The sequence below is a fragment of the Zingiber officinale genome, chromosome 10A (assembly GCF_018446385.1).
Source record: "Zingiber officinale cultivar Zhangliang chromosome 10A, Zo_v1.1, whole genome shotgun sequence".
In the NCBI taxonomy this organism is placed as follows: domain Eukaryota; kingdom Viridiplantae; phylum Streptophyta; class Magnoliopsida; order Zingiberales; family Zingiberaceae; genus Zingiber; species Zingiber officinale.
The window spans coordinates 94,750,429-94,821,713 of record NC_056004.1 but is presented as its reverse complement, the minus strand read 5'-3'; the positions used below and the strand labels follow the sequence as shown (position 1 = coordinate 94,821,713).

Below are 71,285 nucleotides of genomic sequence, written 5' to 3'. Positions count from 1 at the left end.
TTCAAAAGGATGAATAATCCCAAGTGATTTTAGATAAGGAACTGCATAAAACTTCTGAGCTCCAAGCTGAGTATAATACCCTGGGCGATTTTTAAATAAAGATTTCCATATGAATGGGCTTCCAGAATAACATGTCACATGCATAGAATCCCCCTTGAATTCTGGCTTATGATCCAGTGTAGAATGTCAACCGATTTGTGAATAAATTCATATAACTTTGTATTTGCCATGCCAATGTAATTCCGATTGATTAAGCTTTGAAGTTTCTGGTTTCTCCCATGAAGTATCTGAATTACTTCATGAGATTTCCTGATCAACTATACTCTGTGATGCTTTAAAGTCTCTGGTTCCTCCCATGAAGACCCGTCCGAGTTACTTCATGAGATTTCCCAATCTACTATGTTCTGTGATGGTTTAAAGTCTCCGGTTCCTCCCATGAAGACCCGTCCGAGTTACTTCATGAGATTTCCCGATAGACTGTGTTCTGTGATGGTTTAAAGTCTCCAGTTCCTCCCATGAAGACCCGTTCGAGTTACTTCATGAGATTTCTCGATCGACTATGTTCTGTGATGGTTTAAAGTCTCCGGTTCCTCCCATGAAGACCCGTCCGAGTTACTTCATGAGATTTCCCGATCGATTGTGTTCTGTGATGGTTTAATGTCTCTGGTTCCTCCCATGAAGACCCGTCCGAGTTACTTCATGAGATTTCCTGATCGACTGTGTTCTGTGATGATTTAAAGTCTTCGGTTCCTCCCATGAAGACCCGTCCGAGTTACTTCATGAGATTTCTCGATCGACTGTGTTCTGTGATGGTTTAAAGTCTCCGGTTCCTCTCATGAAAGCCCGTCCGAGTTACTTCATGAGATTTCCCGATCGACTATGTTCTGTGATGGTTTAAAGTCTCCGGTTCCTCCCATGAAGACCCGTCCGAGTTACTCCATGAGATTTTCCGATCGACTATGTTCTGTTGTAAAAGTATGATTGCACTAACCTTATAATGATTAAAATTTCTGGATTTCTCAGGGGGGGCCAAATAGGTCTTTAAGATTCCCCACTGTTGAGTGCTCGAACATAGATTATAAAAGTTCTGCCAATAGTTGTCAATCTGTATGAGCCACGTTTATTTTCATGGCGGTATTCACCTTGCATTGCATTTATTGAAAGAAATGGAGTACATAAACTGTAAAAATATTTGTCTTCTTTTCATTGGAAACTCACTTCAGATACTTATGGTTTGTTCCTTCTGACATATTCTTAAGTAGCATGATCTTTGTTAAATCTGATAAGGTTGTAAATGATTTGCACTCCAGGGACGTTCCAGAATTTTTCCCTCAGTATCTTGGAGATAATATGAGCCTGACGCGAGCTTTTCCACCACTTTGTAGGGTCTACCCCATTGTGGTGCCAACTTACTAACATCCCCAACATGTTTAATACGTTTCCATACTAAATCTCCTACTTGGAAAAATCTGGGAATGACCCTTTTGTTGTAATTTTGTCTCATTCTTTGTCGGTATGATACGAGACGAGTAGCAGCTTTATCTCTAATTTCCTCTATCAAGTCCAGCTCCATGAGTCGTCGGCCCTCGTTGTCTGCATCATATAATTACCTTCTATTAGATTCTATTCCTACTTCAATGGGAACTATTGCTTCTCCCCCATAGACTAATTGAAAGGGTGTAATTCCTGTAGCTTCTCGAGGTGTAGTACGATATGCCCAAAGAACGCTGGGTAATTCATCTACCCAGCTACCTCCAACATGATCCACTTTGGTTTTTAAACCTCTTATAATTTCTCTATTGATTACTTCCGCTTGACCATTACTTTGCGGATAAGCCACAGAGGTAAAGGCTTGAGTAATATCATAACTTTTGCACCAAGCTAGAATTCTATCCCCTTGAAATTATCTTCCATTATCAGAGACTAATTTATGAGGAATGCCAAATCTACATATGATATTTTTCCATAGAAATTTAATAACTGCATCCTCAGTAATCCGGGCAAGTGGTTCTGCTTCTACCCATTTGGAAAAATAATCTACTGCCACCAATAAAAACCTTCTTTGTGCAGTTGCCATAGGAAATGGACCCACTATGTCCATGCCCCATTGATCAAAGGGGCATGAGACTATAGAGGTTTTCAACAACTGTGTAGGATGATGTGAAATATTTTGATGTTTCTGGCAAGACATACAAGTTCTTACCAACTTGTTGGCATCCTCGTGTAGAGTAGGCCAAAAATATCCTACTAATAGGATTTTACGGGCCAAAGATCTCCCTCCTATATGACTACCACATGAACCTTGATGAACTTCCTATAAGATAAATTGTATATCTTCTGTACCAATACACTTGAGCAAATGTCTAGAAAAAGCTCTTTTATATAACTACTCTCCTACCATAGTGTACTGAGCAGCTCTTTTCTTAAATACCCTTGCCTATTCTGTATTACTGGGAAGAATACCTTGCTGTAAATACAATATGATTTGAGCCCTCCAGTCATCTTGAATTTCTGCTTCGGCCTGTCTTTCGATACAGGATATTAATAGCGTTTGTTCTACGGGTCGATCTAGGATCCATGGTACTATAGCAGAGGCCAGCTTAGCCAGTTCATCTGCTACCTGATTCTCAGATCGAGGAATATTTTGTATATTTACTTCTTGAAACTGAGATTTCAACTTATCAAACGCCTCAGCATATAACCGGAGTATGTCATTATTAATTTCAAAGTTACCTGATAGTTATTGGGTTGCCAATTGAGAATCAGAATAGATGAGGACTCGAGCTGCCCCAATATGCCGAGCGGCCTGTAATCCTGCTATCAAGGCTTTATATTCTGCTTCATTGTTAGTAGCTCTATAATTCAATCTGATAGAGAGTTGAAGTCTGTCTTCTCTTGGAGATATAAGAAGAACACCAATTCCGCTACCTTGTCTAGTTGAGGAGCCATCTACATAAACTTTCCAAATGCTTTCTTCCTCAAGGCCTTGAACTTCTATAATGAAGTCTGCTAGAGCTTGTGCTTTGATGACCGAGCGAGGTTGATATTGAATGTCATATTCTACAAGTTCAGTTGTCCATTTGATCAGCCGACCTGATGCCTCTAGGTTGAGTAACACCCGTTCAAGAGTATTGTTGGTTAATACAATAATTTCATGTGCTAAGAAATATGGGCGCAACCTCCGAGCGGTCAAGACTAGTGCATAAGCCAATTTTTCTAGTGTAGTATATCTACACTCGGCTCCTTTTAATAGATGGCTAGAAAAATATACAGGTTGTTGTTCCTTTCCTTCTTGTCTGACTAATACAGAGCCTACAGCGTTTTCATCAGCCGACAAATATACCCAAAGAGTTTCTCCTACTATAGGCTTAGCTAATATAGGGAGAGTAGACAAATAATCTTTTAATTCTTGGAAAGCCTTATCACATTCCTTATTCCATTGAAATTTATTGGCCTTTCTGAGTATTTTAAAGAAATGGAAGCTACGATCGGCCGACCTAGAGATGAACCTAGACAAGGCTGTAATCCGGCCTGTCAGTCTTTGAGCTTCTCTCACGTTACGCGGCGGTTCCATGTTCTGAAGTGCCTTGACTTTGCTCGGATTGGCTTCTATTCCCCGTTAGGACACCATATATCCTAGGAATTCCCCCCCTTTCACCCCGAATAAACATTTGCTCAGATTTAACTTGAGCACATATTGTCTCAATGTCTTGCAGGTCTCCTCTACGTCCCTTTTCTTGATCTTCTTTAGCTAAGGGAACCTGATGATAGCCTTGATAAGCGTCTAGCATAGAGATATACTCGCATCCAGCAGTGGAGTCTACCAATTGATCGATCCTGGGTAATGGATAATAGTCTTTTGGGCAAGTCTTGTTGAGATCCCGGAAATCAATGCACACTCACCATTTGTTTCCCGGCTTAGAGACTAACACCACATTAGCTAACCAGCTAGGGAATTGTACCTCCCTGATATATCCAGCCTCCATAAGCTTAGTTATTTCTTCTTTGATGATTTGATTCTGTTCCGCACTAAAATTCCTCTTTCTTTGTATGACCGGGCGGGCATCTGGGAAGACATGTAAGGCGTGCTCCATAACTGTAGGAGAAACGCCCGAGACTTCTTTGGGTATCTAGGCAAACACATCATTATTCTTCTTCAGGCACTGTACCAGTTCGGCTTTCAGAGTGGGATCAAGATCAGCCGCAATATATGTAGTAGCCTCAGGTCGACCGACCTGGATCTGAACTTATTCCTTTTCTTCATAAACCAAAACAGGCTGCTTCTCGTGAATGACATTAACTTCCATTCTTTGAATCTTTCGGCCAGTGTTAGCTTCAGCCCGAATTATTTCTACATAACATTTTCAGGCTGTCTTCTGATCACCTCGCACCTCCCCAACTTGGTCATCCACAGGAAATTTAATTTTCTGACAAAAAGTAAAAACGACCGCCCTCAACTCGTTTAAGGTAGGTCGACCCAGTATCACATTATAAGAGGATGGAGCGTCTACTACCATGAAATAAGATCTCCTTGTTCTCATCAGAGGCTCCTCTCCCAGAGATATGGTCAACTTTATTTGACCTAGCGGTTGTACTTCATTGCCTGTGAACCCATATAGAGGAGTGACTATTTGCTGAAGTTCACTCGGGTCAATTTGTAGTTGATCGAAAGCCTTTTTGAATATAATATTGACAGAACTACCCGTGTCTATGAAGGTACGAGAAATGATGTAGTTGGCTATCATGACTTTAATAATTAGGGCATCGTCATGGGGTATTTCTACCCCTTCGAGATCCTTAGGCCCAAAACTTATCTCGGGACCAGCCGCTCGCTCCAGGCTGTACACCTTACGACATGAATTTCCAGTCTTCGAGCATGCGCTTTTCTGGCCCTATTAGAATCCCCATCAGTGGGTCCGCCTGCAATCATGTTGATATTGCCCCAAGCGGCATTACTCCTGTTTTCTTCCTGCCGAGTTGTCATAGTTTCAGAAGGTGCTTTTTCTGACACTTGGCTTGTACCGGCCGGGACTGGCAATGCATCTTGCCGAGGCTCAACCGGGCGATATTCTAATTTGAATGGGCTCTGCTGCCTGGGGTACTGCTGCCGGTAATAGTTTTGCCTCTGATATCGTTCCCGATTAGCTCGTTTATTTCTTAAAACAAAACAGTCTTCAGTATGATGACTGCTAGTTTTATGATAAGTGCACCATCTCCTTGGCGCCTCTGGCTGTATCTCCACGTGTTGTACGGCTTGTGGACGATATTCTGATTGTCGGTGAGGTGGATGAGTCGCTCTAGGCCCCCTTGGTGGAGGAACACGGGCCGGAGCTTTCTCCTTAATCTGAATGGGAGAGGAGGTAACACCCTCCTTCCTACGAGCGGCTTGAGCTTCTTCCACATTAATGAATTCAGTAGCACGCTCAATCAAGGAATCAAAATTGACAGGAGAATTTCTCACTAAATCTTTAAAGAAATCGTTATCATTTAAACTCTGAGAGAAAGCGCTTACTAATATTTCAGTGGTAGCATTAGGTACATCAATAGCTACCTGATTGAACCTTTTGATGTATGCTCGGATGGACTCTTTGGATGCTTGCTTAATTGAAAATAGACTCCAAGGAGTCTTATGATACCTCTTGTTGCTAGAAAAATGATGCAAGAAAACTTTCTTGAAGTCTTTGAATTTTCGAATAGACTTCTCTGGCAGTCTCTTAAACCAGTGCTGCGCAGCTCCCCCAAGAGTAGTAAGAAACATCCGACACTTCACCCCATCAGAGAATTATTGTAATAATGCTACGTTCTCAAATTTCAGCAAATGATCTTCTGGATCTGTTGTTCCAGTGTACTCACCGATTTGAAGGTTTTGATACCGCTTAGGAAGCGGATCATCCAGTACACTCTGAGAGAATGGAGAGATGACTTTCTCTGGTGAGCTATCGCTAGTTATCATCTTGATCTTACGTTTTTCTCTATCTGGTGCTTCGCCAGAGGATTCTTGGAACACGGGCCTCCTACCCCCTTGCTCCATGGGAGTACGAAGGAAAGCTCATGGACGCCTTGTCGGAGAAACAGCAGCTGGAGGAAAATACGCATGTTCCTCCTCTTCCAGCTCCTTTCCTTTTCGATGCTCAGTAGTTGAAATTGCTGGATTATGACCTGTTGGTAGAGTAGCTCCAGTGTGGGCTTGAATTTGTTGTTGTTGTTTTTGTTGTTGTTGTTGTAAGGCTTTTTGTACGTGAGAATTAATAAGGAAATCCAGATCCTCTTGACTAATCGTGAGTAGGTTTGATTTTCCGGCTTCTTCCATCTTGTAGTCTCAGATTCAGATGAAGTTCCCACAGACGGCGCCAAATTTGATCCTGTCTTTGAAGCTGGACAAGACGAAGATCCGGAAGAAGAAACCCACTATTGATGGAGAAGAATGCCTAGAGAACGTCGATCCGAGAAACCCAAAGCGGATCGGGAAGAATAGGATCACCCAATGCCCTCCCGGAACGAAGACCTGATGACGAGAAAGAAACCCAATCGAAGAGACACCCGAATTCGAAGCTCTCAAGACCTCCTGCACATAAGAGACCAGCCAACACTATTGTCAGTGACCTAAGACCGGGGTGGGAATCCCTAGCTAGGCCCTCCGACGCTCAAGTTAGTGATCTCTCTTGGTGTGAAAGAAGAAGATGAACAGTAGTTCAAAATTAGGGTTACGAATGTGCGTGATGATGTGAACTTACCTGGCCAACGGAGAGGATTCCCCCTTTTATACCACTTCATATAACCTCCGTAGCCATGAAGTGGACCCCGGTTTGTTAGAGTTTGTTATGAGATGACATAAGCTGCGTACTTGTGGTGAATGACTTTAAAGGAATCTTTCTTGTACCCCAGATGTACCTCCTTTGTCGTTTAACACCTGTAAAATAATCTAAAAACACATTTCTCGCCAAGATATATAATACCTGTCATATAGTCACATATTACAAATATCTTCATTAATTATCTTATTTGAAATATTTACCTCTATCCTACTTCATGAGTCCTTTTAAAGTGTTTCTATCGTTTTGCCCCTCCTGCTTCTATTATATCATGGATAGCTCAATGTACCAATATTTCTTATATCGGTCGAGGTTAATTACAACTAGATTTAGTTACTGATTATTATTCCTCATGAGGTTTCTATCGGCGCTCTTCTATGTTATTTATCCTAACTAGCACTAGGCTATATTTTATCAAGTATCTTTCCAAGATATTGGTCAATTGACCGGTCTTGGCTTTCCTTCTTAAAGCATATTTCGGTCGATGCAAACCTACCTCCTTTTGAGGTATATCCCGGCCGATATTAGCCTACTTCCTTTGAGGTATATGTCAATTAATACGGGTCTTCCTTCTTGGAGACATATTTCAGTCAATACCAACCTACCTCCTTTGGAGGTATATCCCGACCGATATTAGCCTACTTCCTTTGAGGTATATGTTAATTAATATGGGTATTCCTCCTTGGAGACATATTTCGGTCGATACTAACCTACCTCCTTTGGAGGTATGTTCCGGCCGATATTAGCCTACTTCCTTTGAGGTAAATGTCAATTAATACGGGTCTTCCTTCTTGGAGACATATTTCAGTTGATACCAACCTACCTCCTTTGGAGGTATATCCCGGCCGATATTAGCCTACCTCCTTTGAGGTATATGTTAATTAATATGGGTATTCCTTCTTGGAGACATATTTCGGTCGATACTAACCTACCTTCTTTGGAGGTATATCCCGGCCGATATTAACCTACCTCCTTTGAGGTATATGTTAATTAATGTGGGTCTTCCTCCTTGGAGGCATATTTCGGTCGATACCAACCTACCTCCTTTGGAGGTATATCCCGGCCGATATTAGCCTACCTCCTTTGAGGTATATGTTAATTAATATGGGTCTTCCTCCTTGGAGGCATATTTCGGTCGATACTAACCTACCTCCTTTGGAGGTATATTCCGGCCGATATTAGCCTACCTCCTTTGAGGTATATGTTAATTAATGTGGGTATTCCTCCTTGGAAGCATATTTCGGTCGATACTAACCTATCTCCTTTAGAGGTATTGTTGGTTGCTACTCGGAAAACCTAAAGGTTCCACTGTACAAAAATTTTGTACAAAGGTCTGAACCTTTTCCTAGCTACCATGTGTTCTTTTAAATTAAATTTTGGATCGCCTGCGGAACTTAACACGTTTGATCCAAAACTTAATCTATTTGTTCTTTTAGGTTTTGACTTGGATCTCCTGCGGAACTTAACACGTTTGATCCAAATCACCTAAGTTATTAATTCCATTAAATATTAATTTCCAAAATTGGTTCCCAGTACTGACGTGGCGAGGCACATGGCCTTCTTGGATATGAGAGCAACCACTACCGACTAGACAAAACCTTTTAAGGAAAGCTAATATTTAATTTCCTAAAATAACTTTAGGTCAACCGAAAAGAACAATCAAATCACAAGGAAAAGAAAAACAAAAGAACACTATATCGAAAACAAATTCGAAACACTAGAATCGTATGCCTCTTGTATTTAGTATTATTTCCAAAAATAACTAGTATGATGCGGAAAGAAAAATTACTAGTTATACCTTTTAGAAAGACCTCTTGATCTTCTACTGTATTTCTCTTCTAACCTCGAACGTTGTGTGGGCAACGATCTTCCAAGATGAGAACCACCTAGGCACCTTCTTCCTTCTTCCTTCAAGTTTCGGCCAAGCACAAGAACTTCCAAAGGATGAAGAATTTTCCACCAACCAAGCTCCAAGGGATGCATGCTTTCTCTCCTTCTTCTCCTTCCTTGATCCGGCCACATCCTCCAAGCTCCAAGAGATGATAGATTTCGGCCACAACAAGAGGAGAGAAGAGAAAGGAAAGGGCCGGCCACCACACCAAGGAAAAAAGGGAGAAAAATAGAATAGAGTCCTTAGCCTTGAAGCCTCCTCTACCCCCTCTTTTATAATCCTTGGTCTTGGCAAATAAGGAAAATTTAATAAAAACTTCCTTAATTCTTTTGCCATTGAAAAGGAAAATTTATTTAATTAAAACAATTTTCTCTTTTCAAATTACAATGGTCGGCCATAACAAATAAAATCTCCAAGCAAATAAAATTTTAAACACCAATTAAAACTTCCTTATTTGCTTCCGGAAATTTATAAAAATTTCTCCAATAATTTTTAGCCCTTCATGATTGGTTTATAAAAAGGAAATTTAATAAATTAAAATCTTTCTTTTAAACATGTGGATAAAAAGAAAGTTATCTCTATAAATTAAAATCTCTTTTAATCTACAAATAAGGAAAGATATCAAATCTTTTCTTAATCTTTTGTAGAAACTTATAAAAGAGAATATTTAATTTTAAACTCTCTTTTAAATCATGAACATGATTAAAAAGGAAAGTTTTCTTAAAATTTAAAATCCTCCTTTAATCAACAAATAAGGAAAGATTTCAAATTTTAAACTCTCTTTTAAACATGTAGATGATTTACAAATAAGGAAAGTTTTTACCAAAAAAATTAAAACCATCCTTTTAAACTACAAATAAGGAAAGAGATTAATCTCTTCTCTTAATCTTTTGTAGAAAGCTATAAAAGGAAATTTTAATTTTTAAACTCTCTTTTAAAATCATGATATTCACATAAGAAATAATTTTAATAAAAATCCTTTTTAATATTCTAGTGGTCGGCCACCTAAGCTTGGGACCCAAGCTTTGGCCGGCCACCTACATGGCTCATCCACTTGGTCTTGGCCGGCCCTAGCTTAGGTTCCAAGCTAGCTTGACCGGCCCCATTGGATGGGTAAGAAGGTGGGTATGCGGTGGGTATAAATCTCTATATACTAGAGGCTACGATAGGGACCGAGAGGAGGAATTAGTTTTGGTCTCCCGATAAAATTAAGCATCCCGTGCTCGCCCCGAACACACAACTTAATTTTATCAATAATAATTCATTCCACTAGAGAACTATTATTGAACTACCGCACCAATCCCAAATTATATTTTGGGCTCCTTCTTATCATGAGTGTGTTAGTCTCCCTGTGTTTAAGATAACAAATGTCCACTAATTAAGTAAGTTACTGACAACTCACTTAATTAATATCTAGCTCCAAGAGTAGTACCACTCAACTTCATCGTCATGTCAGACTAAGTCCACCTGCAGGGTTTAACATGACAATCCTTATGAGCTCCTCTTGGGGACATTCTCAACCTAGATTACTAGGACACAGTTTCCTTCTATAATCAACAACACACACTATAAGTGATATCATTTCTCAACTTATCGGGCTTATTGATTTATCGAACTAAATCTCACCCATTGATAAATTAAAGAAATAAATATCAAATATATGTGCTTGTTATTATATTAGGATTAAGAGTACACACTTTCATAATAACTAAGGTCTTTGTTCCTTTATAAAGTCAGTATAAAAGAAATGACCTCAAATGGTCCTACTCAATACACTCTAAGTGTACTAGTGTAATTATATAGTTAAGATAAACTAATACCTAATTACACTACGACCTTCCAATGGTTTGTTCCTTTCCATCTTGGTCGTGAGCTACTGTTTATAATTTATAAGGTACTGATAACAAGATCTTCTGTGTGTGACACCACACACCATGTTATCTACAATATAAATTAATTGAACAACTACATTTATCATAAATGTAGACATTTGACCAATGTGATTCTTATTTCTAAATAAATGTTTATACCAAAAGCTAGGCTTTTAGTATACATCCTAACAAGTATATCCTGGCCGATATTAGCTTACCTTCTTCGTTTGGTTATCTCCTTTCCCCCTCTTATCAGGGACCCATGAAACCTAACCCATATCAGTATCATGAGATAATTTTGATGTGATCAATCAAGTCAGGTTAGGTCTTGTTAATTTTTAACCCCTGTGTCTAAGTGTGTAGGAACTTAGGAGGATAGGAAGTCGAGCAAAAGATGCAGCTAGCGAGAAGGACGGCATGGGAGAGAGCCGACGGGTTCGGTGCGTCTGAGGGACGAGGTGCTGTGGAAGAGTACGCAGGTGGATGAGAAGGAGGCGCGCGACGTTTCCGAAGCCGAAGTGGAAGCTTGCTCGAGAAGGTCGAAAGTTGGGTTCGAGTGAACCTTATTCCGGATGACTGAAATCACCCAAGAGAGCGGAGCTGGAGTGGAAGAACTAGAGCGGAAGAACTGGAGTGGAAGGCTCGGATCGAAAAGTCAACTGGCGAGTTGACTTGGTCCAGGTGCCTGGTCTGAGTCCAGGCGCCCAGGCGGTCCGAGGCCCGGAACAGAAGTTTTAGCCTTTTGCAACGTGGCGAGTCTCGCTGTGTCAGGGATAAACTTTTATCTTATTCCAAGCACCTGGAACCCTTCCAAGCGCCTCAAGAAGGGCTATAAAAGCAGTCCTATTCCCAGAAGCTAACAACAATAAGAAAAAGAGATAAACAATACCTGTAATTAATTCAGTTCAGCTTTCTAGTTGTGAGATTTAACTGCTGTAAGAAGCTTCTCTGCCCAGAGGATAATTTTAGTGAGCTTTACACTTCCTTGGATTAACAATCTCTCCGATTGTAACCAAGTAATTTCTTTGTGCCTCGTCTTTTTTAGTCTTTTAATTATTTTATGCAAGTATTGATAATTATTAAACTATAAAGTTCGAGGAAGGTTGTTTTTCTTTGCAGGGCTATTCACCCCCTCTAGCCGGCCGCCAAGGGTCCTACAAGTAGTATCAGAGCCAGGACACCTCAAAAGGACTAACCGCCAACTGAAGCACCGAGACGATGGCCGGACCGAGCATCTGCCCGTCGAAGTTCGAGGGAGAATTTGCATTATGGAAAAAACACATGGAGGTATTTTTTTTAAAATTGATTTTGAAATACTTTTGATAAATAAATATGGTTTTGTAGCTCCCAAAGACCAACAAGGAAATGAAAAGGAATAATACCAATGGGGCAAGCAGACTTTATAGCAAATGGACGAGCCGAATTCCACTTACTCAGCGTACTTTCACCCCAGGAAGTAAATCGGATAAAAAATTATGAATCAACAAAGGAACTTTGGGAGAAGTTTCTAGAACTACACAAAGGAACTTCTGAAGCAAAGCTCGCGAGACGGGATCTACTCTAGAACCAACTAACGAACATCTGGAAGGAAGAAAGTGAAGCAGTCGCACATCTGCACTCGAGGATCAAGGAACTCATCACCGAACTCACGAATCTCGAAGAAAAGGTAATGAACTGAGATTCATTAAGGTACGCTTTAAATGCATTCTCTAGGACACCTGAGTAGACCTCTATAGTCGACTCATTTTATATATCTAAAGACCTAGAGGTTAGTTCATTAGAAATTTTTTTTCCACTTTTGAACTTCACGAATCTAGATGTGTAGAGATGAAAAGGGAGCCTAGTCAAAACATTGTCCTGAAGGCAAGAATGGACAATCCAGACTCAGAAGCGTCAATCGACGAAGATGAAGCGACGCTATTAGAAAGAAAATTTAATAAATTTATTAAATCTAATAAATTTAAATCGCAAATGAGAAAGCATTATCGGAACAAAAGGAAGGTCTGATGTTACAACCGCAATGAAGAAGGGCACATAAAGGATGACTGCCCAAAATTGAAAAACAAGGACAAGGAGAAGAATAAGAGGTCAGCTCGACCCAAGCATAATCTAAAGGTGGCGTGGGATAACACATCATCTGAATCCGAAATTGAAGTCTACGACGGACTAGCCCTAATGGCAGAGGAAAGCTACGATGAAGGCAGCTCAGAAAATGAGCATCGATGAAGGGGGAGGATTATCAGAGGAAAACTACGATGAAGGGGGAGCATCAGAATATGAGGTAAGTCAGGTACGTGTCTTATCTCCTAAAAAGTCATTTCAATTTATTAAGATTCTTTCTAAGGATTTAGTAAAATTAGAAAAAGAAAATATAGACTTAAAAATACAATTAGCCAATGCATGCCCCTTAGATTTGTTTGATAATTTAAAAATAGAAAATGATAAATTGAAAATAGAAATAGAATATTTAAAAAATCATGCATGCTAAAATAATCAAAATATTAGAAGATATAATAATTTAAACTGGTATTTTAAATACCATAAGGGTCAAATTAGGAAAATATCACAAAAATACATTCATAAGAAATTTCTGATTAATCTTATTCCAAAATCATATTTAGATTAATTACTTTCTTAGGGCTTTCAGAAAAAAAGTTGAATGTTTAAATTCTTTAAGAGGCATTATCTAGAAGTGGTTGATACTCTAATAACCAAGAAGGCCTCGTGCCTCACCATAGCTTGAAAGTCAATTACTGAATTGAATGTTTAATTGACTTACTGTGAAGCATTCAACTAATGCTTTATATTTTTGCTAGAAAAATTTATTTAAAAATGTCTAATCATTAAAATTTGTTTAAGTTGATCTAAAAAATCTTTTAATTTTTTTTTCGTCAGAAATTTTTATGAACCAGTGATCAAAATGTATTTTTTTAAATTTTGCCAAAAATTTTAACTTTCCGTGAAATTTTTTCTGTTCAACCCTTGCTAAAGTTTTTATTATTAAAGGAGATTTTTTTGTCAAAGTTTTTGAAACTTAATTTTTCATATTTTTTTCCCTTAGACTTCTTAGACCTTCCAAGTAATATATTTAAATGTACCTCACTTTTAATGTGATAAAAAAGGGGAGCAGTAAAGATCTAGGAGGAGGTAGTAAAATTTTAATATTTTTTTTTATCTTTGTACTTATAACTATTTGTTTATAGTTTACCCTAACTTAATTTGGGTTTAATCATATCAAAAAGGGAGAAATTGTTAGTATCCCAAGGTAGTTTTTATGTGATCAACCAAATCATGTTAGGTCCTGTTAGTTTTTAACCCCTGTGTCTAAGTGTACATGAACTTAGAAGCACAGGAAGTCGAGCAAAAGACACAACTAGCCAGAAGGACGGTATGAGAGAGAGCTTAAATACCGAGCAAATTTGGTAAGAGGTCTTCTCCATGGTATATGAAGCTTCTCCGTGGAGTAAGAGGTCTTCTTCTAGTCAACCACCAATCCACCATGCCCAACGTGTCATCTCTACAGTTTTCATACAGGATCAAATTTGGCGTCGTTTGTGGAAACATCGCCTGATCTAGAACGAGAAGATAGATAATGCCGGAAAACCCTCTCTCGTCACCTTATCACAAGACGACTTAGATCTTTTAGTAGCAGCTAAGGTACAAGAGATGATGCATAACCCGTAAGGGGTGAAACCTTCTCCTTCAAAAGTACCTGCAACAAAACCCATGAGATTCGAGCAATCTCAGAGGTCCTCCACTAGAGACATACCATGAGATCCTCTACGAGGCAAAGCTCATGTGGTTAGCAGTCCACCACATCCACAGGATACTCCTTTCTCTCAAGAGATTCTTAAGGATAAGCTACCTCACCATCTGCGACCACTTCAGATCGAAAAATATGAGGATCTGACTGACCCCGAAGATCACTTGAGCAAGTTTAAGAATGCAATGTTCCTGCATCAATATTTTGATGGTGTCAAGTATCGAGTGTTTCTAAGTTGCTTGGGATGTTCCCTCAGCAACTTCAGAAATACTGGTGAGTAATTTCTTGCCAGGCTTATCTGACGAAGACTTTTTCGGTTCTTTGGTGAGGAAGTCCCCAATAGATTTTGATAATCTGTTGAGTCGATCGATCCAGTATGTTCATATGGAGGAAGCCCAATTCTTCAAGAAAGAAAATAATACATCAACTCCTTCCATCACAGAGTGCAAGGCTCTTCGTCCACCCTCGCAAGATGCAGGTCACCATTTGGGTCGCCCACTTGAGCAAATGAGTGAATGTCATTAATATGCTAAATGCTCCATCAAATGGCAAAGTCAGAAGCAAATAAAAGATGATCTTCACTCCTCTTTTGAGGATCTCCTTTGTGAACATAGTAAAGAGCCTATAGGATTGGAAAGATGCTAGAAGGGGTGAATAGCATTCGTTGAAAAACTCGATTTGAAACTAAGTTACGTAGCAGAAAATGGAAGCAAAAAGACAATGCTAACACAAGTTAGTTTTACTTGGTTTAGAACCTTCGATGACTCCTACTCCAAGGTCCACACTTGTCAAGTGCTTTCGCTGGGTAATTCACTAATAGTTTGAATGGTTACAAATTGAATACAAGAACTATATATGAAAATTACCGACAATAAAGAAAGTAAGAGAATCTTGGTCGCCGGTTGTCGGAGGAGCTTCACAAAATCGCAAGAGCTTTTTCAGAGCACTGAGCAAGAGTGAAAGTCATAGCAATTGTTGTTTTTAAGCTTCTGGTCGAAAGCCTTTAAATAGGTCCATTTCGGGCGCCTGGACCACATGGCTCGGCCAATCGACATGCTCCACATCATCTTGTGGATGGATTTTTGGGTCCGGGTGCCTGGACCGAGTCCGAGCGCCCGAACCACCCGGGTGCTCGCGGCACCCGCTGGGTGCGCCTGCTCCGGGTGCTTGGAACCTTCTTCTTTAGCAATCTCTTTCCTGCAAGAAAAGTTTAGTCCAGACAATAGAAAAAGCATTTACCCTGCAAAACAGAGTTAGCACAACATAATCAAATGTGAGTATTAATTAGATCCTGTCTCCATGAGACCAGGACCTGATCAAAGTCTCAGCTTAGGTTTTCCAAATGGACCTAAGCTAGACCGATGCCTATAGTTCCCTCAACGAGAACATATCCTCACTGGATTTCTCCTCCAATTGCTTACATTCACTTACCACTTGCAATCACTTGATTTACCTTTGACCCACCAGATCTTCCTGCTAGTTGTTAGGTCCACAAACCCAACTGGACTTCAGCCGATTGTCAGGTCCCGCAAACCCAACTGGACTTCTTGCCAGATATCAGGCCCCGTAAATCTATCTGGACTTCCCACCAGCTATTGGGTCCAGTAGACCTAGCTGGTGGAAAGCTTAGATAACAAAACACTCTAACTTTAGACTTTGTCATTCATCGAAACATGAGTTAGATCATTAGTGCAAATTACACCAACAATCTCCTCCTTTTTGATACAATGACAACCCGAGTTAAAGTTAGAAAATATTGAACACAATATGTTAAATACAAACAACTGATGAGCTTTTTTACTTTTCAAGTTTGTTTGCTTCTTTTTCTATATTAATCCTTATCCTCCCTCTTTGGTATTCATAAAAAAAAAAATACTAAGGTAGAAGATGACATAATAGTGGAAAAGCACTGACAAAACTCACAATAATTATATATCCCAGAAATATAAAAGATAGATATAAATGCAAAAAATATAACTGAAAACACATATATTGTATATCTGAGTCTTTAGGGAGAGGATTACAAACATTTCAAAAACTACATTTTCTATGTTTTTTTTTAAAAAAAAAAGAAATTTGAGTAAAGTATTCAAAGATTTCAAAGTAAGTTTGTCAAGAATTTTTAAATAAATACTTTAAAAAATTTCTAAGTAAACTACAACAATACCAAGTAGCCTTTTTCTTAGAAACTTTTTTTTTTAAAAAAAAAACTTGTACAGAAAAGTTTCAAAAAAAAATTAAGGAAAAGTTCTCTAAGTAAAATTTTCAAAAGGAATTTTAAAGAGAAATTTCTAGGTAATATTTTCAAAGGATTTTTTTTTAATCTTTTAAGGAGCATTTTTGAAGTAAAGCTTTTGCAAAAACTATTTTCTAAGTAAGACTTTAAAAGAAATATTTCCTTGAAACCATTTAGACCTTAGAAAAAGATTTCAAAAAAAATTTGTACATGATTTCAAAAAGGTCTATTTTTTCAAAAATTTTAAGTAAATTTGTCAAAAAATTTAAAATAAGTTTGAAGAACATTTTTCTAAAAAAATTTATCAAAAGTAGTTTTAAAGAAAATTAAGAAATATTTTCAAAATAATTTCCAAAGTAACAATTTCAAAGTGATTTCAAAAAATACTTTTCCAAGGGAGATTATAAAAGTAATTTCCAATGCTTTAATTATTTGCTAAGAAATTGGAAAGAAAAATTTTCTAAGAAAAATTCAAAGTACTTTTAAAGAAATAACTTTTTAAGACTAATTTTTAAAATACTTTCTAATAAAATAAGGAAAATTTTCAAAGTAAGAAAGATGTTTAAAGTAAAAAAAATGAAATCATTTTTAAATTGTCTAAATAAATCCTCCCCCTTAATTTGATAACATAGTAAGATCAAGCATTATGTAATATGCAACAACAAGCTAAATAACTAAAATAAAAGTAGCTAAAGGGAAACTGAATACTAAGTAAGCAACAACAAGTCACATCAAGTCAATATGAAACAACAATCAAGCAAAAAGGCAACATAATAGCAGTCAACAACTATAATACTGTGAAGACGAGGAAGATGGGTCGAAACCCCAGGAGCGTAATGAATCAATCAACTCAGTATGATGAGTCTGACTCTCCCGTCGAAAATTGGAGACCTCCTAGCGAAGACTCATCATGGATCCCTCAAGTCTAGTAACTCGGTCGTCTAACGTACGAGGGATTGGAGGTGTGGTACCCCAAAGAGATCAGTGATGTACGCATCTAGCTCTGCCTCCTCTCCTGGAGTTGAAGCAGGCTGATCTTGGGCTGCAAGATCAAGCTGGGGCTAGGCTACCGGATCAGGTGGAGGCTGAGCGGCTAGATCGAGCTAGTGCTGGGCCTCTCTCCTCTAGCACAGGACCCATCAACATCTATATATACACCTCCTAAGGAGAAGTTCCTAACACCTACCATATCAAACTCATTTAGGGCTCTGACATTACCTCTGGTGACATCAATGTCCAATGAGGCTATGTAGGCGGTCAAAATGTGACAATAGGGCATGTGAATCCGCCGGCTAGTGGTAATACCAACTGAATAGAGGATGGTATGAAATATGTGTAAACTAATGTCTATATCTAACCTATGACATAATGCATAAAGAAGAAATGAATGAAAATGATGCATCATCGCTACATCATGAGTGGTCAGGGACAAAATGCATGTGACTAGGACCTTATAAAGAGCATAGTCCTGGACTCTAAGGGTGACTGATCTAAATAGGGTCACAGTCGGTACACGCTGACTCTAAAAAAAATACGAATAGATCATATCGAGAGTTATATGCGAGTAGAGATCACCAAATGCTGGATCCCGAGGAGGGTAGCAATGGAAGGGACATGCGATGGATGCAATCCCAAAAAGTCCTAAATAATAGTGGGAGATAGCGTAATATCTGTACTAGCAATCCTAGTGGTGTATGTAAGATTATCGACTCTAACTAGGTTATTGTACAATTCAACACATACACTTATGTTTACTAAACTAGAACAATAAACTAAACGCTGTAAACTATAATAGTCAATGACCTCTACAACGAGAATGCATGATCACATGAAAAAGTGTCTATCTAGATACCTAGAAAGTAGCGGAACATAGATAGTAGAAGAAAACGTAATCCTAAGTTCATCAGCGGAAAACTTAGGGTATGTACTAGCGATCGAGGGGTCATCACCAGGATGTGATTGTTTTCTAGTTAATAAAAACATCCTAATAATAAAATGATAAAATAAATAAAACAAGAAAAATAAAGTTTAGAAGAAAAGAAATTACTGAGGCATCGTTAATAGTTATAATAGGACTGACGACCTCGGATGATCCGCAACGATGACGTAAGAACCGGGAAAAAAAATTTCTTTTTCCCTTTTCTTTGCTTTTGTGATAAAGCCCGGTGAGGAGCTTTTGCAAGAGAGAAAAGGGGAAGGTGCAGGAGGAGGGGGCACCCCTACTGCCCTTTTATAGGGCATTCCGGGCGCTTGAAGGGGGCCAGCAGAGCGGGGCACCTGAACCCCCATCCGGGCGCCTGGATCTTGATATCAGGGGCGCCCGCCCTTGGTTTTGGGCTCCTGCATATTTTTTTTAATTATTATTATTATTAGGGATTGAGTTAAGTTTAAAGATTTATTTAAGCCCTCAAGGTGTTGCAAAGACGATGGGTGCATGACATCTCTGGCGTAATGGCTAGAGGTAGATTCTCAGAAACTGACGACCTGGTGTTTACCCCACCATGCATTTGACGCATGCGTACTTGCATGTACCTCCCTCCATATCCATGGGTCCGACACTAGGGGGTTGTTAATTAGCAGATCTACATTTAAAGATTTATTTAAGTTAAAAATTAATAACAAAATTAATTAAGTTAAAGATTAATTAGTTAGAAAATTGAGCAAATTAAGAAGTTAAATTTGACTAAGTTAATAAATTGATTTAAGTGATAAATTGATTAATTTAGGAATTTATTAAGTTTAGAGGTTAATTTAAGAATTAATTAAAGATTAATTAAGTTAAAAATAATTTTAGTCAAGAATTAAAAATTAATTGAAATTAAGAATTAATTAATTTGAGTATTGAGAAATTATTCAAGTTTGAGAGTTATTTTGAGTTAAGTTTTAAATTGAGGATTAATTGAGAAATTAATTTGAGTTGCAAATTAGTTAAATTAAGTTGCTACAGAAATTAAGTAAGTTAAAAAAATGAAGTTGTTTAAAATTAATTAAGAAAAATTAAGTTAAGTTAAGGTTAAGTTAAAAATTAAAAATTTAATTAAGAAAAAATAATGGAGTTATTTAACAAACTATTTAAAATTAAGTTAAGAATTAATTGAGTTTAAAAAGTTAAGCTAAGTTAAAGGTTAATTAATTTGAAAGTTGATAACTTAAGAAGTTAATTAAAGTTTAAGAAAGACATAAATTAATTAATGGTTAACTAAATTAATTTAAATTGAGGATTAATAAACTAATTTAAATTTAAAAGTTATTTTAAGTTAATTTCTATAATTAAACTAATTGAAAAATAATTTGAGCCAGTAATTGATTAAGTCAAAGATTAGGGTTAAAAATAATAGTAATAAAAGCTTAGTTAAACATACTCATCTACTATTTTAATTGCCTAACCTTTAGTTACTGACTAACTATCAGAAGATAGCAATGTTTACTTAGTTAGTTGAGTCAAGTATTTATGTCCAGGTAGATATTTTCTAAAAAATGACTACTTAATTTGATCAATATACTGTTGTATTTTTCGCCCAGACTTATGTTGATGCACTAATATAAGCATATGAATCTAGGCAAAATGTCTATGCATCTCACATCATTCTATGTTTATAAATACACAATCAAGGTAAACCTAGTGTGTTTGTGAGATGCTCAATTCCTAGATCTATAGGATGATACTTTCTATGGGTTTAATCTAGGCTAAGGCTAAAATAAATTTTGGAACACTAAAGAAATAGGAAATTTTAAAAAAACATAAGTAAATAATTTTCCTAGAATTTAAAAATTATCCAAATAAATATCCTCCACCATAATCTAAGATTTTTCAAGCACAAGTAATATCTTTATGATTATTTGTAAATTTTTAAGGAATTAATTTCAGATTGATTATTTAGATTTAATTTAGTTTATCCTTATTCATCTCACCAATCTAACTTTTCAGACAATGGGATCCTATGATTTCGTGAGATGAGTTTAAGTTGAATTTCAGAGTTTGGTTTAAACTTGTGTTAGATTTAAATTTAGTTTTGGGTTCAACAAACATGTATTTTTTGGATAAACTTCTAAGCTATGATGAGTCACCTGGATACCATTAGAATAACTACGCCTTCGAAAATTTTCAAATAGTCCTATCCACTGAATTTAATAACAAAACTCTGGTCTAACCAACTCGGATTGGTAAGGGGTAGGTTCAGTTAGTTTTACTAAGCCAAATGCACTAGATCAAAGTCATATCTTCCTAGACATACATAAACATAGTTTCCCTAACTTACTATCATCCAAAACTTCTCCAGTATTGTTTGTTAAGTTAAACTTTTGTCCCTTTTTAATATAATTCTAATTATCCTGCCGACTATCCTATTATTTTGGAGGTGCCAACTAATTTGGAATCTCCCCTTGAATTATTAAACTTTTCAATTTAGGTTTTAGATTTATGTTTGATCCTGCCTCGAAGTTGAGAAGATGGCAGTCGGGAAGTAACGCTGAGGTGGCTCTTCGTCTTCGCGAATGATCTTGTGCTCCTGCAACCACAAGTCATTAGTGCCAAGCCGGGAGGGGGTTCCCGGCGATGACCCTCCAACGCTCAAGTCACACACCGGCAAGCAAAAATAGGAGCAAAAAGGAAGTGATGAATAGTGGCTTCAAGAGACGTATTCTGCGTACCTCCGCGGAGGGCGATCTCCCTTCTTATATAGAGCTTCGCTGAGTAGACTACACGCTTCCCAAGTGGACATGCTTTCCCAAGCTTTCCCCTAAAAGCTAGCATCGAGAAGGTGTCCCTGTCATCTTACCATAACGGGGTGGGCATATCTCTGCAGAGGCGGCGGAAGCTTCTCCCGTACGATTCTCTATCTTTGCCGTCCGATATTCTGTCCATCTGCGCCGCTCGTCGATGGCACTAACTCCCAAAAGGATGTAGACACATGCCCCCTCCTATCTTATTTGTCGGCTACTATCCTGACTGGGCTCCCCTCGATTGGGTTGGTCGGCCGTTTCTTCAATCTTATATACTTGTGCCTAGGCCGACCGGCTAGGGTATCATCTACCTTTGTGCACTGCAAGCAAGCTCAGCCATCTCTTGCCGAGCTCCTCCAGCCAACCGGGGATGGACAGTTTTCCGATCGGTCCGTCCAATCGGTGAGGGAGAGCTGTCCGATCGGCTGATCACTTAGTTGACCCCCTGCCCTTGACCTCTACCGAAGCCCTAATCCTCTGAGGTGGGCCCTTCTGAGTCATCCCTGAGTCATCCCGGATAACATGCCTCCCCTTTAAGTCTAGTCGAAGGAGGCTGTAAGTCTGACTGACTGGATAAAATGGTGCGAAAATATTATTCTCTAATCGGTGTTTCGGTCGGCTATGCCTCTTCGTTAGAGCTCTGTTGATTGGCATCGATTTTCTTCTCGAGGCGATGCCTCTGGCGGGCCGATCGGCTAGCATGAAGGAACGTCTGACCACGAGCCTTCTATTCTCGTTCGGTCGGCCCGTAGAGCCGTTGCCTCGGCACTTTCCCCTTCCTGTCAGCAAAATCTCTTGGAACCCATGCCCATCCGAGGCGTTAATGCGGAGCATGCTTCCTAATTAATTATTCTAACAACCGTCTTATCAGTGCACGCCACGCGTCACCACTTGTCGACGCACGCTTGAGGTGACAAGCTGGGATGTGACCCTGGGTGATTTGAATTCTAACGGCCAAATCCACCTCTAGGTATTCGTGCCATCGATCGGACGGCTGAGCCTGGTCTCTTGATGTTTATAAGCTTGCGGCGGCTGCCTTCCTCTCACCTTTACTCATTGTTATTGCTTCCGACAGCTTTCTCAGCATTCCTCGATGAATCCTTTTGCTTCTCTCACGGTTCACACCTCCGGTGAGTTCATTACTTCCTTCCGCAACCCCTTTCTATTATGCCATCTCCGACACCCCTCCAGCGAGCTCTTCTTCCTACCCTTTGCACTTTTTCCTTCACTTCTCCCCGACTCTTCTCGGTTATTTCTTCGACTATGGGGTAGTACATCGCAACCCTCGTCCATTGCCTCGGGTCCTTGGTACGACATCATGGAGTCTAGGTTCGACGAGGATGATGCTCAGACTCTCGCGAATACCTTTAAACTTCCTCCCGGCTACGAGAACCACGTCCCGCTGGCCATCGATCGACCTTCCGCACCGCCAAGCAGCTGTGTCTGCTTCTTCCGGGACCAATTTGCTACCGGCCTGCGGCTTCCTCTCCATCCTTTTATCGTAGATGTTTGTAAATGCTTTGGTTTATCCCTTTCCCAGTTAGTCCCAAATTCCTTTCGTCTTTTGTGCGGGGTAATTATCTTGTTCCGCTTGCATCACATCCCTCTGACCCCTCAATTTTCCACTACTTTTATTACCCAAAGCTTTCCGATCAGCCAGGCACCTTCCTCTTGCAGGCCCACCCGAGCCTGGTCTTTTTTGACAGGATGCCTTCTTCTAATAAGCATTGGAGAGAGTATTTCTTTTTTGTTCACTTTCCCTATCGGTCATCCTTCCAAACCACTTGACAACTTTCGTTGGGGCCCCAACCTTCACTGCCCCGCTATAAGAGCACTCCGGCCTACTTACATGCTGCCTCCATGCTGGCCGGTCAGAAGTTCAACATTCACAAGTTGCTGGAGGAAGGAGTCCTGGCACTCTTTGGCCTTAGCCCGATCAACCCAGACGAGCCGATCAACTTAGGTACACAGTTCACTAGCTTCTTTTCTCTTTGTATAATTGATTTCTTTCTTTATTTTACAGCCGACATCATGATGAGGGTGTTAGAGTGTATACTAAAAGCCTAGCTTTTGTAAACATTTATTTTTGAAATAAAAGAATCACATTGGTCAAATGTCTATATTTATTTGTTGAATATAGTTGTTCAATTAATTTATAAAGTAGATAACATGGTGTGTGGTGTCACACACAGAAGATCATGTTATCGGTTCTTTATAAATTATAAACAGTTGCTCACGACTAAGATGAAAAGGAACAAACCATCGGAATAGTTGTAGTATAATTAAGTATTAGTTTATCTTGATTAATAAATTACACTGGTACACTCTGAGTGTATCGAGTAGGACCATTTTAGGTAAATTCTTTTTGTACTGACTTTATAAAAGAACTAGACCTTAGTTATTATGGAAGTGTGTGCTCTTAATCCTAATATAATAACAAGCACATATATTTAATATTTATTTCTTTGACTTATCAAAAGGTGAGGTTTAGCTTGATAAATCAATATACCCGATAAGTTGGAAAATGATATTACTTATAATGTGTGTTGTTGATTATAGAAGGAATATGTGTCCTAGTTATCTAGGTTGAGAATGTCCCCAAGAGGAGCTCATAAAGATTGTCATGTTAAACCCTGCAGGTGGACTTAGTCCGACATGATAATGAGGTTGAGTGGTACTACTCTTGGAGCTAGATATTAATTAAGTGAGTTGTCAGTAACTTACTTAATTAGTGGGCATTCGTTATCTTAAACACAGGGAGACTAACACACTCATGATAAGAAGGAGCCCATAATGTAATTTGGGATTGGTGTGGTAGTGCGATAATAACTCTTTAGTGGAATGAGTTATTATCGATGAACTTGAGTTGTGTGTTCGGGGCGAACACGGGATACTCAAGCTCATCGGAAGGCCAAAACCAATTTCTCCTCTAGGTCCCTGTCGTAGCCTCATTATAGCCTCAAGTCCATCCAAATATAAGCCCATCTTGGTGTCCAAGAAGGGAGTCGGTCCAATGCTTGGTGACCAAGCAAGGGCCGGCCACATCCTCTTCTATAGGGGTCGACCCTATTGCTTGGTGACCAAGCTAGTAGGGGTCGGCCACAATAATTCAAACAAGGAGGGTTGTTTTGAATTTTTAAAATCTTCTCTTTGTAGAAAACTATAAGTTTTAAAAGAGAGATTTTAATTTTTAAAACTTTCCTTATTTGAATTAGGCCACATGTTTTAATAGAGAGTTTTAAAAAGTTTTAACACTTTCCTTTTTTAACCATCCTCATGGTTTAAGAAAAAAAAGAAAGATAAGTTTTAAAATTTAAATTTTTTATCATCATGTTAAAAAAGGGAATTTTATAAGAGAAATTTTAAATTTTAAAACATTATTTTAATTTTTAGAACTTTCCTTTTTTTAACCCCTACTTTAGGAAAGAGGGCTTGTAAAATTTTATAAGAGTTTTTTCTCTTATAAAATTTTATTAAAAATAATATTCCTTTCCTCTTATGGGGGTCGGCCACCCTTGCTTGGTGCCCAAGCAAGGTGGCCGGCTATATTATAAAAAAATAAAATCATCAAATTAATTTTTGGTGATTGATTCAATCAAGAGGAAAGAAAAGGAAAATAAAAAGGGAAAAAGAAAAACTAGAGGAAGATTTTAATTTTTGTAAAAATTCTTCCCTTATTTGCCTTGGACAAGTATTATAAAAGAAGGGTGAGGAGGCTTCATGAGACACAACTCTTATTCTCTTGCTTGGAGGATCTACTTGGTGGCCGACCCTCTCCCTTCTCTTTTCCCTTTGCTCTCTTCTCCTTGGTGGTGGTGGTGGCCGGATTTTAGAGGAAGAGGAAGAAAGCTTTTGGGTGGTGTTCATCTTGGAGGATCGTCACCTACACGACGTCCAAGGAGAGGCGAGGAATACGGCAGAAGATCTCGAGGTCATTAGCATACAAAGAGAATGTATAATTAGCAATTATTTTCCGCATCATGCTAGTTATTTTTTCTTTGTATGAATTCCAAACACAAGAGGCATTAGATCTAGTTTTTCGAATTAGTTTTCGAGTTTGTATTTTCTTCTTTTTCGAATTTGTGATTCGATTGTTCTTTTTGGTTAACCTAGAGTTATTTAAGGAAATTAAATATTAGCTTTCCTTAAAAGGCTTTGTCTAGGCGGTGGTGGTTGCTCCCATATCCAAGAAGGTCATGTGTCTCGCCATGCAGTCCTGGAAGCTAATTTTGGAAATTAATATTTAATGGAATTAATAACATAGGTGGATTTGAATCAATAGTGTTAAGTTCCGCTTGCGATTCGAATCTAAACCATTAAGAATAGATAAGTTAAATTTGGAATCAATGATATTAAGTTCCATCTGTGATTCCTAATTTAACTTTTAAAGAACACAATAGGTTATTTAAGGAAAGGTTCGACACTTGTACAAAAAATTTTGTACAGTGGAACCGGTACGTTTTCCTAGGACTAACTAACAGAGGGCATGCTTGGTCGGGCAATCGAAGCTTACCAACGTCGGAAGATCTTCCAGAGCCGATACACTCTGAGCACGGGCTTATTCAAGAGGTCGGTGGGGAGTCGGGCCATGTGCCGATCGAAGGAGCGGCGATTGGTGCGCCGATCGCAAAGCTTCCGGCCGCTCAGTTAACTCCAGAAGAGGGCTCGCTATCGGAGACGTCGCTCGAGAATACGCGCAAGAGGTGCCGAGTGGAGAAAGCTGCTCTCTCAGTGTCTTATGCGGTGAGGATCGCCGATCGGACTGGTGCTTCCAGACTGACATTGTCGGAGGCCGCCAATGTCTCCTCCGACCGGACACCCTCCGTCCCTCTTGTCGCCCCTCCAATCACCAGTTTGCCACCACTATCGGGTCAGGGTCATATTTTAAGGTCCAGCATCAACCCTGCGCCCTCTTCTTCCCATACTGCCCGGTCTGCTTCCTCTCATTCAGCCCCGGTCAGCCGGAGACGCGTCACTACAACCCTCCATCTTCCTACCGAAGAGCTTTCGGCATCGGGGGGCTTGGCAGGTCAGACTGAACATCGGATCATCATTCGAGGCCACTTGGCCGAGGTGTGGGAGGATGCACGTGCCCGAGCGGCGGCCGCGCCCCCGGGTGTGCTAGCGGATATCCTCACTAGGCAACTTACCGGCGGGAGTTTTTCTTTCAGCTCTTGCACCAACTAGTCTAGCCTTGTCTCTGATCTACTCCGGGTTTTGATTTTTACAGTTTTGGGTGGACGGCCTGGCGATGTGCTATAGGCTCGCTTTTGTGGAGGATGAGCTGAGACGGCTGAAAGAAGCTCCCGACCAGTCGGGTACCACTCATGGTTTGAACGACACTCAGGTGGCTCAATTGTAGGCCGACTTGGCCAAGAGTGAAGAGCTGCTAACTGTCGAGCGGGGTAAGAGTACTGAGCAGGCTGGGTACATCGACCGACTCAAAAAGGAAATCACTACCTTCGAGAGCAAAATCACGCTCGCCACTTCCCGCAAGCAAAGGGTCGTTGATGATCTAGAAAAGAAGAATGTGGAGGCCCGGGCTCTTGAGCAAAAGCTGAAACAGACATAGGACGAGCTGAAGAAGAAAAAGAACCTCCTGGCGTCCGAACGGCAAACCCGCGAGTCTGAAGAAGCCTCTTTAAGGAGCCAGCTGTCTGACAAGGATGTCAATCTTGCAGTGGTGAAGGCGGACCTGGAGAACACCCGATCGGCCTTGGAGGCACATAAAGAAAGCGAGCCCAGCCGCTTCAAGGAAATGAAGGTGGCCTACATCCGGTCTGACACCTTCGTTGACAAGTTCGTTGCCCGGGTCCTTAGACTCTTCAGCTGCGCCGTGGACAACATCTTTGATCAACTCAAGAAAAAGGGGCACCTGCTTGCCAATCTACCCGACACTACAATTGACCGCGATCAGCTCAACGACTCTATTCCTTACGATGCTCTGGCTTACTTGGAGTGAAACCTTAAAAACGTTTTCTTTTTGCTCGGTTTGCTAAGTAATTTTGAACTGTACTTTTGTCTACCCGAGTGAGTACCTGGCCGGCATAAACTTTAAGGCATAACTCAGTCTTGCTTTATATTCGATGATTTTCTCTATTTTTCGGTGGCTTTCAAATATGAAAAGGCGATTGTCTTGACCCCTACTTATCGACCGACGATCTGGGTGCAATTTTTATGATAAGAGGTTTTAAGGTCGCCAATCAACCACTGATGATGCGAGGATTTAAGGTCGCCACTCGACCGCCGATGACGCGAGTGTTTAAGGTCGCCGCTCGACCGCCGATGACGCGAGGGTTTAAGGTCGCCGCTCGACCGCCGATGACGCAAGTGTTTAAGGTCGTCGCTCGACCGCCGATAATGCAGACGGCGCCAATTTGATCCTGCCCCGAAGTTGAGGAGATGGTAGCCGGGAAGTAACGCTGAGGTGGCGCTTCGTCTTCGCGAATGATCCTGTGCTCCTGCAACCACAAGTCATTAGCGCCAAGCCGGGAGGGGGTTCCCGACGACGACCCTCCGATGCTCAAGTCACACACTGGCAAGCAAAGATATGAGCAAAAAGGAAGTGATAAATAGTGGCTTCAAGAGACGTATTCTGCGTACTTTCGCTGAGGGCGATCTCCCTTCTTATATAGAGCTTTGCTGAGTAGACTGCACGCTTCCCGAGTGGGCACGCTTTCCCAAGCTTTCCCCTAAAAGCTAGAATCGAGAAGGTGTCCCTGTCATCTTAACATAACGGGGTGGACATATCTCTGCAGAGGTGGTGGAAGCTTCTCCTGTACGATTCTCTGTCTTTGCCGTCCGATTTTCGGTCCATCTGCGCCGCTCGTCGGCGGCACTAACTTCCAAAAGGATGTAGGCACATGTCCCCTCCTATCTTGTTTGTCGGCTACTATCCTGACTGGGCTCCCCTCGATTGGGTTGGTCGACCGTTTCTTCAATCTTATATACTTGTGCCTAGGCCGACCGGCTAGGGTATCCTCTACCTTTGTGCACTGCAAGCAAGCTCGACCATCTCTTGCTGAGCTCCTCTAGCCGACCGGGGATGGAGAGTTTTCCGATCGGTCCGGCCGATCGGTGGGGGAGAGTTGTCCGATCGGCTGATCACTTAGTTGCCCCCCTGCCCTTGACCTCTACCGAAGCCCTGATCCTCGGAGGTGGGCCCTTCTGAGTCATCCCTGAGTCATCCCGGATCAATGTTAATTATTTGTGTAGTTAAAATAGACTTAATGGCAATTTAAATTAGCTTTGAAGTTTTTTTATTTGAATTTATTTTCTCTATTTGAGTTTAAATTATTTGATTTGATTTTATTCTTAAGTTTAAAATTTAACTTCGAAGGTTTATTTTGGTTTATTTTTGAGTTAATAGGTTTAGTTGGATTTGGTTTTAGATAATGATTTTTAGTTTTAGGTACATAGAATTGATTGAGTCCTACTTGTGTGATTAGATATGTTTTCGGAACTCAAGCTTTAGTTAGGTTTTTGTTTTAACTTATCGGTGATATAAAAGTTTTGTTTGTTGAGCTGGACTTGTATTCGAGCCCAGATTTATTGTATACAGCCTTTTGAGTTTTAAGAATTAAATCTAATTTTTTTGATCTAGTGGTGAAAGTTTCTGATAATCCTTTAAGTTTATTAATTTCACTTTTTAGATTTGTGTTTTCCTCCTCTAAGTGTTACATCTTGATTTGGATTTCTATTTTCAATTTGTTCCTTGAGACGTTGATTTTTCTCAAGAAGAAATTCAGTTTGTTTTTCATGTTTAATTATTTTTTTTATTTAAACATGCAATTATTCTAAAAAAATTTAGAGATTAAGATAGAAGATACCTCGTTCGAACCTTCAGAAACAAGTGTAGAGTTGTGGCTTGATTCATCTTTGGACTCGTCATCTTGTTCCGACTTGCTTTCTGATTCTAGTTCCATTGCCATCAATGCGAGGTAGTTGTGATGCTTTTGATCTTCAACCTCCAATTCTTCTAAAGATGATTCGTCCCACGTCGCCTTGAGTGCCTTCTTCTTTCTGGTTGTTTTAGGTTTGTCGTCTTTCATCTTTGAACACTCATGATTGTAGTGTCCTTTCTTGTTATGCCCGTAGCATTGTGATCTGTCATTTAACTTCATTACCTTTTATAGGTCCTTTTTCGAGAAATTGTTCTTTCTTCTTGTGAATATTTTTCTGACCATGTTCACGAATTGTTCTTCATCATCTTCTGAGTCAGATTTAGATTCTGACTTGTTTTTGTGTTTAGCTTCTTTTGAGGGACCTGCAAAAAGTGCAATACTTTTCTCAACTTGCTTTGAGTTAGTCTGTTCATGGAGTTCAAGTTCACAAAATAACTTATCTAGTTTTAATTTAGATAAGCTTCTCAAAATTTTGTAGGAACCCACGATGGATGCCCACAGTGCATTTTGAGGAAATGCGTTTAGAGTATACCTTATCAAACCTCAGTTCTCCATTTGATAGCCGATTGTATGGAGCCCGTTTAGGATGCCCTTTATCCTCGCATGTAGTTGACTTGTAGATTTTCCTTCCTACATTTTTATGTTAAATAGTTTATTTAAAAATATATCCCTTTTTATTACCTTTGAATTGTTGGTTCCCTCATGTAGTTCGATGAGTTTGTCCCACAACTCCTTGGTGTTTTCGTGTAGGCCGACGTAGTTTAGCTCTTCCTTTGTTAATCTGTACTGGATTGTGTTGAGAGCTTTAAAGTTGATCTAAGCCTTCTTCTTCATTTATGAATTCCAATTTTCTGGGTCCATTGGAATTCCGGCGTTGTTGACGAGCGCCTTGTATCCTTTGGCGACGTTAAACCATTGGTCGAAGTCGGTCTTTAAATACACCTCCATCTATTTCTTCCAATATGGGAAGTCGTCATCGTTAAAGAGGGGATGACGTACGGTACTGCATCCCTCGTTTTGGGCCATAAACCTTGCATAAAAAAGAATAAAAAGAAAAGAAGTCCCAAGACCTAGGTCTTGGATTAGTAGTGTGGGAGAAGAAAGAAAAAAATATTAAGACTTGATTGGTGTTGCACCAATTCAGAGTAGTTTACAACGGAAAAAATTTATCCAAAAAGGTAATTGTACTAGTTTGGATTATATTGAAAAAGTTAAAAAACCGAAAGAGAGAGGAAAGAAAAAAAATCACCCCCTTGTCTGATTGGTGGTTGCACTAATTCAGAGTGGTACCCGCTCTGATACCACTTGTAGGATTGGAAAAATGCTAGAGGGGAGGGGTGAATAGCATTCGTCAAAAAACTTTATTTAAAACTAAGTTACGCAGCAGAAAACAAAAATAAAAAGACAATGCTAACACAAGTTAGTTTTACTTGGTTCGGAGCCTTCGACGACTCCTACTCCAAGGCTCACACTTGTCAAGTACTTTCGTTAGGTAATCAACTAATAGTTTGAATGGTTACAAATTGAGTACAAGAACTATATATGAAAATTACCGACAACAAAAAAGTAAGAGAATCTTGGTCGCTGATTGTTGCAGGAGTTTCACAACATTGCAGGAGCTTTTTCAAAGCACCGAGCAAGAGTGAAAGTCGTAACAGTTGTTGTTTTTAAGCTCCTGGTCGAAGGCTTTTAAATAGGTCCATTCTGGGCGCCTGGAACCCCTCCGGGCGATTGGACTATGTGGCTCGGCCAATCAACGCGTTTTACATCATCTTGTGGATGGATTTTCAGGTCCAGGCACCTGGACCGAGTCTGGGCGCCCAGACTGCCCGGGTGACCGCGACACCCGCTAGGCGCGCCTGCTCCGAGCGCCCGGAGTCCGGACACCGAGATACCTTCCGAGCGCTCGGAACCTTCTTCTCTAGTAATCTCTTTCCAGTAAGAAAATGTTAATCCAGACAATAGAAAAAATATTTACCCTACAAAACAGAGTTAGCACAATATAATCAAATGTGAGTATTAATTAGATCCTGTCTCCATGAGACTAGGACCTAGTTAAGGTCTCAGCTTAAGTTTCCCAAATGGACTTAAGTTGGACCGACGCCTACAATTCCCTCAACGGGGAATGCGTCCTCACTAGATCTCTCCTCTAGTTGCTTACCTTCACTTACAACTTGCAGTCACTTGACTTGCATTTGACCCACCAGGTCTTTCGCAAGTTGTTGTCAGGTCCGCGACCCAACTGGATTTGGGTCGGTTGTCAGGTCCTACAGACCCAACTGGACTCCCCGCAAGATATCAGGCTGATTATCCTCTTAAGTCATCTCACAAATAAGTTCGAAACTCAAATTTTATACTTAGAAAATATATAGATCCCTCTTTTTATTAGTCAACTTCAATCTATAAAAGTTCATTAAGTTCCGTCCAAGCTTAATCTAGCTAGTTGGAGCTATTCGGCTGCACAAGAGACTGTCCAGTCAGTCGGACTCGTACCTCCTTCGACTAACTTGAAGGGGAGGTTTGTGATATGACGAGTATTAAAAGTTGCCACGGATGTAAAAGGGGGTAAAAATGACATGCTAAGTTGGGTCAAAGTCAAGAGAGGTCAATGACCATCTCTCTCAGGCCAAGGTCACCTGCTAGGCCTACCCAAACTAGGGTCGCCCGATAGGCCTACCTAAACTAGGCCGCTCGGCACTTATGCAGGCCTACCCTAACTAGGGCCGCCCGATAGGCCTACCCATACCAAGGTAACCCGATAGACCTACCCAGACCATGGCCGCTTACATTAGCCTACCCAGACCAGGACCACTCGGCAGGCCTACCAGACTAAGGCCGCCTGGCAGGCTTACCCAGACCAGGGCCGCCTGACACTAGTTCAGGCCTACCCAGACCAGGGCCGCTCGACAGTAGTTCAGGCCTACCCAGACGAAGGTCGCTTGACAGGTCTACCGAGTCCAGGACCGCCCGACGCTATTCCAGGCCTATCTAGACCATGACCGCCTGACACTCTTCCAAAACCAACTAGTTTGTATAGTGGAGCAGAGTTAAGCCAACCAGTCTATCCAGCAAAACATCATCCGACGAGCTAGTCTTCTTAGCCGAGCAGAGAATCCAACCGGCCAGCCTTCCTAGTAAAGTAGAATGTAACCAAGTCAATTCATTAAAAGCTCGTTAGACCGCTGGGGCCATCACCCCTTTTTGTCTCATTTACTGACACTTAGACAGAGGTAACATGACCTCTGACATCTTTATTTGGACAGGACCCTCTGACATCTACAGAAGGGTATCATGACTCTTTGACATCTTTTATCGTGACCTGACCCTTATATAAAAAGCCTTTCACCACACGTAATAAAAGAAAGAGGAGAGAGCGGGGAAAAACAGAAAGGAGAAGAAAAGTGAGAAAAGGAAAAAAGAAAAGAAGAGAAGTTCGTTGTTGAATCCACTTATTTGATCATTAATTCTTCTATACTATTCATATTTTTTATATAGGAGATCATCAGAAATAGATTGGGGTGATTACGATCACCGATCTATCTGAGGACGCCCCCAGCTAAGATATATACCCCTTATTTATTTCTCACATGTTTTTTTAATTTTTTATTTAGCTCCCTTCTTATAATATTTGTAAGACCGACCTCAAGCGTAAGAGTACAATATCGAGACAAGCTTGATCTATTTACATATTCTTCTAATGATAAAGACAACTCACCCTCCACTTTTCTTCTAGCTCGAAATTTTTGACAGTTAACACCAGCATGATATCATCGACGCTTTCAGAATCATGTTCACAGTCAAAGGCCATCGTGTTCGAACACGCATCGTAATTGGACTTTTCCTCGTCAACGTTGACTTAACAAAGGATCTATCGAGGCAGTTGCGGCCGACGCACTCGCTCATCTGAAGGATCGATCCCCTCCGTCCGTCGGCAACCCGACGACGGCGACCTCTGACCCAATCCGATCAGATCCGATCCATCAAGCCAGCGACACGCCGACATGGGAAATAAAGAGGCATCCAGCCTTGGCAGATAAGATAACGCCAAATCTCTACCCGTGCTATCTATAAAAAGTAATGTGAAATGGATTTCTCGGCAGAAAGGCGACATATTTAGTAAAATGCGACGAGGGTGTTTTTGTCACTTTGATTTATAAATAGCGGCGGAGGCGGAGGGACACGGATTAATTTGGCGCGGGTGGTGCTCCGGCGGAGAAAGATTTGGATGAGTGGAACAAGTGGAGGATCGGTTTCTTGATCTTTTCCTTTTTTGTTGATGTTTTGTGTTGAAGATGCAGTAGATTTAGGAGTGTCTTTTTCATTCGAGATTAATTTATGGGGGATTTAGGAGAGCAGAGGAGGAAGATGGTCTACGGATCTCCTCGGCCGGTGGAAAAAGAGGAATCTGATTCCGAGCTCCACTTTTACCAGCAAGATCAGAACCTGCAATTGAACTCCGGCCTGCTCCGTTTCCGTTCGGCTCCGAGCTCTCTTTTCGGAGAGCTCGCCGGCGGCGCCAGCTCCCAGTTCCAGCCGCCGGAGTTTGTGTCTTCTTCTCCGGCCATGGTTTACCATCACCACTTACTGAACCATGGCTTGGCGCAGAGATCCAACCACAAGGAGATGCAGCAGCAGCAGCAGCTTGAAATCGGCGGCGGGAGGAAATCTACCAATCTGAGCAATCTCGCGCGGCAGAGCAGCACTCCCGCCGGTTTTTTCTCTCACTTCAATTCCGACAACGGTACCATCTCTTACCTTTTTTTCTGTCGGAATGAAAGGCCTGTTTCATTTTACCCAAACAATCAAATTAAAATCATCCTCTTTATAGTTTTTACGGTGCAAAGTTCTGATTTTTGGATCGGATTCTGATTGATTTTCCTGATCGAATGCTTTAGGTTATGCTCTGATGAGAGATCTGAGTGAAGGTTTCAGAAACAGCGAACTCGGTCTCAAGAACCAGATGAGCTTCTCCTCCAGGCAAAGCTCGCTGATGTCGCAGATATCGGAGATGGGGGACGAGGAACTGGGCGGAAGCAGTCCCGACGAGAGTAGCCAGCGTTACGCCGCCGGAGTTCCGATGACATCTTGGGCCGAAGCCTCGTTGCTCGCCGGCAACAATCCGTCAGGACCAGGAAACAGAGAGGAGGAAGGGAAGGTAGTGGAACTGAGGAACTATGTTGCAGGTCTCACACACCAACTCAGCTTGCCAAAGCCCGCCGCAGAAATGGCCGCCATGGAAAAACTCATCCAGTTCCAGGACGCATCCCCCTGCCGGATCAGAGCCAAGCGGGGTTGCGCAACGCACCCCCGAAGCATCGCAGAGAGGGTCAGTCAATCTTCTCCTTCTCCTGCCTTCTCCATCTGAAAACCCTAATTCGATTAGGCTCTTGATTACCAGGTGAGGAGGACCAAAATCAGCGAAAGGATGCGGAAATTGCAGGAACTGGTTCCCAACATGGACAAGGTGAGCATCTCCATTCTTTCCAATGGAACAGTGACTGTGGGAAGACCTTCATTTAACTTGCCCTAGTGATCTGCAGCAAACCAACACAGCAGACATGCTGGACTTGGCCGTCGAGTACATTAAGGATCTCCAGAGACAAGTCGATGTAATTCAATCTAATCACTATCTCAATTCTCATGCTTTGGTCGTCTCCTCGAACCTTCATTTGATTCATGCATGTTTTGTTCCCGTTCAAGGTCTTAAGGGAAGGCCAAGCAAGCTGCCCCTGCTCGTCTAGCAAGCTGCAGAAGCCTTACCACAACTCATGATTGGGGGATATTTACTTTTAAGTTTCAAGTAGTTCTTAATAAGGAATGCGGAGCAGCTGTATCCAACGAAGAAGATGGTGGATGCAGAGCCACCCACCGTCGCCGTCGTCATCGTCGTGGTGGTCAATTGGTCATCATCAGCCTCACCACTCACGGCGGTCGATTTGCCCTCGGGATGCCAGCGAGTTTCCTTCGCCAGACGGCAGAAGTGAATGGGCACTGCGGCGACAGCGAGGAGATCGATTGAGGCGTGAAAGTGTCCTGTCGTTGAGATGTAGTTACTGATTGCCGACAACTGTAGCATGGCATGCAGATGCTGCTGCTGATGATGATGATCAGGAATATAATTCGATTAATTGGAATCTTGTAACCGATAACGAATTCATTGGAAATTAGTTTACAGAATTTTATTTCTCAACTCTTCTTCATGGACTTTGTTCGCTGCAGGAGGGAGCTACGAATAAGAGATGGTAAGGGAAAAAGGAGAAGGGTATCAAGTTTGTCAAAATTGCTTAAACTTTCTCCAATTTAATCAAAATCACTTAAATAATTTTATAGCAACTATTATTCATACGGTAAATTGTAAAAAAAATTCCAACCGCAATTTAAACTTTACCCTTAGGCTGTGTTTGGTAGTATGTAATCTGCCTTGTAATGTAATCCAGATTATATTACAAAGTCGATTATTTTGTTTGGTTTGATTTAAAACTTGTAACGTAATGTAATCTGGATTACAAAAGGTAGTGAAGATTTGTAATCTGTATTACAAAGCAAATGCTATGTAATCTGATTACATTACGAGGTCATTGTTTCACCAAAATTTAAATGTCAAATATATCCCTAGTCTGTTGTCGTCCGCCGCCCGCCACCCGCCATCGGTCGCCGGCCGGCGACCAGCGGCCGTCCGCCTCCGCCACCGTTGCCCGCTGGTCGTCGCCCGTCGTCGCCTGTCGTCGCCCGCCTGTCGTCGCCCATCGCCGCCGATTAGCGAAGACGGTGGCCTGCTGCAGCGACCAACGGTGGCGGCGGCAGCTGATTGCCGATGGCTGCCGCAAACTCCGGCAGAGGTGTGGCGACCGCCGATAGAGGTCACAGGATATTTTTGTCATTTTATAATAATATGAATTACATTCCTTATAAAAAATAATGGACACCAAACAAAAGAATGTAATCATCTTTGTAATCAAAGATTACATACATTACATTACCAAACGTAGTAATGTAATCAAGATTACATTACATTACATTACAAATTTGATTACATTACAAGCTAGATTACATTACACATAACCAAACGTAGCCTTAATCCCATGTCATGTCAGAAAATATTTATTCTCACCGTCTAACCAAATAATTTATCAAATTATCCTTATTATATAACTCTCAATTGATTAATTAGGCATAAAAAAAATCATGCTCATTTTAATAGAAAATATACAAGATTCTAGTTCAAATATATTGAATTTAGAAAAAAATTATATCTCATTTTGAATTTTTTTTGTACCTATAAAAAATAAAAACCAATTAAGTAATCAGTGTGCATTAGGGAGTTAAAACAAATAAAAATTTACGTACATAGAGTGAGAACAAACTTTTCCTAACATGGGGAATGAGGAGGAAGAATAGTTTACTATTAGGGAGTTTTGAGTAATTTCCCATAACTACTAAATATTATAATTGACGCGGAAAGTACTAGAAGACGAGTAGCTCCATTCGGCTACTTATCTTGGATCATCCGAGCCGAATGGAGGTGGTCTTGTTGATCTATCTCCATTCGGCTCGGATGATCCAAGACGAGTAGCTCCTCCATTCAGCTTGATCAGGCTCATCCTTCCGACTCAACTACCTCTACACGGATGACGATGGCCCCTAAACAAAAGGCTCTGCCATTCGACTAGCTAACCTGAGATGAGCAGCTCCACTGTTCAACTTGGCCAGGCTCATCCTTCCAACTCAACCACCTCTACACAGACGACAATAATCAAGATGAGAGATTCTACCATTCGGCTCGACTAACTCAAGACAAAAAAACTCCGCTATTTAGCTTGGTCAGGCTCATCCTTCTAGATCAACCATTTCTACACAGACGACGATGGCCTTGGGACAAGAGGCCTCGCCGATCTGACACCTCCGGCTCGTTCGGTTCAACCCCAATGATCCAACGTCTCTCCCTCCAGCCCAACTATCCTAGCTAATTAATAGCACGTGGGCCAACATAGTATGTGGGACAACGCGTGGGTTGTCATAGCACGTGGAACAATATGGACTGCATAACATGACCCCACACAATCTTCTACAGTACAAAATGTTGACATAACCCTCTAATACGATGACGTGACACTTTCCCTATTGAGGTATGACGATTGAGGTATGACGTATGATACGAGGGGTTAAATGTGGATCCCGGGGATGACGTGAAAGTCAAAAGTTAAGGTGATATAGCAGCAGTCAATATCAAGGAAAGGTGACAATCAGCTTGTCACTCCCTTGTCCCTTACGCAGCGCTGAGTCTCCCAATTAAAGGTTGATTGTACCTAGGACTAGTCGGGTCTGAGGGGCCTAGCAAGTCATTCTCGTACCGAAACGCATAATATGTAACCGGTCAACCTTGAGACACTCAGGTGTAATAAAGGACTAGTCTACCACAAGGACGACTAAGGTATATCTGCCTGAATCTTAGTGATCCCACCTTTCATTCTCGGAGTACAACTAATGTACAACCAGCCAAGCATACATGCTTTCGGTATTCATTCTCCCGATCTCCTGCATATGAGCAACCAGGTATAAAGTTGACAAGGATTATAAAGCTCAGCAGCCCCAGCTTCAGAGTAAACATACAAAGCAACTCCTTGAAGAAACCCGACCGGATTCCTAAAGCTCAGAAGATCACTTCAAGGACAAGCCTCCAAATGTCAGGGTGACCGGGTAAAACCATCGATCGGGCCTTTAGGGGTTCGGTTACCCATTCTCTGGAAGTGAGCATCCTTGCTTAAGGTTGGCCGGTCATGGAACCACCCAAACCTAGGGGATTTGGTTCTCCATTACTTCACAATAAGATCTTCAGCATCACACAACATATATTAGGGCAGTCTTAAAGGCCGAACGTCCTTACAGAACTCAAAAGAACTCAGTACCTCATTCATATGTCTCGATTTGTTACTACGATATACAGTCAGCCAGCTAAACGTTCATCTTTTGCGACGAGCTGGGTCTTCGCTGCAGTCTGCTCAGACGACCGTCCATCCCGCTCGACCTTCAGCGTGGTCTCAGCCTCCTTCAGGTTTTGAGCTAACACCCGAAACTCTTTGTTTTTTATCTCTAGATTTTCAATAGCAAGGAGTTTTCTAGTATTAGCTGAGTGGATTTTAGACTCAAAGGAGGCAACCTGTTTATTAAGTCAGGCTAGCTGTACCATCTGCTCGACGCTCTTGCCTTTCTCCGCTTCGAGTTGCTAGGAGCTCTTATTCAGATCAGCTCTTAGTTGAGCCATCTCAACACTCATTTGCTCCAGCTGCACCTGGGAAGCAGATGATTGGCCACTTGGTGCCCGCAGCTGCTTGACTTTCTGCTCCAAAAATGCGAGCTTTTGGCACATGACCAGACTCTCCATCCAATATTGTGAAGAAGAAAAAAAATTTTAGAGTCGAGCAGTGACAAATAGTAACATATAAAATACTTACCCTAGTGGACATCTGGGTATGACTATCAGCAAGCACCCCTGGAGACATGACCGCCGCACGAGCCCTAGCGTCGACCCATATATGCGCGAGCGACCCCTGGATAATTATTTGGTGCTCCGGGTCTCGGGAGTCAACGCTGTCAGAATCGCACCACTCATCCGTCGATAGATGGATGACCGCTGTTATCTGACGCTGGCCACTCGGAGTGGACAGGGCTGAGGTTGCTCTGCCCCTCGATTGAGATGTTGATGTCGGGCGGATACCAGACTTCCGAGTCTTCGGCGAAGGAGGCGGTAAGAAAGCAACCGGTGACACATAGATTGTTCCTTGTGGCAGACCAGACAATGAAGGTGTCTGATCGGATGAAAGCGAAGTATGTGGGATGGTCGTCGCTTGCTCGGGCGCAGGTATAGAGGTTTCGCCCCGTTCGGATGACAGATGTGGGCTTGCCCTAATTGGAGTATGTGTACCGGAGGTAGTGGACCGGGCGGCAATCTTTTGGCTTATCAGCGGCTCCCCTGAAGAAGTCAATTCTGAGGCCTCGGCGACAAGAATTACCAGAAGCCGCTCAAGCGGGGGATTCGCTACGATAACCACGTCATCACCAACCATACGGCTAGCTACTCCTTCACTCCCTTGAGTTGGGGCTCCCGTGCTCTCTCCGAGCGAATCCTCTTAAGAGTCGACCGGTTATAAGCTGCGGCTCTCCAACTCAGCCACGACCGCAACATTAATCTCTGCATCCGCGAGTTTGGCTTTGTCGGCCAGACGTGCACGCAACATGACTTGGGCTGCAAAAGAAAAGGATAAATCAGTTAAATTCAAAAGTTACACCAAAAAGGAGCTTACCTAGGTTGGATGGAAGCCTTCTGCGGATCGGGCTCAGGCCAAACACGTAAAAGACACCCTCCAGCAGTAACTTGTGTATATGATATTTCTGATCGGCCAAGATGAAAGTTACATGAAGGTAGTCCGAGTGGCTCTTGTATTTCTTGAGCTCTGGAGGGTTTGTCACCTCTAATTGCCACCTGGTCGGGAAGTCCGTCCGCTCGGGAAAGCGAATGAAGAAGTAGTAGTTCTTCCAATGCTTGTTGGAGGACGACATTTTATCAAAAAAGACTAAGCCTACTTGAGCTTGAAAGAGAAAAGTCCCCGGCTCGGACAATTTGGGATAATAGAAATAATGGAAGAGCCGAGTAGTAAGGGGAATGTCGTGCAGGCAAAACAAAACGACGACCCCACACAGTAGTCGGAAGGAGTTCGACACCAGTTGATGGAGAGAAATACGAAAATATTTACAAACGACAAAGAAGAAAGGGTGGATCGGGAACCGCAGACCGACGGTAAATTAGTCCCTAAAAATCATACAAAACCCGGAGGCGGCTCATTCGGGCGGTCAAAAGTCGAGGGAAGATTGATTTGATAATTGGAGGGAATTTCAAAGGCATGCAACTCTCAAACTCTCTGCATCACCTCTGTCGAACCTAAACTCAATGGACATATACCAGAGCCAAGGGACGGAGACAGAAGGTTGAGAGGAACTTGCCATCAGAAATAAAAGTTGACGGGAACAACGAAGAAATTCGACTGAAAAGGAGGACGCTAAGAACAATGAACAAATTCGATTGAAAGGAGACAATGACTTACTAGGGAGATCGCTGAGATTGCCGGAAAAGGTGAAGAACGTAGTGTTGCTGAGATGCTCACTGACGAAGACGCAAAGTGAGGAAGACGGCGAAGCATGCAAGGTTTATAAACCTCGCGGCCGATCGACCTCAGCCGTCCGATCCAAGGTTACGAAAACCTAGAAGTATATCCATCCGTTGATTTTGAAAAGGAGCACATCTCATCACAAGCGGATGTTTGCCTGTCATATCGAACGTGCGACGACAGTAAGGGGCACGTGTCTTGTGGTCATCGGATAGCATTTAATGAATTTAATTAAAAGGGCATTGCCGCATGCTCGACCATAATTAGCAGGGATTTACACGGTTTTCGAAAAATTTGGATGACATCAGTCGTGACCGGACTCGCCCTAGGAAACACATAACGGAAGATAATTTGTCAAGTGTTGCTGCTCATCTTCCCGATCGCGCGCAAGGAACGAGCCATAGGATTGAACTCGACAACGGCAAAATGCAGTTGAGTGGCGTTGGCTTATGGGCCAACTAGTGATTACAGATCATAGTCCGATCGAACACTATAGCATTTGGGCCGAACGAGCTTTAGAGCCGCCAAAGACACATCTTGTCCAGTCCGTCGGACTTATAGTCTCCTTCGACTAGACTTGAAAGGAAGACTTGTGATGCGGCGATAAGGAAAAGTCTGCCTAGCACGAGTCAATTGCCACGGTGTAGGTCAAAGTCAAGACCGTCAACACCAGGATTTAAGCAAGGTTCGGCTGCATCCGAGCGGGAAGAGGTCCATCGGCCGATCGGAGGGATCCTTGTCTGATCGGCCATTTGAGTAAACAAGTATAGTTAACACGGTCGGTTGGAGAACAAGCTAAGCAGGTCGGGAGCCCGAGCCGAGCGGGCCACCCGTCTAGCTCGGAGAATGACGTTGGCATTATACGCATAATGAATCGATAGAATGATAAGAGAGGAAACGACGAATAATTAATAAAGGAAAGAGAAAATCAAATAGAACACTCCATCTATCATTAAATGAAAAGAAGACAAGATAAATATATCCTCTGTTGGTAATCAATATTACTAAACAGAAAAAGATGGAGGGTCACCTGAAAAGGTATAAAAAGGGCATGTTAGGTATGAGTAAAGATAAGAAAAATCTTTATCCTTATTACTTATTTTTTTCCTCTCCTATTTCTAACTTGAGCATCGGAGGGCCAACACCAGAAACCCCTTCCTTGATTTTGATTTTTGTTTTGTAAAAAAGAGTGATATTTTTATCACGTCAACGGAACTGTCACCTCTCCGACTTTTCAATTTTGCACCTTAGGACCAGATAAATTATTAAGTGATTAAAATATTTTTTTAATGTTGTATGGACTGTGCAGCTATATTTCTGCTACAAAAGTACTGCACTACTGCGTGTCTGTTCGGTTGTTGCATCTGCACCATAAACTACTTCATTTCTCTTCCACTTCCCGCCTACAAATCCATGATTTGTAAGAATAATCATGCTCGTCAGTAAATAAGGCATGAATCGGAACCAATCTGTTTTCATATTGGATGAGTCCATTCATAAATGGATTGAACCGTGATCTTATCTTGCTCCACAACAGGCTAGAAGATGTATAGGTGGTCCAAACAATACAAAAATAAAATATAAAAAAAAACATGTTATTCCCATCTTGCCATCGAACAGGCTAGAAAATGGTGGTCCAAACAAAAAAAATAATAATAATACTCAAACTTATATATATATATATATATAGACATAATTTTGTTTTGACCTTGGACAAATGGTGAGTTCAGCTCTATATTTGAATTATAAATAAGATGATCATTGTAAATTGATCTCAATTAATTAATTCATGGCTAAAAGAAATGTTTTAGGGTTAGAGCAAACCATGTACCTTTTATTTTACAATCTATTTGTTTACAATCTATTTGTTAGCTCATGCAGACTCAGGGCAATCCGGTGATGCTCCAGCTGCCCTTTCCTTGCTGTTTAATGGCCTCACAGTCAAACAAATTGTTGAATGGGAAAGAGTACATGGAATTCAATGTACAGTTGGAGCAGCCCTTTTTGAATTTTGTAGGAAGATTCTCAAGAAAACAGAGGTTCCAGAATTAATCGAAAGGTACTCGTACGTTAATTATTTTGACTTTGTATTTAGGTAGTCCAGGTATTTCAAAGACACTTCCTTTTGTAGGACCTCAAATTTCCAAAGACTTGGAGAATTAGCAGCCGCTTTCCCCATCGGCTCGTTAATTGTTTCCCGTAATTATGTTGATGTGGTTTTGGGTGTTGCTATGTTCCCTGTCTTTGCGGCAATTCGCATAGACTTGGGTCTGTGCGAGAGGGTTACTCGTTTGGTATAATAGATTCGCTAAAATTGATGGAGATCAAGAGTTGTACGAACCCACCGTCCATTCGCATAGACTTGAGTCTGTGCGAGAGGGTTACTCGTTTGGGGTTGCGATAATGGAGATCAAGAGTCGTACGCATATCCACCGTCCATCTGCATATACTTGGGTTTGTGCGAGAGGGTTACTCGTTTCGGCCTCTTCCAAGAGCCGTGCGCCAAATCCGCCGTCCGTCCGCATAGATTGGGTTTCTGCGAGAGGGTTTCTCATTTCGGCTTATCGCCTTATCGGTTCGGTGGGAATGCCGCGGGTCCCATCGCACCACGCGGGCCGTCTGTCCGCCGGCCCGTTTCGATTGACAGAAATCAACGGATGAGATTGCGAGGACGACCGTGAAACGGATCCCCAGTATCGGGAGAGACAGGGAAGACCAGTTGCTTTCTCCTCAACGCGCGAAGCGCGCCGATCTGGTGCTTCGTGGCTGAAAGGGAACACGAAACAGTTCAACGCCTTCACGCTACAGACCGCCGCCTCGACAACGACACCGTTGAGCTCAGCGCTGAATAATTAAATGGATGCTCGCATCACCTTCCAGCCCCGATCGCTCACGCTCTCTGTCTCTCTCTGCCCTTGGTGGTGCAGAGGAATCTCCATAAATTCGATTCAAGGAAGAATCTCCGTGTCTCTGTGATCGATTGGCCTTTTGCTCCCGCGACCTACTGTGGAGACTTCTCTGTTCTTCCCTCGCCCCTTTTTTTTCTTGATTAAAATTCCAAACTTGTGGCGGATTCCACGCTGTACGATCTCCAATCGCAGAAAGCTGCAATTTTTCCCCTTTTAAAACCTTTCCAGCGATCGAGAAGTCTGTAAAAATCGCATCTTGGGCCCGAGATCCCCCGCTTGGTGAAGGCAAAGCACGAGCCGGAGCAGCGGCGGGGGTTGCGAATGGAGCGGCCGCAGCAGCAACAGCAGGCGGAGCGGGCGGCGGTGGTGGCGATCGAGTGCGTTGCGGGGAGCTCGAGGGCGGAGGAGTGGGGCGGCGACATGCTGCAGACGGGGGACGTGGTGGAGGAAATCAAGATAGGTGGGTTGCCCGCGATCCGCTCCCCTTTCAAGGGCGGGAAGAGCGGCGTTCAGAAGCTGCTCCACTCCGCCTACAAGCGCAACGACACCTCCATCGAGGTCAGAGTTCGTCGCTGCGGCGGAGAGGCCGTCGGCCTGCAGGCCTGCATCGTTCCCCACGGCTCCTCCGGTCGCCGCCAATACGTGCTCCGCTCCATCCATGACCCCAACTACGCCGTCGGCTTCGTCGACCGCCTCGAGAGCGAGTGCATCGCCTTGCAGGGTACGCCTTTTCTCTTCTATTTGCTCCTTCTGCATAGAAATTGAATCACTTCAATTAGAAACAAAATCTTATCAAATCTTCTTCATCCTTCAAATTTTCTTTACTTAAACTTATTAATTTGCTGTTTTAATCAAGTGATTAGGATAGTAATGCTCTGCAAACCATGATGAAATAAGATCATTCAATAGAAGAAAAAAAACACTTTTTTTAAAATTCTTTTCTAGTCAAAAATTGCATTATAATTAGCTTTCTTCCATCATCTTGTTTGGCAATTATTGCCAATAGAATTTCTGCAGAATTCACATTTGCCCAACTTGATTTATTAAATGAAACATGTCCACATCAAGCATGAAATTTCGTCTGTTCCAGTTCTCCGAACAAGTGGTTGGCTTGCTGCAGTGACCAATGTCTTACTTGTAGTGGTTGACTTTGACATTTGAGCATCCCTACTTTCTGAGAATTTAATGCGTCGTTCATGGAGAATAAGCTCACAAATTCCTCATTAGTTTGTTCCTCATCAATCACTAATCCCTTATTTACTTCTCTCAAGGCTCAAGGAGCTCCAGGGTCGTCTGTGCTCTAAGCACTGCCAGGCTGCAAGATGGATATGTATCATACAACTGGGAAAAGAAGATGGAGTTTCTTCCAGTGGCCAACTCGAGCTGCTTCCTGTCGATGCTGATTCTTCCAAAGGCCTTAGACGCAGTTGCATCGCGGTACAATTCGCTCGAGGACACCTTGGCCCGTGCCAATTCCTGGCTCTTCTGCTCTCAGCACTCTGGCGTCCCCATTGAGTTCATGAGCGTGCAGACTGAAGCTCTCTTAACCAAGGTATGTAACAGAGCGATGATATGCGCTTGCTGATTGAAATGGTGGCGATCGAGCTGAGTATTAATTCTTCTTCACTTCACTCATTGCTTTGCAGATATCGGGCGAGACTGCCTCTGCGACCGTGAACACTGGATCACTTTCAGACCTCTCAAACCTCGCAAACGCTAGCCTCTACGGGTTCGAGGACTACCACGGCGTCGACATTGGAGTGGTCAAGGCAGTTCGGCTTTGGTACACGGCGGCTGCTGGGGAAGTAGCAGTAGACATCAAGCTCCAAGAAGGTGACACCAAGCTGGGCTTTTCCATTAGTCGCACTGAAGAGGTTTGTTCTCTCTTGAATTCACTCTGTGTCGCAGTCAATTTCCACTGAGGCTCTTTGATTTGCACTTTTGCAGGGATTCATCTACATCTCTTCAGTAGATGAAACAGACATTGAAGCAGCTTCAACGCGCTCAGGCCTTGGGGATCTGTTCCGGCAAGCGAAGAGCGATTCGAAGCTGCTGGTGATCTCGAGGGTGTCCAACGAGAAGGTCCTCCCATGGATGGTGTCCTCTGCAGGAGCCATTCGCTGTTTCGACACCATCTCCCTCAGCCAGAAGCTCTCCCTCCACAGGCACGCCATGAAGCCGATCCGGATCCACGTCCTGATGTGGGAGCATCTATCAGGCAACAGTCCGACGCCGTCTCTCTCTCGTCCTTTACCTCCGTCTACAGCCGATTCGCCGGAAATCGGACGAGATGGGGACAGCGTGGGCGATCTATCCTTCAGATTTAATGAGCTCATTTCTTCAAACAGATGGTTATGACCCATGAATGCATATATTGACTTGACTGAGTTGAGATCACGTCTGTTCTTCCACTTCTGTATCTGGTTGAGTTGTTCTTGAAGGAAATATAATTGCAAATCACAGAATAAAACTTCAAGGAAAGCTTCTTTGTATAAAGCACATTGCATTCTTGCTTTTCCTTGTAATCAGGACTTTAATGCGCAACAACTAAGAACAAATGAACCTTACGGCCATTGATATAAATAGAGTATTGATTCAGATGAGGAGCTAATTGATTCAACTCCATTAATGTTTAGAATAAGATTTGCAGAATCCATGAGTAGCTGTAGATTTCACCAACCCACCAACATCATTAGCTTGCATCATCATGAAGCTAGCTCCTTTAATCTTTATTCCCTCCATCTCATCTTTTAAATGTTGGCCAGCTTCGGCCTCCCTTCGTCGGCACTCCATGAAAGCAGGCACTTTGCTTGGGAATTAAGGTTCAGTTACTGAAAAGCGGGTGATTGTCGGCACGATAAGGTGGCAGAGGCTGTGGGTCGTGATCATGAAGCTGGTGGTGGAGGTGGTGGACGCCTGCGATCTTATGCCCAAGGACGGCGAAGGCTCTGCGAACGCTTTCGTCGAGGTGGACTTCGGCGAAGGCTCTGCTTCAACGAACCTCCACGGTGAGATCGTCAACATTTGCGTGTACAACGAGAGAAGCCTTTCCCCGGCTGCAATTCCCAGTTGGAGAGGAAGTGGATTCTCTCTGCGATCAAGGTGAAACCAGATGCTGCGGACGAAGCGGAATTGATCGTAGAGACCAGGCATCACATAAACAAGCACCAGGCCTCATCGAGAAGCAGAGCCCTTCCCCTGTTCCTCTGGTGCCGGCCATGGCTTACCAACAAGTGCACTACGGGCAGAGCCAGCCGAGCCCGTCCAAGGAGTACATCCTCAAGGACTCTAGTTCCCTCCTCGGCGAGAGGCGGCCGTACGACAGGAGCGAAGGATGGATAGGACTCCGCGGGGGCGGCCGGGACAAGCTCACGAGCACTTACGATCTCGTCGAACAGATGCAGTACCTCTACGTGCGAGTTGTCAAGGCCAAAGATCTTCCTAATAATCCCATATCCGGCAGCTGCGACCCTTACGTCGAGGTGAAGCTGGGAAACTGCAAGGGAGCCACGAAGCACTTCGACAAGAGGAGCAGCCCGGAATGGAACCAGGTCTTTTCCTTTTCCAAAGAGCGGATTCAGTCGACTCATCTCGAAGTTTACGTCAAGGACAGGGAGATGATGATGGCACGGGACGAGTGCGTCGGCAACGTGGTGTTCGACCTCAATGAGGTGCCGACGAGAGTGCCGCCGGACAGCCCGTTGGCTCCTCAGTGGTACCGGCTGGGGGACCGCAGGGGCGACGGCAAAGTGCGAGGGGAGGTGATGCTGGCGGTGTGGATGGGGACGCAGGCCGATGAGGCCTTCCCGAATGCGTGGCACGCTGATGCGGCTGCCGTGTCGCACGGCGAGGGAGTCTCAAACATCCGGTCGAAGGTCTACGTCTCGCCCAAGCTGTGGTACCTCCGCGTCAACGTCATCGAAGCCCAGGACGTGGTGCCCCGCGACAGGAACCGCTTCCCGGAGCTGTTCGTGAAGGCGCAGGCCGGCAACCAGGTGCTACGAACCAGAGCTTGCCCCGCACGGTCGGTGAATAACAATCAGATGTGGAACGAGGACCTCGTCTTCGTGGCGGCGGAGCCTTTCGAAGAGCACCTGGTGCTCACCGTCGAGGACCGCGTCCATCAAGGGAAGGATGATTTGCTGGCGCGAACCGCTCTGCCATTGACGCTGTTCGAGAAGAGGCTCGACCACCGACCGGTGAATTCCCGGTGGTTCAACATGGAGCGGCTTGGATTTGGGGCGCTGGAGGAGTCGAGGTTCTCGACCAAGATTCACCTCCGCGTTTGCCTCGAAGGAGCTTACCATGTAATGGACGAGTCCACCATGTACATTAGCGACACCCGACCGACGGCGCGGCAGCTATGGAAGCAACCCATCGGAATTCTCGAAGTGGGCATCCTCGGCGCCCAGGGACTGGTTCCCATGAAGGCCAAGGACGACAGAAGCACCACCGACGCCTACTGCATCGCCAAGTACGGCCAGAAATGGGTCCGGACGACCACCATCGTCGACAGCTTCAGCCCCAAATGGAACGAGCAATACACTTGGGAGGTGTACGACCCCTGCACCGTCATCACCCTCGGAGTCTTCGACAACGGTCATCTCTGGGGCGGACCGCCGGCGAGAGACATGCGAATCGGCAAGGTACGGATCCGGCTGTCGACGCTAGAGATGGACCGCATCCATAGGCACGCGTATCCCCTCGTGGTTCTCCAGCCGTCAGGATTGAAGAAGATGGGCGAGCTGCATCTGGCGGTGCGCTTCACGTGTTTGTCCGTCTCCAGCGTCATCTACCTCTACGGACAGCCGCTGCTCCCCAAGATGCACTACGTGCACCCGTTCACCGTCGGCCAAGTCGACAGCCTCCGGCACCAGGCGATGAGCATCGTGGCGGCGCGGCTCGGGCGGGCGGAACCGCCGCTGAGAAAGGAGACGGTGGAGTACATGCTGGACGTGGACTCCCACATGTGGAGCATGAGGAGGAGCAAGGCCAACTTTTTGCGGATCATCTCGCTTCTCTCCGGCGCCGTCGGTGCTTTCCGATGGCTGGGAGACGTCTGCCGCTGGAAAAGCCCCATCACCACTCTGCTCGTCCACGTCCTGTTTCTGATACTGCTCTGCTTCCCGGAGCTGATACTGCCGACCGCGTTCCTCTACATGTTCCTCATCGGATTGTGGAACTATAGACGGAGGCCGAGGCAGCCGCCGGAGATGGACGCGAAGATGTCGTTGGCAGAGGCGATCCACCCCGACGAGCTGGACGAGGAATTCGACACGTTCCCGACAACGAAGCCGCACGATCTGGTGCGTTTGAGGTACGACCGCCTGCGGAGCGTGGCGGCGAGGATACAGACGGTGGTGGGGGACATGGCGACGCAGGGGGAGAGGTTTCGGTCGTTGCTGAGCTGGAGGGATCCGAGGGCCACTGGCCTGTTCCTGGTGGTCTGCCTGGCTGCGGCGGTGCTGTTATACGTGACACCGTTCCAGGTGGTGGCGCTGTTGGTGGGCCTGTACGTGCTGCGCCACCCCAGGTTCCGGAGCAAGCAACCGTCGGTGCCAAGCAATTTCTTCAAGAGGCTCCCGTCGCGGATCGACAGCATGCTCTGAGACACGAGGCATCTTTTTTTTTCTTCTTCTTCTTCTCTCGAATTAATAATGTTTGGTGTGAGAAAATTATTCTGTGTTTTCACAAAAACTCATGCAAATTGGTGAATGCAACTAAATGATCTGTTTAAAATAAATTATTCTGTGTAACTAGTATTAAGACGTAATAAATCCTTTTTTTTTATTGATTAGTGATTTTGTTCGAAATTTGAGTAGGATGAAAATCGGATAAACAGTTCACTACAAGAAATTTTAGATTTAACCATGCTTAATAAATAATAGTTTTTCGAGAAATAGTTGTCTTTTTGCCATTTAACAATAGTTTTATTGAAAACCATTGTTGTTCACTATAATTTTTTTTAAATGACAACGGTTTTTAAAAAACTATTGTCTAATATATGTCAAAGACAACGGTTTTAAAAAACTGTTGTCTAATATATGTCAAAGACAACGGTTTTAAAAAACTGTTGTCTAATAGCGTTGCTTACATGATAATATACAACAGTTTTATTATATCGTGCCCTTTTCATTTCCTTCCCGAGTTTCCCTTTCCCTAATTTCGTGCTGCCCTCACCCACTCGCCCGAGCGCCGGACAGCCTTGATTGTCGATCGCCGCGCAGCCTTGATCGCCGAGCGCCGATCGCCTTGGCGCCGCCGCCCCCTTCGTGTGAGGCTAGGTCACCACTGCCGATTCCCCTTTCCCCTCCTTCCCAACCCAACGCTGATCCTCGCCGCCTATCGACACCGCGATACTTCTTCTCCCCGCATACATAACCACCAGCCAAGAGTTACTCGACGCCGACTGAAGCCTCATTGAGTCGTGCCTAGCTCCGATCAACGCCATAGCTGCCATCGCCGAGCCCTAACTCTTCCCCGACGCCGGAGCCACGAGGAAATCGATCGTGCTAGCACCAAGCGTCCACCTCCGGCTAAGGCTCTTCTCCATTGATCACTGGTGTCCATCCGGAGATTTCTCTTCTCCTAGAGTCGCTGACCCCGCATTGGTGGATCTCCGGTTAAGAGGGGTTTGAACCCTAGATCTAACCTCCTGCAGCGCCTCTCTACACATCGCAGCTTCGACGATCAAACCAAGTTTGCTCTAATCGATCTTTACTCTAGTGTTGGCATTGCCCTATTCCTCTGTCCCAGCTCACCACCACAATAACCTCCCGAGCCCTCCGAGAGAGATATCAGATATGGCTTGAGGGTAAGTTATTTTTAGTGCTAGATTTGTGTGGACTTGATTGTATACGTTGTTTGGGATGTTGAGTTTGGTTGTATGATCGTTTATTACAGATCCGTCCGACCAAAATCCCTCCAACAGCATTGCTCCGGCCAACAACTCTGTTTCGACCAGATTCAAGGATCAATTGAGACGAGTTTTTGTTTAGTTGTGGGGGTTGTTGCAGAGTTAATAGGTTATTCTAATTTGTTGAGGAGGAGGGGATGTGTAAGAAATTGGAATCTGTTTTGTAGAAGGGAAACCATCTTTCTATTTTTTTTTTTTTTGGTTATTTAGCTGTTGGTGGTGATTTGTGGATTTGGGTAAATTGTGGAGGTGATTTCGTATATAAACTAGATTTAATTCTAGTTGTGAAATGGTTATGAGTTCTAATTATATATTTTTTTCTTTGATGGCCAAGGTTTATAATTACATTACAAATGCTTGTATCCGTGACATTTACTGCTTATTCATATATTTCCTAGGGAATGAATGGCCCATGGCCAACATCTAAAATGCGTCCAACTGTGCCTTTGGTTAGTAGCAGAATGCATGGATTTGGTTATGGACATCTAGGTATGTTTAAGGATGATAATTATCATCCTTGAGGCGATCATGAATTCAGTGAATTAAACAAAGGACCAAAGTAAAAAACATTAACTGTAGTTTTTAACTGATAGTGCTATACATATGCAGACCTTTATGCGTTTTTGCACTTCCTTTTCATTTTTTTTTCAAGTTTTTTGTTCCACAATTCACTGATTTTCTGAACGTTTCTTTTGTCGGAACGGCAGATACTTCAAAAGTTGTGAGATTTCTATTTGCCTGAGACCGAGGCAAGATCCACAGACCGAGGCAAGATTTCTATTTGAGTAGGATGAAAATCGGATAAGCAGTTATTAGTATTGATAGAGAAGCGATTAGGATATTTTTCTCATATGTACCCATAAGAATGGATCTTCACGTGGCATTGACGGACGATGATAACTGAGCCGGTGGTACTTGAGTTCTGCGCATACTCATGCAAGCACATGGAACGTTAGAGGTTAGAAACCAGGGAAAAAGTCTCCGGAATAGACCCTCCGATGCTCAAGTCAGATACTTTTTCCCCAGAAGAACGTGTACGAAGGAGAAAGAAAAGTAGAAGACAAATGCGAATGTGCGAGAGAGCGTACCCGCGCAAAGGGAGAGGACCTCCTTTTTATATGACCGTGCATACTTCTTGAGCCTGAGCAATGTTAGAGAATGTCGGGTGTCCGGACTTGCTGGGTGATGGAGGACACGTGGGACCCTTTTATGGGGCGGAAGAATGTTCCATTCGCAGATGACCACAGACCGTTAGAATATTCCCTGGAATACAACAGTTATTCTCTGACAGACGGTTACGATTCTCTGACTTTGTTGTCGTGTAGCACCTTCTGTACCCGACTAGGTATGAATAGGAGAAGCTTGAGATGGTCGGTAGTTAGCCTACTGGGAGGACCAGGCCTGGATATAGTCGAGCTGTGGAAACCTGATCAGTCGGAGCAGGTCAGGCATCACCTTGACTGCCCACCATGTCTCAGACCTGGGTGTCTCAGATCTAGGGTCCTGGTCTATGAGAACCCGACCGGGAACTATGTCGCTGATGTCGTCAGACGGTCCTACCTCTTCTTTCCCTAGCTGCTGACTTCCACGTCGCTTTGACCTCTGACTATCACGTCCCCTTGACTTCTGACTGCCACATCTCCTTGACTTCTGACTGTCATGTCTTGATGACTTCTGATTGCCCGACTTTATTGGACTCCACCATTATGTACCGTATCACAAGCGTCCCCCCAAGTCTAGTCGAAGGAGGCTCAGGTCCAACTGACTAGACCTAGTCCCTGATGTCATTTACCTCGCCACGATAACTATACATGCTGCTCCTTTTTCTCCCTAGAGCTCTCTTTCTTTATGCAGATCTCGAGGGACGGTTTAATGCAAGCTCTGTTTGCTAAAAACCCACTTGGGGTTGAGAGTCTAGAATCCCGATCGAGAGGTCGTTGGTCGTGAGAGTAAGCTCACTTATAATTCGCATTGGGGCGAGAGTCTGGAGACGTGAAAGCATGCTCACTTATAACTCGCACTGGGGCGAGAGTCTAGAATCCCGACCGAGAGTTCGTTAGTCGTGAGAGCATGCTCACTTATAACTCGCACTAGGGCGAGAGTCTGGAGACGTCAGAGCATGCTCACTTATAATTCGCGCTGGGGCAAAAGTCTGGAGGCGTGAAAGCATGCTCACTTATAACTCGCGCTGGGGCGAAAGTCTGGAATCCCGACCGAGAGGTCGTTGGTCGTGAGAGCAAACTTACTTATAACTCGCGTTGGGGCGAGAGTCTGGAGGCGTGAGAGCATGCTCACTTATAACTCGCACTAAGGCGAGAGTCTGGAGGCGTGAGAGCATGCTCACTTATAACTCGTGCTGGGGCGAGAGTCTGGAAGCGTGACCAGGAAGTGATCTAGAGGTCTGACCGGAAAGAGATCTGGAGGCCTGACCGAAGCGATCTGGAGGTCTGACGAAGAAGCGATCTGGAGATCTGACCAGGAAGCGATCTGGAGACTTGATCAGGAAGCGATCTGGAGGCCTGACCAAGAAACAATATGGAGGCCTGACCAGGAAGCGATCTGGAGACCTGACCAAGAAGCGATCTGGAGTCCTAACCAGGAAGCAATTTGGAGGCCTGACTAGGAAGCGATATAGAGGCCTGACCTAGAAGCGATATGGAGATCTGACCAAGAAGCGACTTGGCCTACAAACTTGACTTTATTAACCTTAGACACCTTATCTTTGGTTAATTTATTCTCTTCTTTAACCTTGGACACCTCATCTTTGCCATAATTATATGCAACTCTAGCATATTTATTCTCATTGGCTTTGGATGACACTCATTTGTCCTTGGTCACTCCTCCCTGACCAATGTCATATGTGTTGCAACCCCAAGGTTGTTTTGGTGTGATCAACAAGATAAGTTAGGTCCTGTGTATTTTTAACCTTGTGTCTAAGTGTGCAGGAGCTTAAGAGCACAAGTAGTTGAGCGAAAGATGTATCTAGCAAGAAGGATGGCACGCGGTGCGTCCGAGGGACGAGGCGCTACGGAAGAGTACACCAGCGGAGGAGAGGGAAGCATGCGGTGGTTCCGATGGACGAGAAGTCGGAGTGGAAGACTGCTCGAGGAGCAAGAGATGCAGCTAGCAAGAAGGTCGGCACGGGGTGCGATCGAGGGACGAAGACTGCGGATGAGTACACTGGCGGACGAGAAGGAAGCACGCGGCGATTCCAAGAAATGAGAAGCCAGAGCAGAAGCCTGTTCGAGAAGACCGGAAATTGGGTTCGGGTGAGCCCTATTCCGGATGGCAGAGATCACCCAAGCAAGAGGAAGACTCGGTCTGAGGCGAACGGAGCCGGGGCGCCCTGAACAGTCCGGGGCGCTCGGAACCCTTCTGGGCGCCCGGAGTTGACTTTTTGACCAGATCGCGTTAATCGCGATCTGAACGTTGGGGGATAAATTTTTATCCCCCCCAAGACGCCCGGAACTCCTTCGGGGCGTCCCAACCAAGACTATAAATACAGCCTTGGTCCAGAAGCTTTTAATCAATCAGAACTCAAGTAATTTTTTCAACACTTGTGTACTTCGTCTGTAGTTTAGCTTCTTTTTGTGCGCGTCATCGTTGTACGAGGCTTTTCCGCCTGAAGGAGTTTTTAGTGCGATCATCTTCCTTGGATTAACAACCTCCCCGGTTGTAACCAAGTCAATCCCGGTGTGCCTCGTCTTTTCTGATTTACTTTCTGTTTAGCTAATTTATGCAAGTGTTAGTTTAAGAGTTCGAGAAAGGTTTTCTTTTTTATTTTCAGGCTATTCAACCTCCCCTTTTAGCCGGCCGCAATAGTCCAACAATATGTCACCTTAACACTTGACCTCATTTTGGTCTTTGAGGGATCCAATTTGATATTTTGGGGTCTTTGACCACCCAAACACATATCAAGTCCTCTAGATCCAATAATGAACTTATCTAGGACTTTCTTCATTTCCTCAAGCCTTGCTTTCAAGGCTTGATTTTCCAATTATAGGGTTCTAACCCTAGAATCAACATGTTCACCTTGGACATTCCTAGACCTACCCTTTCTAGGCATATGTCTCTCCTTCTTGGGATTAATGCCTAGGTTTTCAACCACCTTCCTCTTCTTAGGCAAGGTAGGTTGTTTCCTTTTAGGTCTAACATTAGTGTATGATTTCCTAGGATTATCTATTGTGTTAACCATATTTCTATCATTATATCTAAATCCATAATTATGCATGGGTACATAATTTTCATTATTCCTATTTCTAACCAGCATGAAGGAATTTGAAATTGGATTAAACTTCAAATTACGGATTACCTTCCCTTTTACCTTTGAAGCTCCCCCTTGACTTAAGCTCCTTTTCTTCTCTCATTTCTTCAAGTGCGCCAATTTCTTGAGCTCTCCTCTCGTTGGGCACTTTGTGTGGTAGTGACCCCACTCACCACATGTAAAGCATCGAATGTGTCTATTCTCCTTGGCACCATCCCTATAACCCATGTTAGTTTTTAAAAGAATTTTATCAAATTTAGGGTTTACCTCCTTTACCTTCTTGAGCAAAGGATACATACTCTTGTAGTGTACCATCTTCCCACACTCAAAGCACTTGATGTGGGCTTTAGTGCTCTTCTTGGTGGGTGCGGTTGAAGATTGAGCTTCCAAGACCTCCTCTTCCTTGGATTGCTCTTCTTCTTCTTCCTTAAAAAAGTGAACGATTCCGCATCCTCCTCCCTTGAAGATGTGGATGACACTTCCTTATCTTCCTTCTCCTCCTTATATGTTGAACACGTGTCAACATCAGATTGGCCATTCTCCTCTTAGACCAATGAGCTATTCTCCTTGGGCTCCTCCACTCCTTGGAGTTTTGTAAGATCTTCATGGAATGCAATGATCTTTTTCTAAAGATCACTTGCATTCTCATAATTACCTACACTCAACAAAATGTTAGGAGCTAATAAATTCAATAGAATTTTCGTTACCTCCTTATCTGCCTTAGATTGCTCCATTTACTCCTTGGTTCAATACCGAGGCCAGAGGGATTTTCCTTTCTTGTCTATAAAGGATCTTCCAATGTGATCCAATGGTCCCAATCTATTTGGAACCATGTCTCCAAGCACGACCTCCAATATCCAAAGTTTTCCTTCTTCTATGGAGGTGAGATCTGGATATCCTATCCTAATAGTCCTTCCGACTCCATCTTCCTTTAGCGCTTTGCTCCCTGGTTATTAATTCAACGAAGAACGACTAAGCTTTGACACCAACTGTTGGGACTTTGATTTCCAACTAGAGGAGGGTGAATAACCGATCATCCAAATCGTCGCTTCTTACACTTGTTAGTACGTAGCGGAAATACAAAACAAAATACTAACAAGGAAGCTAAACCCTAAACAATACAAAGACAAAAAAACACAAATCCAATGACACGTTTATGTAACGTGGTTTAGAGATTAGGACTCCTACTCCATAGCTGTCCGTAAGGTGGATGATCCCGATCCATCGGTAGATGACTCTCTAGAAAACTATGGCTAGCTCAAGTAGCTCCTTGTGAGTGGAGAAATCTCACCACAACCTTGCACAAGCATGCTTGATCACACAAGAGCTTGGAAGACTCTAATAGGGGTTAACCACTTCTATTTTCGTCAACCTTAGCCAAGCACCCTGAGCTCTCTTAAATAGAGCTCGGGAGGAAACACCTAACTATGTTTATTGCCACCAATTGACTAATAAAATCATCAATCAATTGGTCCTCTATGGAATTTGACCGTCACATTCCAATAGCTCAATACTAGTCGATTGATGGAAGTACCAGTCGACTGATACAATAATTGCTATAGTAACTACTATAGTACTAGATTACTGTTTGCACATCCATCGGACATAGAAACATTCTATGCCTTAACCCAGTCGACTGGTCAAGTTGTTAGTCGATTGGTAAAATCCTAATCCTAGGGTTTTAACCCTCGAGTACATTCACTCAGCACTCATCTTTACCTGACTAACCTAGACCTAACCTTCTAACCTCATCCATCAACCTCGCGTCCCTCAGATGTCTCCCCATCCTTCATACATTGCCTTCTGGAGCTTCCTTCAGTCTTGTCCTAGTTGTCGGGTTTTCCTTTTTCAAGAGGCTCCTTACCTCCGGGACTTCTGTTGGTACGGTTAGCACTAATGGTTTAACTCAGATTTTGATGAATGACAAAATAGATTAAGTTAATTTTGTTGTGATCTGACACTTTGATGAAGTGTGCAGGAGAAACCCAGCTAGGTCGACGGTCTAACTTGATAGCTAGCACGAAGTCCAGACTGGTCAACAGGTAGACTGAATATTTGGCACGAAGCTCAGCTAGGTCGACGGGTTGACCTGATAATTGGCACGAAGTCCAGACTGGTCGGCGGGCTGACCGGATGTTTGGCACAAACTCTAACTTGGTCAACGGGTGGATAGCTGACACAAAGTCCAGACAGGTCGACGGACTGACCGAGTCTAGCAAGTAAGTTAAGGTAAGTCATTGGAGGGGAGTGACTTGGTGAGGACATGTTCCCCGTTCGAAGGAACAGTAGGCGTCGATCCAACTTAGAACCATCTCGAGAATCTAAGTTGAGATCGTGACTAGATTCCGGTCTCGATGAGATGGAATCTAATTATTACCTTGTTTTATTATATTTATGCTAACTTTTATTTTGCAGGGTAGTTTAATCTTTATTTTTTCTTGGACTAAAATTTTCTTGCAGGAAAAGGAATTTCTAGAAAATGGTAGTCCGGGCACCAGGAAGGCAAAATGAGTTCTTGTACTTTCATTTGTAAACAATTTTTGAACTGCCGGTGAATTGCCCAACGAAAGCACTCAACGAGTGCGGATCTTGGAGTAGGAGTCGACGAAGGCTCCGAACCAAGTAAAACTGGTTCGTGATAGCATTGTGATTTTTATTTTTCGCTGCGTACTCGCTACGAATTTTCGACCGCTATTCACTCCCCCCCCCCTCTAGCGTCTTCCACAATCCAACAACTTTAACCATTGTCAAGTCATACTTGGACTTATGTTGCTAAGACTACATACTTGGACTTACACCATCAAGACTCCTCTTGGACTTTTCTCCTTTGCCAAGATCACACTTGGACTTTCGTTGTTGTACCTCAATCTTGCACACTCGCAATGTATATCAAATACAATAATAAACCTAACTTAAACCTTTGTCCATACATCAAAACTTTGGACACCTAGATTGTTCTAACAAAAGTAACATTCTATAGGTCTTTGGAATTGATAAAAGATATCAAAAAGATCAGATTTTTGTATCATGAAAAATACCCAAGTAAACTTACTAAAGTTATTAATAAAAATCATATAATAAAGAAAACCTTGATTTGACAAAATATGTAAAATATCGAAAAATGGCGGATAACGATAAAGGAATTTTTTGAAATTTTTAGAATTTTTTTTGAAATTTTTAGAAATTTTTCTGAAATTTTTCGGAGACTGTATGGATGAGTTTACGGGGATAAAATTTGGTCCCCGGGAAAACCTGTTTAGCCTACCCATTTAAGCAAAGAAAAGTTTGCTTTTCTTTTTATTTTTCTTTTTATTCTTTTTCTTTTTCTTTTCTCCCCACGCGTCGTTTCCTTCGTTTCCTCCCCGCGTGCCCGACGCCTCACCCGCGTCATCTCCTCTAGTGCCCTAACCGTCCCTTTCCCAACCGGCGCTGCAAAGTCGCCGCACGCCTCGTGATTAAAGCCATCACAGATCCCCTCTGTTTCGCTTCCTCTTCCTCGCCACTACTGATCTCTGTTCCCTTTCCCTTTTCTCCCCCGATACAGCCGAGGATCTTCATCTTCTTCTCTTCTGGTGCCGACGCTGACCCCCAACTGCAGGCGCCTCCGACTCCACGGATCCACCATCCGCGGGTGTGCCCTAGTGTCGGCGCAGATCCAGCGCACTTTTCTTGAGCCATGCCCTAGTGACGTCGACCGTCAGCCTTTCTCCCGATTCCGCCGCTGCTAGTGCTTCTTCGTTGGATCTCTGCTCAACGCCGACCTTCTTTTCTATCTCTTCAGCCGATGCCCCACTCCCGACGCCACGACCGTCTCCTAATCGTACGCATTGTCCGCCCTCACGCGAACCAATCGCCAGCCGATTTCTCTTCATCATCTCCCAACCTCCTCTATTCCCTAGCATGGTGGCTGATTCTCTGGTCGTGGTGATCTTAGAGGTAGGTACGCTTCTTAGTGGTGATTGGTGTATCTCATCTCAGTATTGTGTTGATTGGGTGTTTCCTTTTGGATCCGGGCAATGAAGAGGTGTTCGGAAAGAGCTGTGGTGTTTCCTGGTATTTCCAACATCAAAACAAACCCTAACGGTGTAGCAACAGCGGCTGTGAATTGAGGTAAAGTGTAGAGAAATTGTTTCTCTTGTTGTAGCGTACACTTAATTGAAGCTTGGAAAGGATAAGAAATGAATAGTATATAAATTTATTTAAAGTTTAAGTTGTTTATGTGTAAATGGATTAGGTTTGGAATTAATCTAATGGTATGATTAGGGTTTTGCCCTAATTTAGTGTTAGAGATTTTATTCAGCTATTTCATATGAATTTAGCTAAATAAAATATATTTATATTGGTGACACAAGACTTTGACGCAAGACGAGTATCTCGACATCGGATTTGGACCGGATACGATCCTCTTATTGGAAGCGGGTACTTTGACTTATCGTTTTAGATATGTCATTTGATATGCATAGTAATGTTTTTAACAAATAGTAATGATTATGTTTCTTATCTGCATAGGTTGGTCACTACCCGATACCTGTTACATGCTTATTTTGTTTACTTGTTATGCACTTCATGTTAGTACCTACCTGATTATACATGCTTATAGGGGTAGTGACATAATCATGCTTCATTATGTTCAGGACCTAGGTTTTTGTACCTTATCTGATCTGTGTACCTTTGATTTGATTCTTTGTCCTATGGTACACATTTTATATATATGGATAGGTTCAGGATATTCCATGCTTAGTGTCATGCATCATCTCGCATGATTGCATGCTGTGCGATAGTCGGCTCCATTATTGTTGAGCACATCGCCAGTTACATAGATCTGCACACACCACTACTCATGGGTTAGTGGTATATCAGGCAGGGTGTGTGGCAGTTTGCTCTGTCAGTGCTCCGCTAGTCCACTCATGGGCAGCGTGACGCAGCGTGGTAGCACGTCAGGGATCCCTCCTCTGGATTGTCTCAGGGAGATGAGAGCATTGCACTCCCCCACTTATGATTTGGGTAGGAGGATAGGTGTACTCCGACAGCATCCCGTCCACTCGGTCACTCATCAGGAGCAGTAATGGCAGAGTGCACAGTTGTCACAGCCCTACCCACTCGGTCTCACCATCGTGTGTGAGATGATTGACTGGAGAGTAGGGGTGACCAAGACATGTCATTGGCATCATATGCATTGATGCATTTATTGCTTGTGTTTGTTGCACTTGTATGCTACATATTGGATGGATGCATATGTTTGACATGCATACAGGATCCCTATACTTTTTGGTTGATTATCCATGCTCAGTTCTTGGTTAGTACAGTTGTTCTCCTGTTTATTTCAGTTGCATTTATCATTCTTATATCAGGAGACTGTACGCATGGTTAGGGCTATTTGTTATTTTCTTTATTATGCATATCAGTAGTTACCCGCTGAGGAGTTGACTCACCCCGTGGATATTTACTATTTTCAGGTTGAGGCTGTTCGGAGGAGTTCCAGTCGCTAGTCCCCTGCAGAGCGCGAGGATGTGTTTTATCTTTTGGTTTTCGTATTGTACTTTTTAGACTTGTTCTAGTTTTGACACTTGAATATTGTGTTATCTTTATTGTCAATGAGTTTTATTGGATTTGTTTTTGCTACATGCCTGTCTGGATGACAGAAGAGGTGAGATCATTGTGATTTGAGCTTTATGGGTGTAGTTGATTAGGATTTTTGACATGATTTTCCTTATCGTAGCGTTTGTTTAGTTTTACTATTAAACTGCGTGGATGTTGCTTATTATTTATTGTTATTATTTCGACCGTGTTGGCCGATGTATATGTGGCCCTGAGGACTTTGTAGAAAGTTCAGATTGTCACCCGTACAGGGGAGATGCTGTCGAAATTTCTTCTGGCAAGGACTTCCCCGGGGCGTGACAAAATAGGAGTAGTGTCTCAAACATCAAAGTGAATTATTTCTAAAGAAAACTAGACGTATGAAAAGAAGAAACAAAGGGTAATTTGTGTCTTTTTTGCTTTCAAACATGCTTCACAAGAATGAGATGAGGATGACAAAGTAGTTAGTCAGTCAAACTGATTATTGATTCCTTGAACAAGACATCGAGATAGATGACCAAGTTGTACATGCCAAGAGGTTTTATTTGTGCATTCTCCAATTAGAGCTTTGGCGGATATAGGTTCAAGGTAATAAAGACCGTCTCTAATTTCTCCTCTGAGTAGGGTGGTTCTAGTTGTGGATCTTTCATAAGATAATAATGAGGGTGAAATTCAAAGAACACATTTTTATCAAGAGTAAATTGACAAACTGAGAATAAATTTTTAGTGATAAAAGGAACATGAAGTGCATTGTACATGGAAAAATGTTGACCAGGAGAATCAAAAATTATGTTTCCAAGGTGAGCAATTTTCAAACCTGAATCGTTGCCTACTTATACCGTGTCAAGACCATGATAGGAGAAGGCTTCTGTAAGAATGTCATAATCTAACATAACGTGATGAGTTGCTACAGAATCTAGATACCATCCTGAGATTGAAGAATCTACCGTAGGTATATAGTAATTGTTTGTAAGAGAGAATGCTCCTGGATGAGATGATGGAGTTGAGGATGCAAAATCTCCTAGAAAATTCTTATAACATTGATGAGCAATGTGATCATTATTGAGATAGATCTGACAACGTCATCATCCTCGTCCTCATCCTTGTCCTCGTCCTCTATTTCTTCCACTTTGATTTCCTTGATTTGGTTGATGATGGGTAGCACTATCACTTTTGTAAGTCGTATGTACAAAAAGAGCAAGAGAATTTGAGACCTTTTGATATTGTAATTGTAGAAATATCTCATTCGAAAAGAGCAAGTCATGAAGAGTATTGAGTGATACTTGATCTATACGAGTAGTCACGCTAGGAATATAGCTATCATATTGAGATCCCAGACCTGCAAGAGCATGTATTAGTAAATCTAGATCTGAAATTGGATGGTCAATTGTAGCTAAATGTTTGGCAATGGTCTTGATTGATTGCATATATTCATTGAAAGACTTATCTCCTCGTTGCACCAATTTTAATTGCATGTGAAGTTGAAGAACACGTGCTTGAGAGTGTGAAGCAAATGTTTGAGCAAGAGCTTTCCATATTTGGCGAGAGCTAACAAATCCAACAATTATAGGAAGTATAGGCTCATTAATCATTGAAATCAACTATGTCATAAATAGTTGATCTTTCTTGCTCCATATAGCATAGGTTGAATCGTCTTCTTGTGGATTAAGAGAAGAGTACCATCAATAACTCAAAGTAGATCATGAACACGAAGTAGTGAAAGAAACTGCATCTTCTAAAGTATACAATTATCATGGTTAAGTTTGATGGATAAATAAGATATGATATTCAAGGATAAGAAAGATAATTGTGTCGCAAAATTTATTTCTGTGATGGATGATGATGAAAGTTTGGACATTATATATAGAGATGAAAGAATTATTGCTATGAACCAACAAGGAAAGAGCAATGTCAAGCAAGACTTAAAAAAAAAAAAAAAAAAAAAGAACAAACAGGATTTTTTTTTTTTTAAGAAATAATTAGAATAGAAAAAATGAGCTTGGCAGTGGATTTTACGTAAGAGAAAAGGAATAAATCAGAAAAGAAGTGAAAGACGATAACTTATCTGTTAAAATAAAATAAAATAAAATAGGGTAATTGAATTGAGGAAGTATTACTTTTATTGTGGCCGGAACAGAGAAGTCGGCCGATATCTAGTGGGTAGGGCGACAAAAACTGAACAGCAGTGTTCGGCTTTAGACAGTGCTAGCCGGTAGTACCTCATTTGGCCGGAGCAATGATTGGACCACAGAGAAGAGGCAGCAACAGCAAATCTTCTTTTGGTTGGCGTCGGCAGCTGAGAATGGAGAAGGAGAAACTTTTTTTTTTTCGTATGTGGCAAAAGAAGAGAGGGGAGAGAGAGGTTTTGCAATTGTTGCTTAGATCTCAAGGGAAGAGAAAAAAGAGGAGGGGCAGAATGTTGAAGAAGAAAGAAAATACGGCTCTAATATCATATCAAGATAATTGAACTATAGAGAAAACCGATAACAAAATAAACTCACATACAATTTATAGAGATAATAAAATACTTGATGAAAGATTAATAAAGAAAATATTAATTATTATCCTAATATAAATTTAATTTGATCGGGTCAAACGACTTATTTAATAATTCCACCATTTTACTGTCCACTTAAAGTGAACTGATGTACGATGAAGGATCCGGTGGCACAGGGACCGGCGAGGCACCATCTAACATCTGTGTTACCTTCTGCATTGTCGGCCTCAGCGATGGATCTTCCTGGATGCACCAAAGGGACACTCTCACAAACCTCTCCACCTTCTTCATGTCCCGCATCGCTTGCTCATCACCCTCGACGAGCATGTCCAGTCGCCCGTATCTGAAGCAGTCATCATTTGCCCAGAACACCAGCACGGAGTCGTCCTCATTTTGCACGTCCACATTCTTCCTGCAGCATACGATTTCCAACAGCACCACCCCGAAGCTGTACACGTCCACCTTCGCCGATACGCCCGTGCTCTTAAACCACTCCAGCGCGACTCAGCACTTGGGACGGCAGTACGGTGTCGGCAGGAATCTGAAAGCTCTGCCAACGAGGTTGCCCTTCGGCGTCGACAAGCACGAAGTTGCCGGTGTTGAGCATAGCAGCGTGAGAGGCGTTGGAGACGCCGGCGCTCCACACCTCACTTCCAGAGTGGTCCTCCAGCGAGAACCGCCCGTCCGAGGTCAGCTCCACCTTGGCGCCGTCCTGCACCGGGTCGTCACCGTTGACGTACCAGACGATTGTCCTGTCAGCGATCTTCTCAAACCAGACGGCGAGCAGGAACTTGCTGGTGTCTGAAGGAAGGGGCCGGAAGCCGAAGGCGAACTTGCCGGAGGGGGATAGCCAAGAAGTGTTCGGCCCGAGAGGAGTAAGGGAGGAGCCCATGTTGGAAACAGAAATTATGGGAGAAGAAAAAAGAATTATAGAAAGAAAAATGTGGAATAGGAGAAATAACTCTATGTGGAAGAGGAGTAGAAGAAAATAGAAAACTCAACTTGTTCATTCATGAAAAAGAAGTACATATTTATAGGCTTATTGGATAAGTACTAATATGAGATAATCATGATATTTAAAAAAAATAAATAAATAAATAAATTCTATCTCCACGAACTCTTATCAATTCATCAAGTTCTATCTCTATCCTATCTCTAGTCAAGACTTGTCACATCACCATTTTATCTCCATAAAATTTTATCAACAAAAAAACAAGTTTAATTTTCAACACCCCCTCTTAAACTTGATTTTGTGACTCCAAGCAAATATCGCATTTTGATGAAGTCTTCAAATTTGAGTGGCTTGGTAAAAATATCAGCAACTTGATCATGAGATTTTATGTATTCCACTTGCACCTCTTTTCTTGTAATACATTCTCTGATATAGTGAAAGCGCGTATCGATGTGCTTGCTTCTATCATAGAAGACTGGATATTTTGCTAGTGCTATTGTAGACTTGTTATTAACTCGTATCTTGGTTGCCTCTTCTTGTGATAAACTTAACTCGCAGCCACATACTCTGCTTCACAAGTAGAAAGTGTGACAATAGGCTGCTTTTTCGACATCCAAGTAAAGGCTGTATCTCCCATAAAGAACACAAATCCTGTAGTGCTCTTTCTATCATCTATATCTCCACCCCAATCACTGTCACTATATCCTTCAAGTTTGAAGTGGTTAGATGTTGAATAAAATAATCCAAAATCTATCGTACCTTTGATATAGCGCAAAATTCTCTTAGCGATCTTAAGGTGGGTAGTAGTTGGATCTTCCATGTAGCGACTAACAAGTCCAACAGCATAAAGAATATCAGGCCTTGTGCATGTCAAGTATCGTAAACTTCCAACCAAACTCTTAAAAAATGTTGGATCAACTTTTTCTTCATCATCATGCTTTGATAGCTTGCACTACTAAAAAAGGGCCCTTTAACGACGGTATTTCCCGTCGTTAAAGGGGCATTTCCTGTCGTTAAAGGTCATCAACGACGGTATTTAATACCGTAGGGAGTTGTAGCTAAAAGTACCCGTCGGGATTTGATTAACGACGGGAAACAAAATACCGTCGGTAAAAGATTTTACCCACGGTATTAACTACCGTCGTTAGTGACAATAACGACGGATTTAGATACCGTCGTTAATGATAGTAACGACAGTTATAGTACCGTCGTTAATAATAATAATGACAGTTATATATGCTACAATTTAGCATCGTTTAATTATTTAACGACGGCTTAGCATACCGTCGTTAATGGCGATGACGGTTTTGTATACCGTCGTTAATGGTAACAACGATATCACTTATCGGACTATATATATATATAAATTCATTAATGAATGCTAATAAAAACTAAAACATCATCCGATAATTCATGACAATTGTTTCTATATCATTAAACTTGATATCACAATGTCTAGTTATCATCCAACAAAATTAACATCTATTACATCAAAAGTATTCATTTATCTAAAGTCTTCCTATGCAAAATGTTGACATTCTCAAAAACTTCAAAAAGTACGTCTATTTCCCTTCCAAGCTTCAATACCTGTAATAAATATAAAAAAAAATGAGTATCACAATAAAAACTTTAACATAACTTAGAAATCTTTACATACAAACTACTGGAAATAGCAAACTTACTATAAATGGTAGAAACAAGGTACAAAATTTATTTGGAAATGATGTTAAGGAACCATTAGTGAGAGAGGCTATCGTTATTCAACGAAAATGTGATTGTCCATATGTAGCAATAGACATGGCAATTCTAAAATTGGAATGCAATGATGTTCATGTGAAGTCCAGTAGTAAGGTACAAAAATCTTTTAACTTTGTTGATCCAGCAGTAACTTACCCAATCTACCTCCAATGAACGGTTAATATTGTAATTGCTGTATGAAAACAATTGGTGATAGGGTAGATGTACAGAAAGAAAAATGTGCGACACATGCAGATCAGCAATCAAATGTAAGCTATGGCATGCATGTGAGCTGGACAAAGCTTCTTTTTTTAAATAAAATCAGTGAGCTTTATTCTATTTTGAAAAGTATTATTTCCTAACATGTAAAAGATATTACATATTCCATAACATTACAACAAAGTATGAAAAGTGTTTTAAAGAATACCTGTCAATTACTAAGATGAGCCTATTTGTTCCTCACTAATTGCTTTTGTGCCTATGAACCTTCATTCTATTGTTCTTCACCAATTGCTTGTGCGCCTATGAAGCATTTACAACTCAAAATGAACAAAACTATTCATTCTCATTATCAAGTAATAAACAAGAAATAGTAAAAAAAAATTAAAGTAACTAATTCAACCTTCAATAGTATTTGAAGCCGATGCATTCACTTGCGCATTAGGTGGTAAATTTTTTAGCATCAACTCCTTAAAAGCTTTAAATTCAGATTCCATATTATTCATTTTCTCACGTAGTGTGACATTCTCGTGATGAAGTTCTTGCTTTGACGCAATAGGTCCTCTCACATCTTTAGGCCTCACTCCTCCTCCATGGTCAAAAACATGATCATGTCGTTGAGGTCCAAAACATTTCTCAACAAGTTGAATATTTGACAAGGAAGAATCTTCTCGAACAACTTCACAAATCTCATCCTTCAATAAGTTAAAAGATTTTGAAATCTATGATGAATCAAATATCATGTGAAGAAATGAATTAAAATGTTATATACTCACATATTTTTCAATTGCATCAAGATCAACAATATGGTCTCCCTTTTTTCGTGTCTCAAAAAACATTGATGCAAAATCTGGAGGTTGTCCATCTTTTCCTCCCTATAAATATTAATAAGACACAATTTTATGTCTAAATTAATATAAAATCCTTATAAAATATGTTTTACCATTTCATATGCCAATTGCCTAAAAGGCTTGCTTCCTGTTCGATGTGGCATAGATTTCAAGGATCTATTCTGTGTATTTGTTTTACTCATTTTCTGCAAATATATTAATATTAGTATAATTTTATAAAAAATGCATTTAAATTAAAAAAGTAATTTATAACATAAAAAAGATGGGATAAGAATAACCTGAAAACTTTCACTTAAAAAATATTCTTTAACCAACCATTCCCAATCTTGTTTATCCATTCCCTTGGGAACATTTTGTAAAACTTCTTGACGTGTTTTGCATGGTTTTACAAATTTTGAGTTCATCTCGCATCTCCAATTCTTCCATAATTGTTGCATATGTTTAAGGGTTGCCTCACGATATAGCTCAATATCATCATTTTTGAACTTATCCTGAAATTTTTTTGGTAAGCATATAATAATGAGATATTTCATATAATAAAAAAATTGGTTAGTATTAAATATTTTAAGCACATGTTGAAATAATATGACATAACTTGTCTGTTAAAAGGGCATAAGATATTTCATATAATAACCATGCAAATTGTTTTATTTTGTGAAGATTCAAAACACAAAAATACGATTAAAAGGAACATCAATAAAGGACTACCTTGCAATAAAGGAATATTTCATATGATTTGGTTTGAGTCCAATCAATAAACTATGATATGGATACAATTCCATCCACGGTGGCAAAAATAAAGGACTACTTGCACAGATAATTCCATATATCTGAAATTATATGCCAATATATATCATGATATGATGCATCTAAATCTTAGCTGTAGAAAGTATAAATCACATAGCTTTACAAAAATAAGCATAAATCAAGTCTCCTATAGAAATGCATCAAATCCATAACTATATAATAGGAACCTACATACATAATGATAGTGACACATTCAAAGAGTACTTCTCCTAAGAAATTTATAGGAAGTATTAAAGATTGGTAATAGACTCACCGTAACAGCAGCCCACATGTGATTTTTAGCATCTTCACCAATTTTATTCCACGCAAGAACTCGAACTGGGCATATATTTCCATCTCTTACAATTATACCCAAATGTCTTGTAAAGGCTTGATGATTCAACCCAACAGCTCAACCCATATAGAAATTTATAAGAAGTTTCTCTCCATTTTTCAATTTACACACAGTACCACACTTATTTTTACCTCGCTTGTTCAAATTTTGTTGAGTAGATGATTTGTCTAAACATGAAAATAATTAGTTTAGATTTACATGAAAATGATTTGTCTAAACATGAAAATATTTTTACCACACTATAAATTGCTTTTTGATACCTTGGCTAGATTCCATTTGAGCTTGAGAGTCTTCCACATGGTCAACTTGTTCAGACACACATTGCATATCATTGTTATATGTGTTCACCAAAGAAGGCTCATGTTCAATTGATCTAGAAACATGATTTTGTCCAGACAATCCTAAATGCCTTGTGTTTTTTCCACGACCTCGAGCTAAAGAACCTGGTGCTATAAATAGCTTCCTCTTAGTACCCAAAGATGAATTTTGAGAGTCCATGATCCTACAACAAATACATTATCATATTAGTTAAATGAAAAGAATAATATAAATAGAATCAAAGTAGTTTAAAACACTAACACTTACACAAAGCAAATAAAGATTTATATTATTCTATCCTTAATTTTGATAAGCTTCGAGAATATCATCTATATTTGTAGGCATTGAATATCTCTTCGTCAACATATTATATGAGTATCGAGGAGATGTTTTTGTCACTATGTGCCAACCTTTTGAGGTATTATCTATCACATAAAACACTTGCGATGCTTGAGTGGCCAATACAAAAGGTTCATTTGATTTCAAAATCCGTTGACAATTTACACTAACAAAACCATATTTATCCACTTTGATCCCTCTTTCTCTAGAATGCACATCAAACCATTTGCACTTGAAAACCACAATTCGCCTTTCACCAAGAAATTGTAATTCAATAATATGTGATAACACTCCATAATAGTCAATATTTTCTGCACCATAGTTCCCAACAACGAGAATACCACTATTTTGTGTCCTTAGGCCCTTGCTGTGCTCTTCAGTATGGAATTTATATTCATTTACTTTACAACATACAAATGACTTCCCATACTGTGTAGGCCCACGTGCCAAAGAAAGCAGATCTTTCATTTTTTTGGTTTTGTCATTTTTATGTAACCTCTCGACCTATCAAATATGAAAGAAAAAAATTCTTACTCTCAAGATATAATTTATTAGTGAAAACAAAGACATGTATGTGCATTAAAAATCTCACTTACTCTAACTCTGAGCCAGTTAATAAATTGTTTATCCCATTCCTCATCGGACAAAACCAAATGACTAGAAGCACGGATTTGCAAGTAGTCACTACATAGGAAATTTAGAGGTTAATCATAATTTAAAAAAAACAATATGGAAGAATAAGTTTATAGTTTCATACTTGTAAAATGATTGAACTTCTTCACAATTCTTTAATATGTAGATGTGAGCTCGCTCTTGGTCAACACGATCCAAATTGCATGCTATTCCTGTTGATAACTCTTCAATGGATGAAAATATGGATAAACCATCATTACTTTCCATACATCCAAAATCAGATGTGTCGAAATATCTTAAGCATAAACTGATACACTCATTTGCTATATAACCCTCAGCAATTGATGCCTCTGGATGAGTTTTATTTCGAATATATGATTTGAAAGTACTCAACTTTTGTTCTATTGGATACATCCATCGATATTGAACAGGTCCCCCAAGCATAGCTTCCATTGCTAAATGAATCGGCAAATGTATCATGATGTCAAAAAATGAGGGTGGAAAAATCTTTTCCAACTTACAAAGTGTGATAGGAATTTGTCTTTCAAGTTGTTTCAAGTCTTCCATCTTTAGTGATTTGGAATACAAACTAGAAAAGAACATTGATAGCTCAACAAGAGCTTCATACACTGATTCTGAAAGTAATCCACGTGTTGCAAGAGGAATAAGATATTCTAGTAAGATGTGACAATCATGACTCTTTAAACCTGAAACTTTGTTCTCCCTAACATTTATACAATCCGCAATGTTTGAACAAAAGCCATCAGACATTTTTAATTGTTTAAGAAATAAACAAAGCTGATGTTTCTCACTAGAGGACAATGCGTAAGGTGCAGTGGGAAACTCAAGATCATCTCCTATTGCAACAGGATGTAATTCAGGCCTTATATTCAAGAGTTGTAAATCAAGACGTGTTTTGTGATTATCTTTAGTCTTGCCTTTAATATCCATAATTGTTCCAAGAACACTGTTACATATATTTTTCTCAATATGCATCACATCCAAATTATGCCTTAATAACAATGTTTCCCAATATGGTAGCTCAAAGAATATACTCTTCTTATTCCAATTATCACCCCGTTTATCATGAGATATTTTTGTCTTTCTAGTAGTATCCTTACCTAAGATTATGCCTTCCAAATCCTGAACTTGACATAAAATATCTTTTCCAGAAAATGATTTAGGCGGCAATCTCATTTCAACTGTACCATCAAAGGAATGCTTATCCTTGCGCCATTTGTGGTTTAATGGGAGATAACGTCGATGCCCCATATAACACTCTTTACCACCATTTGTCAATCTCATTGAGCAAGTATCCTTATTACAACAAGGACATGCTAACTTTCCTTTTGTACTCCATCCAGATAAATTTGCATATGCCGGGAAGTCATTAATTGTCCACAACAAAGCAGCACGTAAAGTAAAATTTTGAGAAGTTGATGTATCAAAAGTTTCTACTCTAGTGTGCCACAACTCAATCAATTCATCGATCAACGGTTGCAAATAGATATCAATTGCATCTCCACTACTCTCTGGACCAGGAATTAACATGGATAACATGAAGTTAGACAAGTTCATACACATTGATGGTGGTAAATTATAAGGAATAAGGATCACAGGCCAAATGCTATATGTTGTTTTTGCATTTGCAAATGGTTGAAACCCATCACTTGCGAGACCAAGTCTCACATTGCGAGCCTCTGAGGAGAAATCTTTATATCTTTCATCAAATGATTTCCATGTCATAGAATCAGCTGGATGCCTTAGAATTTCATCATCAACCCTTGCATCATTGTGCCATCTCATGTAAGGGGCAGTTTTTGAACACATAAATAACCTTTGCAACCTTGGTTTTAGTGGGAAATAACGTAATATCTTCTTTGGAATCTTCTTTCCATTAGCTTTGAATTGAGTTCCCCCACTATGCCTATCCTCCTTCCATCTAGATATTCCACACACTTCACAAAAATCCAAGTTCTTATGGTCTTTCCAAAATAACATACAATTATTTTTACATGCATCAATCTTTTCATAAGAAAGGCCAATATCTCTAATAAACTTTTTAGCATCAGAATATGAATCTGGAAGATCAGAATTTTCTGGTAATATTTCTTCCTTCAACAATTGCAACAACATGCTAAATGATTTATTTGTCCATTGTCCAACATTTTTTATATGAAGTAACTTTATTAATGCCGACAATTTTGAAACCCTTGATCCTTGGTTCTTTTGAATCATTTAATAATCTATAAAAAATTTTAGCTTCATCATTTTGCTCCTCACTAATATTAGCACACTTTGAATCATCATAATGTGGATGTAAATCTCTTAGAAGATCTTCCATTAAGTGATCATTATCATCTACTTCAGTTTCCGAATTGTGTATTTCCAAATCATCCTCTGGCTTTTCTCCATGATGATACCAAAATCTATAATTTTGAAGTATTCCATAAACAATCAAATGCATTTTAACAGATTCCCTAGACCCAAAATGTGCATTTGCACATTTAACACATGGGCATCGAATTTCATTTGTTGCCCTTGTTCTTTCAAAAGCATAGTCTAAAAAAT

General features: G+C 41.7%; 4 protein-coding genes and 1 long non-coding RNA gene across 6 annotated transcripts; 3 read left to right on the top strand and 2 right to left on the bottom strand.

Moving 5' to 3' along the window:
- Window positions 1-33,242: 33,242 nt before the first annotated feature.
- LOC122027904 (transcription factor bHLH130-like) lies at window positions 33,243-35,232 on the top strand. 2 transcript variants are annotated; one of them, XM_042586917.1, is made up of 5 exons: window positions 33,247-33,940; window positions 34,095-34,525; window positions 34,598-34,663; window positions 34,740-34,808; window positions 34,900-35,232. In XM_042586917.1, exons 1-5 carry the CDS (start codon window positions 33,535-33,537, stop codon window positions 34,969-34,971), a joined length of 1,044 nt encoding a protein of 347 aa, XP_042442851.1. In that variant the 5' UTR covers window positions 33,247-33,534; the 3' UTR covers window positions 34,972-35,232. The 2 variants fall into 2 exon arrangements, with proteins under 2 accessions (XP_042442850.1, XP_042442851.1); XM_042586916.1 differs by having other exon boundaries at window positions 33,243-33,940; window positions 34,740-35,232.
- A 7,896-nt stretch (window positions 35,233-43,128) lies between these two features.
- Window positions 43,129-45,814, top strand: LOC122027165. The gene is made up of 4 exons (XM_042586055.1): window positions 43,129-43,991; window positions 44,542-44,822; window positions 44,917-45,144; window positions 45,218-45,814. The coding sequence occupies exons 1-4, from the start codon at window positions 43,592-43,594 to the stop codon at window positions 45,626-45,628; spliced, it is 1,320 nt and encodes a 439-aa protein (XP_042441989.1). The 5' UTR covers window positions 43,129-43,591; the 3' UTR covers window positions 45,629-45,814.
- A 212-nt stretch (window positions 45,815-46,026) lies between these two features.
- Window positions 46,027-49,067, top strand: LOC122027164 (FT-interacting protein 1-like). Its single transcript, XM_042586054.1, has one exon. The coding sequence runs from the start codon at window positions 46,489-46,491 to the stop codon at window positions 48,877-48,879; it is 2,391 nt and encodes a 796-aa protein (XP_042441988.1). The 5' UTR covers window positions 46,027-46,488; the 3' UTR covers window positions 48,880-49,067.
- A 17,135-nt stretch (window positions 49,068-66,202) lies between these two features.
- LOC122027095 lies at window positions 66,203-66,625 on the bottom strand. The gene is made up of 3 exons (XR_006124288.1): window positions 66,562-66,625; window positions 66,376-66,468; window positions 66,203-66,307 (listed from the first exon to the last, which is right to left on the bottom strand). It is a non-coding gene; the product is annotated as an uncharacterized LOC122027095 (long non-coding RNA).
- A 617-nt stretch (window positions 66,626-67,242) lies between these two features.
- Window positions 67,243-70,850, bottom strand: LOC122026804. The gene is made up of 7 exons (XM_042585519.1): window positions 68,839-70,850; window positions 68,678-68,765; window positions 68,305-68,585; window positions 67,685-67,926; window positions 67,556-67,591; window positions 67,344-67,459; window positions 67,243-67,257 (listed from the first exon to the last, which is right to left on the bottom strand). Exons 1-7 carry the CDS (start codon window positions 70,848-70,850, stop codon window positions 67,243-67,245), a joined length of 2,790 nt encoding a protein of 929 aa, XP_042441453.1.
- Window positions 70,851-71,285: the final 435 nt, after the last annotated feature.

Excerpts from the sequence above, each read along its gene's own strand:
- LOC122027904 (XM_042586916.1), top strand. The coding sequence starts at position 33,535 with ATGGGGGATTTAGGAGAGCAGAGGAGGAAGATGGTCTACGGATCTCCT. Across the intron at positions 33,941-34,094 it reads TCACTTCAATTCCGACAACG|GTTATGCTCTGATGAGAGAT; the intron begins GTACCATCTCTT and ends CGAATGCTTTAG. Across the intron at positions 34,526-34,597 it reads CCCGAAGCATCGCAGAGAGG|GTGAGGAGGACCAAAATCAG; the intron begins GTCAGTCAATCT and ends CTTGATTACCAG.
- LOC122026804 (XM_042585519.1), bottom strand. The coding sequence starts at position 70,850 with ATGTTGTTGCAATTGTTGAAGGAAGAAATATTACCAGAAAATTCTGAT. Across the intron at positions 67,927-68,304 it reads GTGGTTTTCAAGTGCAAATG|GATCATGGACTCTCAAAATT; the intron begins GTTTGATGTGCA and ends TATTTGTTGTAG. Across the intron at positions 67,460-67,555 it reads ACAAAATTTGAACAAGCGAG|CCTTTACAAGACATTTGGGT; the intron begins GTAAAAATAAGT and ends TGAATCATCAAG.
- LOC122027164 (XM_042586054.1), top strand. The coding sequence starts at position 46,489 with ATGGCTTACCAACAAGTGCACTACGGGCAGAGCCAGCCGAGCCCGTCC.
- LOC122027165 (XM_042586055.1), top strand. The coding sequence starts at position 43,592 with ATGGAGCGGCCGCAGCAGCAACAGCAGGCGGAGCGGGCGGCGGTGGTG. Across the intron at positions 44,823-44,916 it reads CTGAAGCTCTCTTAACCAAG|ATATCGGGCGAGACTGCCTC; the intron begins GTATGTAACAGA and ends ATTGCTTTGCAG. Across the intron at positions 45,145-45,217 it reads CCATTAGTCGCACTGAAGAG|GGATTCATCTACATCTCTTC; the intron begins GTTTGTTCTCTC and ends GCACTTTTGCAG.